At 36.0% G+C, this 72089-nt stretch overlaps 1 long non-coding RNA gene across 3 annotated transcripts; it reads left to right on the forward strand.

Annotated features, from left to right (window-relative positions):
• The first annotated feature begins 26544 nt into the window (after positions 1 to 26544).
• Positions 26545 to 32748, forward strand: LOC137467224 (uncharacterized). Of its 3 annotated transcripts, none has more exons than XR_010995457.1 (4): positions 26545 to 26749; positions 27438 to 27538; positions 27735 to 27775; positions 32703 to 32748. It is a non-coding gene; the product is annotated as an uncharacterized lncRNA (long non-coding RNA). The 3 variants fall into 3 exon arrangements; XR_010995461.1 differs by lacking the exon at positions 32703 to 32748 and adding an exon at positions 32428 to 32695; XR_010995454.1 differs by lacking the exon at positions 32703 to 32748 and adding an exon at positions 28247 to 28603.
• The last annotated feature ends 39341 nt before the right edge of the window (positions 32749 to 72089 follow it).

Consider the following 72089-nt stretch of genomic DNA (forward strand, 5'->3'; position numbering starts at 1 on the left):
TGAAATTTGATATGCTGGCTTCTAAAGGAAAACAAATCAGGGAATGAACATTATTGGATAAGAATTTGAAGACATCAAAGAACAAAAAAAAAAAAAAAAAAAAAAAACACAAAACCAAATAAGAGACTTTCTTGCTTAAAGTGGAGACTCCCATATCTTCCAGCACCACTCCATCTGCAAGATATTCAGAGGATTTTATACAATGTTAAGCTCTTTTTGTTCACAGGCTTTGATAGCATTGTATACATGCTCTGATTTAGGAAATGGTATTTAATTCTAAACTTTTGTTCTGGAAGGAATACCACATAAATAAAAATTTTCTTTGAGGTTGTCCCTGCAACATATCATTGGCTGACCTCTTAGCAATTCACTGTCTTTTAACAAGTGACAGAAAAGTGTTTCAGGCAATCTTCGTCCTGATATCTGTACCAGATGCCTGGACAAGAATAGACAAGCCTGAAGGATCATTGTTTTGATGCTTGGTATTTGACAATATTCTAAAATATTAGTGTTTTGAATCTTACCCTACTATTTGATACCACTAAGGACATGAAGAAAATATAAACTGAGATGATTGATGCAGTGCAGTGGCTGCAGTTGACTGTTCAAATTCTGTAGCTGTATCAAAGAATGATGATTAAGACCTGGCCATGACAGATTTTATATCAAATATGGATTTTAATAGAACTTTAAGTATATATAGGGGAGGAAACTCACTTTTTTTTTTTTTTTTTTTTTTTTCCCTTAAATGACACTTTAACAGATAATCCCAAATATGCAGGCCAGGTCTTGTCCTTTGGACACAGGAAAATAACTTTTTAAGGTTTTATTGGTCTGAGTACATTCACTCTTTGTACCCTTTTTGTTTCCCTTGTCTGTGAATATATTTAACATTATTATTTATTATTTATTTTATGCCCATGCTTTCTGAAAAATATAATAGTAAGGGCTTATATTCTGTTGATTTCTTTTATGATTTTAGCTATTTAATCTGTGGGGAAAGTGCCTTAAAAACATCGACCATGAAACACCCATATTTAGGTACAACACAAAGAAAATACAATATAGAAACATAAAGTTCAATGTTTTAATGAAAGGCTATTTTTTCATAAAAACATAGGTTTTTACTTTATATAGACTTGTATTTTGACAGAGGTATTAGATGGGAGATTTAAATTTATAGTTCTGAAGATGCTGAACAAGAAAAAAATAAGACTAGGATATTTATTGCCACTGAAGTGAAGAAAAATCTCTTTCAAGATAAAGACTCTTCCTCCAGTTTCCTCCAGTCAAGAAAGAGGGATGTAGGATCCAATAATCTAAATGATCCACTGGCAGCTTGACCAGCTAGGAGATTCTGAGCACAATGTGTAGGTAAGGTCAATGAATTCAACATTACATGGATGACTGGATTCACAATAAATCTGGTGATTAGTCAATTGCACCTACAGAATAAAAATTATTTGTAGAGCTTTCTATGAATGTGCAGATCAGCATACATTGGCTGTTGGTTTTCAGATGGAGTCTGAGCTAGAAGAGTCCATGCTTTAAGCTGAAAATAAATGGGTTTCTTTCACCCTCAGTTGTGCAGGAAAAAAAATCACAAATGTCTGTAATTAATTTTGTAAAAAAATAGTTAAATATTTTAGTATTCCAAAGGTCCTTAAAGCAAGTACTATTAATGGAGGGGGAAGATTAATATTTCCTAGTTAAGAAAAAGCATTATATTTTGATTCACAAAAACTTCACTTATTTCTTGAATACTTACAGTACTAAGTCTTATATGGGATTTAGTTTGGAAAATATTGCAACAACACAATAATTTTCTGGTTATCTTTAAACTTGGATTAAATAATGCACAGATGATAATGATAATAATAACAATAACAATAATAATAACATCAACAATAATAATAACTATAATAATAAAATATTGTAAAGCAATATATTAAACAAGAGTCCTAATGTAGGTTTCTACATTCTGATTTACTTATGAGGTATGTGCAGGATATTTTTGGAATCAATGGGCTCAAGTAATTTAATATTGATAGTCATCTTAATATTGATGGTTATTTTTGCTAGTCTGGGGTTTCTGCAGCATTAACACAAGTCTGGCAGACATTACAAAGGACATATGGGAGAGTTGCATTCTAGGGTGGCAGAGGGAGGACAGAAGAACACTTAAGCTCATAAAATGACACGAGATATTTTTGCAGGCAATTTCTTTTTCTAGCAGTCAAGAGATTCAAGAGACCTTAGATATTTGGTCAACTGAAAAAAATGCAGTTGTCTATATCCATAGTGTTTCTTAAAAGGATATATTCTTTCTGGTATCTTCATCTGTAGTTGAAGGTAAAAATAGATCTTGTCACTGTATTAGTATTAATGAATTCTAATTATTAAATTTGGCTTTCTGAAAAGATGGGAGTTTCTTGCTGCATATGTATTACCTTGTTATAAGGAAGCACAGAGATGAGAAAAATAATCAAATTTATTTTAAAATTTTCATTATAGAAGGTAATTTAAAAGCACTGGAAATTTCCTTGATGGCTAGTTACTTTTACTCTCATAATGTCTGTTTAGTTGTCCAGTCTTTAAAACTTCCATTAACATTTCTTGCTTTTCTGCTATACTGCATACATGTCAAATTTCAAGTTCTTTTTCATTGTGTACATACTCATTGTCTATAATTTATTCAGGTATTAATCTTCCTCAGAATAAACCAGATCTATGCAGAGCTTTAATTGCTCACAGTAAGGCATGGTTTCTGATCCTGTAATGATTTTATTGTCTTGTCAGGGGTTTTTATTTGTGTGTTTTTATACCTTGATATTCTTTAAATGGTTCCCTTAAAAACCTCAAAAGATTCTTTTGAAGCATTTAAATCAGAACTGGATAGACCATAGTCACAAGAGCACTGGTTGTTGAAATAATACAACATTTTTATTTAGTATCTGTGTGATATTATCCTATTTCCTAGCTGGTTCTAGATGGTCCCTGTAAAATACTTGGATTGGTGATTTAATTTTTTTTTCTCTAGATATTTCAATTCTGCTTTTGGTTTCTGTGGAAATCCCACAGATAAAGTCTGTGCTTACAGAAAAAATAATATTGCATCATTCACAATCTGTAACAGAAGATCTAAATTAGGATCTCTGGCATCATCTGTCTTAAAGGAATGGTTTTCATTCTGGTCTGTGAATGAGACTGTTAGAAAATTTCCTCCTTTCCTCCATAGATTCACTCAACATAATAGCAATCAAATATGTGCCTAAATCTGTTGAAATGTCATCGCATAATGGCATGGAATAATTTCCTTATTAAGGTAGATAAACACTTAGTATGTGTTCCATAATATATTGATTTTTTTTTTCCTAGTGGAATGGTTTATCTTTTCATACCGATCAGCTCTGACCTACTTGTCATGAAGAAAGCATCTTCATAGATGGTTACCACAGTAAAATAACAGATATTAACATGTAAGAACAATGTTAAACTTCAATCTGACATCTTAGGAGACTACAGCAAGGACTGTTGAAGCCTAAAGAATGCATGCTCAATTACTTTTAAATTTATTTCCCTCTGACTACCCCTAGGTCATATTAATGTTACACTCTCTGACTTTCACATTTTGAAAGTTGAGTCAAATATTCAAAATATTTATTCTAGCAGTTAATCTAGAGAGCCTTGCAGATGGATTCTCATCTTTGATGCCCTCAATTGCCTCTAGATCTCTTAATGAGAGAGATGTCAGGGATAATACTTAAGCAATACAGAGTCTGACATTTTAAGACATATGAGTGTTATCACTTTTTCGAAGTTTGTTTTACAGAGGAGGATATCCTTTAGTTAAAAAGAAAGCAGAAATAACGTATAAAAAGTTACTTTGGAGTTTTTCTTGTGTTTCAGTGTGTTTCACATATATGTCCTGATCAAGCTATCAGTGTATCAAATTCCTAATAATGTATGTGTGTAGCAGAGACTGCAAAGAATACTCAGTAGGCAGTGCACAGAGCTTCAGAAAGCAGAGCTTCAAAAAATATGAAGCCAAATCTATAAATAGTACTATAAAAGAAGAAGATCTGCCCTTACATGCCTGATAGATTAATTAAGAGAAGAATATTTATTTTAATTATCAAGGCAAGTTATTTTGAACAAAAAAGAAAAGCTAGGGTTTGTGAATATGTTTTGCCTATATTTAGACATACTTGTGTGGTGTTCATGCATAATGTGATCATAGAATCATAGAATTATTTGGGAAGGGACCATAAAGATCATGTAGTTCCAAGCCCTCTTCCCTAGGAAGCTATGCCACCCATTAGACCAGGTTGCTCAAAGCCCTGTCCAACCTCACCTTGAACACTTAAAGGCCTGGAAAACCCATTCCAGTGTCTCATCACCATCATGGTAAAATATTTCTTTCTGATGGTTATTCTGATATCTAATCTAAACCTGCCCTCTTTCAGTTTAAAGATATTCCCCCCTGTGCTGTCTCTCCATGCCCTTGTAAAAAGTCCATCTCCAGCTTTTCTGTAGGGCCTCTTTAGGTATTAGATAACTGCTAAAAGGTCTCCACAGAGCCTTGTCTTCTGCAGGCTGAATAGCCCCTGTTGCCTCTGCCTGCCTTCACAGAAGAGGCTCTCCATCCATTTGATCATTTTCATGACCCTCCTCTGGACTGGCTTGGAAAAGTCCATGTCCTCCTCATGTATGGGGCTTGAGAGCTGGCTGCAGCACTCCATGTGGGAGATCATGATAAACCCTCTGAGATCCTTCTCCAGGGTCTGGGCATCTCTTGCTGGCCCTGCCATCAAACTGGTAGGAGTGGAATAGATTGAGGTTCACATCCTCTGGCAACTTTAGTTTAAATTCCTCTTCACCAACTTATCAAGCCTATGATTGAATATGCTCTTGCACTTCTCTGACAGATGTACTCCCTCAGTCCCCAGCAGAACAGTTCTCTCAAAGTCAGTCCCATGATCTAAGTAGCTGAATCTCTGGCTGCAGCATCATCCCTGTAACCATTTGATGATTTCAGATTTCACTGACCCTTTGAAACCCCTTTTCTCTCACTGGAAGGGCTAACAAAAAACTACCTGTACTCTGGAACCCCTTCCCACCCCTCCCAGAACTTTGTAATCCTTCTTGATACTCCTCAGCCAGCTCCTGGCTGTATCAGTAGCAGATCACAGTCAGTGAATGGTACAAAACTTAACAGTCTTTTGTTGACATCCCCAGTACAAAATTCTGGTAAGAATTTTGGGAAGAACACTTCCCCAGAAAGCACATCAGCTGAGCAATTGCCTCCATACCTCTCAGAAGCAAATCACCTACTATTACCACTCTTTGTCTTTTCTTATTTTTCCCTGTTGTTACATGAGGAGCAGAGGGGGCCACCTTCTTCAGCTCCAGTGTTACTCCTGATGTGACAGGTCTTTTCTCATCAGTCTGCAGAGCAGAGAAGCAGTTCTACAAGGGCATCTCAGACCTTGGGGGAATTCTCTTTCTCTTGCAGGTCCTTTCCATTGCAAGCTCCCACTCTTCTAGATTTTTGCCCCTTCCCCCTTCTATGTGCACCAGTGGCATAGGTTTGGGTTGTTTGTTTGTACGCTGTGGGTTCACTGCAGACTGTACTTGGAACCAGCTATCTAAGCCCTTTCAGCCTCTCTGATGCTACACAGCCTTCTCACCACCTCCTGCAGTCCAGCCCCAACCTGGGGGTTGAACCTGGAGGTCCCCAACCTGGGCACACATTTTGCAGACAGGTCTGCTGCGTGTCCTTGATACACAAGAAAGATCTAGTGCCATGCCATGCTCTGACTGACACACCATGGCCACATTATTCTCCTCTGACCCTCTGCCCTATCTACTGTAATCGTGGTCACAGTGCTCCCCGGGGATGCCCTTTGTGGGAGTGACAGGGAACTGTCATTACTCCTCTCCCTCCCCACGCCTTGTCAGCTGTTCTCATGCTCCTGGTGGGTCTCAGTGTTCCATTTGGGTTTCCCCATCTCAGGAAAAATACAAAAATACTCCCAAAAGCACATGGAAGGTTCCCCGTATGAAAGAAGGTAGGTAAGGTAGCACTAAGGTTATATTAAAGACCTTTGAGTAATACCATGTGCTATGCAAAAAAAAAAAAAAAAAAAAAAAACAAAAAAAAAAAAAAAAAACCCACCAAAAAAATCAATTTCTAAGAAGTTTGAAGGAAAAAAAAACCCTGGAAATTTCAGAATAAATTTCAGTACTCAAAAATGCTTCATTGACTTCATTAGAATACCCATTGAAATTATACCCTATATAGCTTGATATTGAAGTGTAGTAGAAAGTGATTAGAGCACTTGGCTCATGAGGAATGACCACAGATATTGCAAAAGTAATACCTGCTGTAGGAGATCACACTGACATTTTTATTAGAATTATTTTCACTTTTCACAGGATTATATGAATTTTTCAAGTATATGTGAGGTGCTGAAAAGCACTGACTACTATTGTATCCTAATGAATACTTTCACCATTCAGTTTCCACTGTAGAAATACGAGGTATTTAAAACCTTATACATATAAAGGCATTGTGTGTTTTTTTTCCTTTGACTTTGTTTCTACGACTAAAGTGCATCACTAGGTGAGCACCATATCAGTGAGGGGAGTAAAAGTAAATTAATCACCAATCATTATTCAGAGAAAGTTCCCATTTATTTCTAAGTTTTGAGGGGATTGGTAAGTGGTTGATCTTTGAATATCCTGTCTGCTGAGTGCCTGCTGAGAAAAGGTCAGTGTCATTCATTGTGTCATTTTTTCTTTTGTGCTATTTTCGCTCCTTTTCTGTTAGTCAGCAATTCTGTACTATGATAATTATTTTCTTACTCTAGACTGTTTGCTGGACTTTGGCCCTAAACTGCATTACTTGTGTGGCATGAATAAGCATTAGATCACAAATTTCAGTAGAACAAATATGAACAAGTTCCAGTAAGTCCCAGGATTAAACATAGAGGATAGGGCTGATGTTTAATCAGTAGCCCCACTACCACCCGACTGATATTAACAATTTGTTTTGGTGGTAAAGCAAGCAGAAATTAATACAAGTTTCTATGCTTAGATGAGGTCTAGTGACTAGTGATCTTTGCAAGCAATAACACCACCATATCTGATGAGCCACGGTGCTACAATACATTCAGAAATAACAAGACATTTCAAATTCTTGTACATTTATTTTATCATAACAAAAAATAAGTTCTTGATCTAATGGCACCATAAAATGTAATAAAGAATTGAGTATGGTTAATAGATTCAAGAAAATAAACCAAGAAAAGCTTGGCATAATATAGTGTTATAGAAAGAAACATTTTTAGATGAACACCTAGGGGAACACAGTGTGGTCAGAGTCCTTTTTATTGTGTTTCATGTTGAAAAACAGAAGGCTCAATTTCTTCTCACTACTCTAGCATACATCAAAAGCAGTTTTAGTCCACAGCCCATGGCTCAAGATCCTCATTTTACTTTTCCCCATTTATCTTTACTAGGAAATGTAGTTGCTTCACACAGTTTATGGCAAAGGCTAATAATTTTAAAAAAATCTGAGATTTTAATAGTTAGGGAAATAATTTGTCATTAATACTCTGTCGTGTTTAAGCTATCCTTTTGGAGCTCATTGTAATTTCCATACTGAACTAAAGAAAGTTTTGGTTTTTTTGCTCAAATTTCAACTAGATGAGTGGTACTGGCCATTCTTTTACACAACAGCCTAGAGACTTAAAGATTCATATAGGAAACACATACAATATAATACATAAATATAATGCAAATAGGTTTTATAACATATGTATTTCTGTTTACATGTATATACTATTCAAATAGCATTGTAATAAAAAACCCAACACTTTCTTTTCATGAGCAGTGGGTGCAAAGTAACGACTCAGGTCATATATTAGAAGATCTAAATTTGAATTATTATGTGAAAGCATATTAATTAAAAATGAAGTGTTAAATGTAGATTCAGAGTGCATCAGGAACTCACATAAAGCTCTCAAGCGTATAACTAACAAGAGACAACTGAAATGAAATGCATTAATAATCAAATATTTTGTTGCATAAAAGGTGAGCTGAATGAAAAATAGAATCTGCGAAATTTTTGAAAGTGAAAGCAAAGATTGTTTTTGAAATAAAGATGGTGATGATCTGATACTTTGAGACTATGCAAACATCATACAATAACACTGGTCAAATTTTCAGGCCATAGCAGTTTTAATATCTTGAAAATGTTTTACTGTTTTATACAGTCTTTAAGGGTCACTGCCTGCAACCTTGATTTTTAACTTGTAGTCTTAATATGCCATATCTGTTACTGTGATCTTAACTTACTTTAGTTTAAAAAAGATTATTAGAAGTTATGGAGTCATCTTTGAAAAGTAATTTCTTTTTAAGGAGAATAGAGTTTCAGACCCTTCAGAAGTATTCTTTCAAATATATCCAAACATATCCACCAGATAGAATAGTTTCCTGAGCTGCTCAGTTTTTAACCCAGTCCATTTGAATAGTTTTTCAGAGTTAAACCGCATACTTACCTATTCCTTATCAAAGGCAAAAAGTCTGTTTCAGGCATTTTCTTCTGAAGGAGCACAGTGAAGACAGGCAAACAGCAATATGTTAATGACAGAGAGAAACAAGCGAGAACCTACTAATGGCAGCACACTTACAAAAATCTATCTTATTTTTCTTGACTACTCTGCAGAATCAAAACTGACTGTAAGACATTTCTCATTCAGATACTGTCCAAATTTCTAATAAATTTCATTTTCAATTAATACAGAAATCACTTTGTCTCCAATAATAATTTTAGGTCTGTACCATAATTTTATAATATTTTATAAATACCATATAATTACCATAAGTACCATAACATATAATATTTTTCAGGTAAAAGCTAAGACACAGATGGATATGAGGGTAGGGGAGAGCACAGGTAATAAGAAACTTTGGTCCTTTCAAAGGAAAAACAATAAATTATGAGAAACAGTGATGTTTCTCAAGATTTTACTACTTTTTAAAATAATATAAAATTGCCTTTCAGATTCCAAGCATGTTTACATGAGGATTTATAAATCTTTCACTAGATATAGGAGTAAACTACTTAAAGATGCAAACATTATTTGCAAGAACTATTGCAACCACGTAGGGTTTTTCTGCTATTTTTTAAAATAGCATTTAGAATAGGAAATGCTTAGGAAAATTTGCTTTAATGGCTGAAAAATGTGAATTATTTGTTTCAACTTATTTCAGAAGATGATGTTTTTTGCTAGGTTATTGACCTAGACAACAGTTCTGACTGTTATAATTTAGAGATTTATATAAATGACAAAAAAAATAAGCATTTGCATTTGTAAAAAGCATAGCTATAATACAACTATTTTTGTTCAAAATATGTGGAAGTTATTAACATTGCTCAGTTGACTTCATGGAAATTTTTAGTATGCACCAATTTAATGAAAACATGAGTATTAACAAGAAGAAATAAACATTTTGGGTTGTCAGTAAGCATTTTTTTCAATTAAAACCGATAAATGAAGCATAAAAAGTATTAATGACAATGAAGATGATAATACTACTAACAAGAATGACAAATACTTCATAGTGAAAAAAAAGTCTCTTAGATGTTTTCCTAGACAACTGCAGTCCAAATAAATGTAGGGGAAGTAACTAAGATGCACATCTTCAGGAAGAAACATTGAATATTTTCCTTCTCCATATGTAGAAGATAAGTTAGAATGGTGATGATATTATTTATATTTGAATATTAAAACAAATGAAATATTAAAACAAATGAAAACAAAAGAATGTGAGTACATACATACAAAAATAGGACAAGAGAATTTAAAGATAAGATAATGTTTTTCTAAAATTTAAGGGTATTCAATTTAATTGGGAAGATGTGCCTTATTCTTGATTAGTAAGTGTGAAAAAAAGTTTAATTCATTTGTCCACATTTAGCATGATTTAGCGAGGCTCAAACATGATTTGGCAGGCACAATACACTACTGATGGAGGACCCTCTCAACTCTGAAATTGGAAAAAAGCCAGACTCCATCAAAGGGAGTCCTGTAATTTCACATGCCTATGCATGAGAAATTTATATAAGCTCACAGGTTGGAGTTTCACTTTTGATTGAAAAAATACAAATTTCGGGCCTATTTGAATGTGGGTGACTCTAGATAGAGTATGTATGATCTCCTTTGCGCCAGTGGAGATCTGCTCAGTTTCTTGTCTGGCTTCTGCAAAAGTATGGATCTCCCAAAAGTTCCATAGTAATTCCACCAGTCCTTTGTGCACGTTTCAAATGCCACAGATAACACTAGGTGCATGCATTTAGGCAAACCTAATGAGCTTTTGGTCAACACTGACAATGGAATTTGGAGAATTAATCATCTCTCTGAGAGTAGGATGCAGTCCCTTACTTCAGTGTAGGGTCTAATACTCTCCAAGTTACAGGCAGCCCTTTCCAAGATCCACTAGAGCTACAATGCAAGACATAAGTCCTGGCAGGGAACTGCTTCCTTCTGGAGACAAATCTGGAATGTAAGTCTGACACGTTAAATACTGAAGACTTGTGTTTATTACGACTGGTCTGACCTCCAAATGTGAAATATATTTAATCAAGAACAATGTCATGTGTTGACCATTTATTGACAATAAGAGTGGGTTTCAGATGTCTAAATGCAGATGTTTGATAGCCCTTCAGAAACATCAGGATATGCTCCCTGGTTGCTATCCACCTCTTCAGATAAGCACAGATCTACCAGTCCTTTCTGAATATCACTAATATGTCAAGTAATTTGAAATGAGCATTTATTCTCCACATATGATAGTCAGCTGATGGGAATGAGAGGTTACCAGGCAGAGGCCACACAACACTTCTTACTGCCTCAGCCAAGTGGGAGTTCTACTGACTTGTCAGAGTTCTGTTCCACCACTGTGCAATACCCAATAGCTTTTGTAAGCAAACTCTCAATATGTCTCCTTTACATATGAAGTGGCTGCCCCTAAGGGTTTATGATGGCAGCAACCTTTGACTACAGACTCAATTCCACTCCTCCCAAAAGTATAAATTTGTAATTTGAAAACACAGTACACAACCTCATGTTACAGACAAATTGTTGGGCTTGATCCTGTCCTCTCCTAAGCAAGGATGCCCCTTTCATAATATTTGTGCCTTCTACTGTGTAGGAGGATTCCTTGGTGAAATCAAGTTTAAGTGATGGAAAAATTAAGCAGGTAAAGTTAAGATTAATGAATTACCAATCGATTGTTCTGTTTTTCTTTCTTAAATATTTTGTGCTAATGAGCCAAGTATATTTTTCAACAACAATTTTGAAATTGTATTTCTATTGCTTTGATAAACTGCATTATTCATTAATATGAGGTTGTTAAAATCTTTATTGAATGCAACCAGACTTATAGTAAGAAATTCTTCCCAGCTACACCCACCCATCTGATCTCTGAGGATCATCTGGAACACAATGGGATGCATTTTCAGCCACATTTCTATACTCTTAATGCAACATAGTGTTGACATAACCTATGATTGCATTAGCATAAAAATATTACTGAATATTTTAAGATGGGAAGGGAGACTTCATTCTAAATTTTGCCACAGTGGTTTGCCACAATGTCTTGTGGCAAACACAAGTATCTCCTAAGGAAGGCAGGAGCTTCCCTTGGAATGGAAAATGGAAACCCCTTTCCTCCAAATTATTATAATTTTTAAATTAAGGGGCTCTCAGGCAAAGAAATGAGGATAGGAATAACAGTACTTTACTAGTATTTATAATAAAGCAAACAATCAACAACTACAGCATTAACACCAAACAGAACCTGGAGCCCAGTCCCAGCCTTCTCGGCTGCAGGCACTTTCCCTTCAGTGCAGTTCCAGTCACAGCCAGCAGGGGTGCTGGTGGCTCCCAGTGGGCGGGGCAGGTGCTGTGATTCCCCCACGGCTGCAGGGGACGCTGTGGTGCGGGCTCGGGGAGCGCATGGCAATGGCGGCTTTGTCTGAGAAAGGAAGGGATGGAGGAGAGGCTTTGCTTCATGAAATCCGAGGGCTGCTGATCCTGGTGCCCCAGCAGGACTCTGAGGAGCACCAAGCTGGGACGACAGGACATCTTGACAGGCAGGGGATGCGAGGCTACAGTGCAGCAAAAGCTCAGAGCAGTGCCAAAGAGGGGCGGAGCATTGGCAGCCCTGCTCTCAGCAGAGCAGGGAGAGGTGAGCTCCGGATCCCAGGCACCCAAGCAGGGGATAAGTCCCTCTTTTAGTGATGGAGGTGTTAATAAGGTCCCAGTTCAGTGGTTAGTCTCACAAGCAGAGGCTCACCCCAGAGCAGAAGAAGCAGCTCTGGGCTGGGTTATGGCAGTGGCAGTGAATTCCCTTCCCCAAGCAGCAGCTCTGACCATTCTCCTCTGAAGCCGAGAGAGAGACAGTGCAGCTGACCCAGCCCCATCCTTTACCTTCCCAATCCTCGCTTTATCGCTGCCCCTCAGAGAGAAACTCCCAGATAAGAGTAGCGCAACAAGATGCTCTCCTCCCCTGAGCTTGGCAACTTCTTTTGTTCATATTAGGTACCCAGTTGTTAGTGGTTCCTAGCAATTTATTGGAAAAAATTCTATAAGTAAAAAGGAACAAAAGGAAAGAAACCTAAAACCCAACACATAATTTTCCAGTTTCAAATTCAAGCATTTAATCCCAATCTTGACGCAGTCTCTAGAAAAATTTAAGATTTTATCACAATTAATGGAAACATATTAGTTTTTGAAGAGATTAAGCTTTTCAGAACCTACTTATTACTATGGGATAATATAAATTTTTTGAAATATATAAATTATCTTCCTCAATAATAGGAAAAAAAAAAACCAAAAAACAGCACCCAGCCAAACACTAAACTCATCTTTTGGGTATTTTGAAAAATATCTATATAATTTTACAGAGAAAATAGCAGTGGCATTAAAGAAATTAGAAAAACAAAGCATCACTTACTTTTCTTTCTTAGAAAAAAATTGTAGAACTAAGTCTAAATACACTAGTCTTCCTTTAATTGTTTTTAGTTAATTTTAAGTCACCTTTAACAGTTCATGGTGTGTAGAACTTAAGATGGTGTGGTAAATAGGAACACTCTATTCCTAGTTGTGTAAGCATAGATGTGAGAAAATCCCAAAACCCCTTTTTTTATGCAGCTTCTGTATACACTGAAGAAGCCTAAAAAATACAAATTGTTTTCTTCATTGTGTATGGGATAACAGTTTCCTTCCTTGTGGATGTCTTACATAACCTTAAACAATTTCATTAGCTATTTGATTTGACAGTTTGCTCTTTGTAAATAACACCATTGGTAGGTTTTTCTTACTTCATTTTATCTTTTGTTAAAAAGAGTAGGCTCATTTTTAGCTGTTAACTTAGTACAGGAAATGACCATGATAATAAAAGGCACATGTAAAGCATAGTAATGCCTGATGCCAGTATAGCCTGATATATCCCCTAAAGTCATCTGTGACAATTAAGTATTGAATAAGGAAATTTTTGTTGAATTTCTGAAGTGAACAATAAAAGATCTGACAATATTCCTATCAGTGGCATGGAAGCAAATATAAAATCATCGCTGACAAAATATGCAGATAGCACAAAGATTGACAGAGCGTAAAACAGTGAACCATACAGGGCAATCACACAGAATGATCTGGGTCACTGCTTAAGCTGAGTTCACTAAAACAAACCATGATTTCCCTCTGATAAACACAAGTCTGTCTAGAAGACAGGAGCACAGATCATGCTTTCCCATACAAGGAAGAGTATTCTGGCTGGCTAGTGCAAAGAAGAAATTGTTGGGGTCATGGTTTACAAATAATTGAATTAGGTAGTACTACAATGATGTGCTACAATACTATATAATGCATCTTACTAGAAGTTTCATCTATAAGGTTCAAGAAAATACACAGAAGATCCCATAACATGATACTACTGTGAAGAAAGTAAACTTCTGAGCAGGTATTGAATATGTTCAGTTTACAAACTAAATATGTTGAGTGAGAAACTAAACTATGTTGTCTTTATGAGGCTCTTGGAAGAAAATGCTACATTCTCACAGCCTCTATTATTTTAAGCCATGACAAGTATTGATTTCTGCTTCTGAAGCTGAACAAAGCAAAAAATTGGACAGCTATCTATTGTCAGAGATATTGGCAGAAGTGAGTTTGTCATAATTAGTTATAGGGGTTCAGTGCAATTTTTTGACACAGATAAGTCATAGATAAGTGCAATTGTTTAACCTTTTTGGTCAGAAAAAGTATTGCACTAATCAAATATTATCTAAAAAAATGTAAGGAAACCATTATTTAAATGACTGTGAATCTGACAGACTATGCATCTTAGTATTTTCGAACTTAATTGGAAATGATGTTGAAATCAATTAGACTAAATAAGATAAAATCACATTTGAAAAGGGAGAAATGTAAAAACTCAATTTTTATAAAGGACTTTGAATTTGCAGAATCTTTAAAGGATGTATTTAAATTTAATTGGGCATTTCTAGACACATTTATTAAGGAAAAGAGGCAAATAAACATATTTCATATCTTAACAGTTTGTTTTTGTTGTTCAAATTTCAGACTAGTTTAACAAGAGGAAGAATTCAGACAAGTAATTTACGAGAAAGTGTTAAAATGGTACATTCGGGTACTTTTGAAAAATTCTTGTAAAACTAACACATTTTCAAAGATTTTGAATTTCTATTAGAAATATTTTTATTTTCCTTCCTCACAGGTTTACTGTTTATAAGAAGTAATTGACACAAGATTAAAAAAACAAGTCCATCAGTTTTGCAGCTATAGATCATTACTGACCTGTGCTAGCTACAATTCACTATGAATGGTAATTTAAACATGATTAGTTACACAACACATGACAGATTGATCACTGACAATAGTAGTGCAGGTGTGTTTTGGCTGGACACTGTGGAAAATGTAACTGTGCCTTCATGGCGTCTCTAAGGAGGCAATTATTAAGTTATCACAATTTTTCTTTTTGTAGAAAAATTTACTTTTTTAACTAGTTCAAATTGGTGCATATAAAGCTGCTCAGGCCTGTACTGATACATTGATATACAAGAAATTATGCGGAAAAAAATTATAGTTTATTTCAAAAAGATGTACAATTTTGACATCAATTTTAAGCCACTTAGGATTTGCAGATACAAAAGGAAAATAAGATCCTCTTTAAAAGATATTCATCATCAGCAAAAAGACCATGTTTACTTTAAAACCTTAGGGAATGGAGATTCAATTGCAAGAAAAATCATTTATTCAGTATTAGCTCTATCTGCACTCTAATGAAACACTTGTGATAAAATACATATTATATGTGAATGAGAGCAGAATAGGGTCAGACATTTGAATGTTAAGATATGTATTTTCACTCTAGACAACTGCATAATTTATTTTGAACTGTCTTGTTAGAAACACATTCAGTTATGCTAGTAGTCAGATAACTATGTAAATTCTTCTGGTTCCATTTAAAATAGAAATCAAAAAGTGTCTGCTTACCAGAAGCTCTGTGACAGATATTGAGGATCATTATTTGCTTTTGAAATCAAACATCCTATTGGATAACTGCAAAGCAAAGTATAACTCAAGGCCTTGTTGAGTGCACATAGCTCACCGATCAGTTCAAACATCACATTTGATATCAAGATTGTTTTGAACTACCACTTAGAATTTCTTCACAGAAGAAAGCAAGTCATTTTAAGAAAAATAATTTAAACAAGCACGAATTAGTTCTTTCATAAAGGCCTCATTTGGGGAAATATCATTACAGTTCTTAAGTATCTTCTAAGTATCTTCAACATGAGTATAATTTTTGCAGATATGGTCTTTGGAAGTGTATAAGTTTTTACAAGATATGACATCAGCTCAGGGATAAATAAGATTCCTTAACTCTAATGGCATAATATACAGTGTTGAAAAAAGGGTGGAGGGAAAGTTAGTCAAATCTTCAGGGTGTTCTCTCTATTATGAAAGAGAAAATGCAATGCATACTGAAATTGTACTGAATTACAGAGTCTCGCTTTCTATCTCTTTCATTGTTGAAGTCTTCAGCGTGTGTTTAACATATAATATTTGCAAGCATTATGCAGGATGCAATGACAAAATTAAGTGCAGGTTAGTCTTGAACCTGGAAATGTCAAGAGACAGGGAAACATTGCTGACTCCATCAATTCCCAGTCAGTCCTATTGTATCATTAAGCATTAAGCCCAAATATGTGTTCTTGATGTTAGAAGTGTTATTCTTCACTTCAGAAAGTGTACGGTTGAGGAATGAAAAACAGGTGGCAAGAAATAAGTAAAATGTTCCTTTCCATTTGCCAGGACCCTCATAATTGTTACTATTTTGACTGTGAATAGGCTTAGAACAATTAATGTTGTCATGGCTGACACTTTCACCATAATAAGCTCTTTTTTTCACGTATGGTCATCCTTTACTTAATGGCAAAATATTCATTAACAACCAAGCTTGATCTGAGGCTAGATCTGACACCAAATCCTTATTCAGTAGCAGCTGGGATTTTGTTCCTATGCTTGTCCATTGCTGCCTAGCAATATCTAATCTTAAATTGTGAAATTTGTCCATTTTGTTGCAATGTTTGTCCTGTGGCTGTCTCAGTGGTCCCTGACAATTTCCTGTGGATACCAACAAGTCCATTTCTTCCATTTCCATAGTGAAACAGCATTTAACATGCCATGCTACAAGCAGAAATGAGCAGAGAGGGAGCCACAGAGTACTTGGAATAGCTTTTCATGCCAGGCAAACATAGGACAAGAATTCTGAAAAATATAAGTACAAGAAAATGATTTTAATTTTCCAACTTCATTTTCTTTATTTCTCTTTTTAATATTAAAAGTATTTTTACTAATACTTGATTTAGTAGCCTTCTGGCAATGACTAAGTCTCAGAGTTGCTTACATTTTAACCTCAGAGCACTTCTAAAGATAATTATCTGCGCTGCCTTTATTATAGGATCTCTGAAAATATTCTTATAAAACTGATGTGAGTAGAAGCACAACTGAATTCACTCACTGGAGACGTAATTTTAACATCCAGCTGTGTCAGCTGTTTCCTGTGAGATTTTAAAAAGTCATTTTTCCTTTTTGAGAATTTTTTCACATATTAAATATCTGGGATCTAAAAGAAAAAATAATGATGCACCAGTTAGATGATTACTACATACCTAGCCAAAAGGAGAAATAACTGAGAGGAAATGTCAGTCCTCTATATAGCTGAACAAGCTAGCTTGGACTCAACAGTGAAGTTAACCCTAGTTCAAAGAATCCTACATTCTTTACATTTTTCCCTGTGAATTCACAATTTTGGTACCTCTTTTATAGCCTTTAAACCTCTCCTGCTGTAGAAAAATATTCTTATTAACATATAGTCTGAAGTGAAATAAGGCCAAGTCTTATTTTTGAAATAGTGTCATTAGAAATGAGGTTAATTCTAAAGCTAAAGGTAACTGTAGGACTGCAAAACTGCAACTAATCCCATTTTCAAATGAGATGTTAATATCTATCATGTTCTTTGAAGCCCTATAATGTTCAACTAAAGTTAAAATAGCTCAACAGTGTCAAAGAAGTTTCTTACTTCAAGAAACTCTCCAGCTTTTTTAGTCTATCCTCTTAGGATGAGCTATCTGCCTTCCTCATTAGTTCCTCTTCATTAACAGTAACACATGGTGCAAGTCTTGTATCTTGGAAATCCATCATAGGAATGCTAACAGAAATCTTATATCTGCATCCCCTCTGCCCTTCTTTTTATGTTTGGTTGTACCTGAATAAAGATGTGCAAGATGTGCGTGAGTCACTATGAATATACAATTATTTTGAAGACATAATACACAGGTATAAATACTTCTCTGAGCTGTAAACTATAAATGCAGATTCTAAAATCAGCCTTATAATATTAATTTATATTGACTTTTTAATAGGTGATGATACTTTTGAAAGACTTTGTTCCGCTGTACTTTAGACTAATTTTTGACAGGATGTGAATAACTTCCATTTATAGGACATAGCAACTTATCTCAGCAAGACATCTCAAGGTGCTTTAAAAGAGATGTACAATAATTAATAACACAGCTTGCAGTGCCAAGCTAATGATGGGAAGCAAAGAGAAAAACAAGTCAGTTTTCCATTCTGATTTAAAGACTCTGACATTCATGGCATTTCTTGGCAGAGAGTGTTAAACCATGGCTTTTTGGTATCTGAAACAGCAGCAGCCCAATACAGCATGTAGTGAGATATTAGCAGGACAAGTACAGCACCTTGATATGACCTGTTAGTGAAATGTGTGATTTTTCGAAGAAAATTATATGGGAGGGGTTTTGGGGGGCTTTGTTTTTTGGTGGTTGTTGGTTGGGAATTTTTTTTTCTATCTGAGCCTATGTGATTCTTAAAAAAGAACTGTTAAATCAAGATTGTTTGGAAATTAGTAAGACAAAATTCCGTCACATTTTTGAAGATAGAATTTGAGTTATATGCTACAGATCTTCAGTCAGAATTCTATAAATGTTATTTTATTTTGTACAAGCATGGAGGATGTTTATCTGTGGAGTGCTACCACGTGCATGGCACAATTGTGTGAGGAAAAAGGTATTAAAAAATGACTCTAGGGAATCATGTCTACTTTCATCATTGTATATTCCAGTCTTCTCAATATTTGGAATATTTTGGAATGCTTCATGGACACTTTAGCACAAACATAAAGTGTTTCTGATGCAAATCATTGAGAAGTATCAATACAAGGGTAGACATTTCCCTAAAATTTCTCTAACAGAAACTTAGAAAAGTCCAGACATGGTTGACTCTTCCTATTGACTACATTTACTGTATGCAAATACCTCAGATTTTTGAGGCACCTAAATATATGACATCTGATATGATGGCACAGGTAAAATATATGTCTACTACATCTAATCCCATTCCCTACCTCTAATAGTATCTAGTAGCAAATATTCAGATAATTATTATAATGAGCAGGCTGTATCTGATGTACCACCACAGCTTCTGAAGATGGTGATTCCTATATGAACATCTAGATCATAAAATTTGATAGCCATTTCTCTATTTATAATAATTAAAACTCCACACCATCTCATGTATTTTAAATTAATTCATATTTTTGTCATTTACATATTTTTGCAATGTGTTAATTAATTTAATTACAATTTGAGTGGAAAAAACTATTTTGATTTGCTTTCAGTCTGTCAAATTAAGCCTAATGCAATCTTTCTAAGAGATGATGTAGTGAATTACTATTCTTCCTTTCTTTATAAATATATAATTCATAATTCGATCATCTTTCTAATGCATTTCCCCACATCCATCACTTCTCCTAGCTGCTTATTTATATTCTCAGAAGCAGACATCTGATACAATAATTTATTCTTCTTTCCCTCTTCTGTAACTTTTTTTCAAAATAGAGTATCTTCTGTGAATTTTGTCGGAAGGCCAGAATTTATTTGATTTTCAAGATTCAGGTCCAGCATAAAACTATGAATTGGAAAACCTACATCTTTTTTCCTCTTTATAGCAATTTATAATACTGTCATGTATTGATCCCACCTGACAGCTAAGCCCCTGCCTCAGTCACTTGCTTACTCCCTTTCAATGGGCTACAGGAGACAATAAAAAAGATAAAAGTGAGAAAAACTTGCAGATCAATGTAAAGACAGCTTAACATGTAAAGCAAAGTTTCAAGCAAAGCAAAATGAGGAATTCATTCCTTATGTTCTGCTGGCATGGAGATGTCCAGCCAGTTCATGGGAAGCAAGATTGCATCACATGGAGTGACTTCTTGGGAAGACAAAGAACATGGCCACATGCTACTGCTATCCTCCTTTTCCTGAATTTTTATTGCTGATCATGTCATATGTCATGGAATATGCTTTTGGTCAGTTGGGGTCAGCTGTTCTGGGTTTGTCTTTTCCCAAAATCTTGATCACTCCCCTAGACTATTCACTGGGGTGACAGAGTGGAAGAAGTTCAAACAGAAATAAAACCAAAAAACTCCTCTCAGTTCTATGCAAGAACTGTTCAGCCACAGTCAAAACAATGTTTTTTTTGATCACAAGTCTGAAATGCAGTACCATATGGGCTGCTATGAAGAAGATGAAATCTGTTCCTGCCAGAGCCAGAACAGACATTCTGGGGTTTATGGCCTCTGCTCTACTCTGTTCAGAAGACTGTAGGATGACTCTAAGACCCTTTTCTCAAACTGAGAAAATTAATTAACAACATATCACTATATATATATATGTGACTACAGTTGCCTCTCCTCTTCATGCATAAAATACTGGATTGTGCAGATTGTGCATAAAATACTGAATTGCAGTCATCATTCAATCTTTCAAAAAGATTCTGAGCTTCTTCCAAAAATCTTTACTAGCATTTTAGTTTTCATTACTCTAATTGTGTCAGTAAATCTTGTTGCCTTGGTTTTTTATATCCCTTTTCCATAAACTTTATAAACATGCTAACAATTTCATACTACTTTTTGGACAAGTTCACTGTACCTTATCTCCACTATAAAAGCATCATTCATCTTTTATTTTTACCTTTCAAATGTATTTTACCTATTGAAAGACATTTTCCCTTTTCTGTGACTGTTAATTTAATTAACTTGGTAACAAGACAACTAGTTTGTATTGGTTTTGTTGATTTGTTTTTTGTTGTTTTTTTTAATAGATCTACATATGGTATAGCTATATCTGCCCTTACATATTGTCTTCAGCATATCTTGTGGTGTTCCAGGCCATTTTGAACTACAACACGGCTTTTAGACAGCCTGAACACCTGAAGTTCATCCTCTGTAGGCAGCAGTAAGGGAGGAGAACACACAAAAATTCTTGGTACTGTGATCTTTCCCCAGTAGTAAGTGCAATTGTGACCATGCCATCTGGTCATTCACCTTGGGATCCTACAGTAGTTGACCTTCTTTGATCAGGGCAGTTGTACAAGTTAATCTCCAAAGGTGCCTTCTAACCTCAGCTTTTATGTGACTCTGTTACACTGTGCATGAGGACCTAGAAAGCTAGAAGTGTTTCTGTATAAATAATACAGGAACACTGAATGGAAATTTTTTTTCCTTCACTTGACAACTTCTTAAAAGGTGTCTGAGGCACCAATTACTTGCGAAAACCTTATCTTCTCCAAATAGAATATACTTATAAAAAAACCCTGTATTTATTTCCTGCTATGATTTCAAACATTGTATCTGAAAGTTTCTAGTTTGGATTTGTTCTCTGATTCTTATGTCTTGTATTTTATTACCTGCTGCATTTCCTCTGCCCTATGATTCCTCAGATTAATCAAGGCCTTTTTAAAAAGCTTTGAGATTAGGGCCTTCCATTCTTCTGTGGAAGAGTATTTAGGGTGATAGACACCGCATTTAAATGTTGTATAATTTTAAATCTCTTTTCTTCTAGAAGTATTGTGTAAACAATCTCTGGTCCAGGCAACGTGTTCATTTTATTAATTTTTTTAAATTAAAATAATTTAATTGATAATTAAATTGATACTATTGATATAATTGAGAAAGTTTTTGAGACTTATCTTCATAAAGATGAATCTTCCTCTTTAAGGGATATTATTTGATATGATTTGATATGATTTAAGGGATATGATTCTGCTTTTTGTATAGATCCTTCTTCTGTTGTGGTTGAAGAAAATTTTATTCCGAACAATTTTACTGTATGGCTTGTCTCACATGCCTTATTATTTAAGTTAAAAAGTCTATTCTCTGTCCGCTTTATTTTATAAGCACTGTTTCATATTTTTGATGATCTTTCTTTTTCCTTCTGCAAGACTATGCGTTACTGTTCAGTTTGTTTGTTTTTCCATCCGACTCTACCTATTTTGTTTCGTGATACACTCTTGTTCAAAGTCTCTAACATGCTGAATTAAAAGTTAGTTATCACTAAAGTGTAATTTGATGGGGAAAACTTATCCTTTCCACAAAAGAACAGAATTTGAATACTTTATGTCTATGTTCCACTGAACATTGGATTCATCCTGGTGTTTTTAAGAGTTAGATCAAGATGTGCTTTTCCTCTTGAGAATACTTTAGTGAGTTTCTCAAAGAAGCATGGTCCTTAAATGTCGAGTTTCTTTAGCAGTAGTGTTTTTCTCTCTGTACAGGTCAACAGGTAAGGACTGTCTTCTGTATGTCTGCGGGTTTTATGACACAAGAGTAAGAAAAAATTCTATCCCACATACCAGTAGCCATAATTCAAACAAAGTAAACCAGCAATACAATTTTCATCATCAAAGTGATATTCACGTCTCATTACCTCTGTTGTATGAAGTTTATCATGCATTCTGAGCCAGTTGTCTCCATTCTTTTTAATGGCAACAATAAGAAAAATATATAATTCCCAATTATACTTCACCTTCCTTGAAATGAGAAGATGGATTTTGTGAAGTTTTTATTGTCTCCCTATTCTATCACAGATGCATAGATTAATAGTTTGGATTTTCTTGTCTGACATTTTAACCTCAGATTTAAGTATCTGAATTCAGGAGACAGACATCCCTTCACTGGGGAGTAAGTTTTCTCACTACAGTTGCAAGTTTTCTCACTACAATTGATTACAAAGAGTCATTAATAGCTTGCAACAAATGAGACATCAGTCATCCTGGCCGCAGTCCAACAATGTAATTAAGACCACGCTTAGCATTAATCAATGGAACTGACTTCAGAGAAACTACTCACAAACTTAATGTTAAGTAAGTATTTAAATATACAGGGAATCAAGTGTTAGAAAAAAGTAAAATCTGGACTTCAGAAATTCAGTAGACAGTAGCAAGTAAATGTAAGAATGTAGCACAGCTACATATTAAAAGACAGGTAGAATAGAATTTAAAATTAATAAAAGAACCAAACCACCTCCCCTCACCACACAGTGTCAGATTCAGTGTTGGAAATAATATTTTTAAATGCTCAACAATAAATAATTGCTGTTCCAAAATTAGAAACATAAACAGATCTAATGGGATCTTCATGGAGGCTATGCAAAGGCAAAAGTCCATGTCTCATACTGCATGATAAAAGGGACACTGAGAGGGTATCTGTGAGAAGTTACTGCCATTCCTTAACTGAATTTTAAAAAATTTAATAAAGGGCAATAGGGACAAAGTCAATAAAACAAAAGTGCTGGGTGCGTAGCCATAGCTGGAGGTACACCGGTTAACCATAGCAACTCTTCTTATTTACCCTTTCTATTGCATCAGGCAAATACATATTCATAAAAGATTATACACATTCAAACATTTCTTTGAACCCGTTTACATGCTCCAGGAACTTTTTAGTGTGTCATCTCCTATGGGCTACCCTTTTAGAGCATGTGTAGCAATCTTGGATGTGGTTTTGTGGGTCATGTGTCACCTCCTCACAACAGCCCCCTGTTCTGTGGTTTCAGCAGGTGACAGTTGTTGACAGTCCAAGTGTCAGTAGTAGGGGTCCTCATCACGCCTGTTCCTCAAATTTTATCTGACCATGCAGACAGTTTAGCTATTTCAGTCATTGCAAGTTAACCACAGGTACTCAAAATCAACATCAGCTAATTTACGAATGTGTCTGAGTTATTTAAAATATTGCCAGTTAGGTATAAAAATAAAACCATTAGTTATTATTTCACAACTCTAGCTACTTTTGCAAAAGTCAACATTATATTATAATGCACAGTACATAGCATCCACTTTAATATTTGTAAAAGCCAAAACTATAAATATGTGCTTATTACAGCATCTTTGAACGAGTAGTAGATGGAGACTCACAAGATGCTTTTTGTTGAAAAAAAAAAAAAAAAGAAAGAAAGATGGAATCCTGGTGAAAAAAAACTTAATGGGAGCCAACAATGAGTTGGCTCATAAAGAGTGATCATGAGTTGGCAGCACATAAAGATAAAAGCATCCGAGGATACATCATAAAAAGATTTACCAACAATTGAAGGAGGATTCTTCCTCTCTAGTCAGCTCAAGTGACACCAGATTTGGACTGCTGTGTCCATATCTTTGTTCCCCAGTACCGAGAAAGCATTGAAAAACTGGAGAATGTCCAGTGCAGGACTACCAAGATAATCAGATTTTGGAGCAACAACAATATGAGGGGAGGCTGAGGAAAAGGGATATGTTTATTCTGAAAAAGAGAAGGCTCAGAGGAAAACTGTTATCACTGTCTACAGCTTATTAAAGAGAGCGTATAGAGAAGTTAAATTCAGATCATACTGAGGAAGAATGCAAAACATCAAAACCAATCTGTATCAGACTTTTTTTTCACCATGTGAGTTATCAAACAGGGGAACAAGCAACCAGAGAGTCCAAAGAATCTCCATCTTTGGAGATATTTAAGACTCAAATGCACAACACCATAAGCAACTTTCTGTAACTGTGACATAGCTCTTCTTGGGCAAAGAATCTGTCTAGATGACCTTCAAAACTTCTGTTCAAACCTCAACTATTTTGACTGTATCCTACTTGCATAACTGAAGTTATGATTCACTAAAAATCCTCAGATTAATAGTTTATGACTGGACATAGTATATTTCTTGACCATGTAGTTACTACTGTCTATGCAAGAATAGCACATATTACCACATTGGCTTCTTTTATAGTATCTGTTACCCAGAAAGACTCTAAATAGGTGGGAAGAATTGATATTAATGTATAAGAGAATTTAAATCTCTCCATGGGAGACATATGAGCAGCCAGTAGGTAGAATGAACATATTTAAAAGTTGTTAATTATTGGAGGAAGGAAAAGAAAAATGACATGACCTTCTCTTTGACCATGTAGATCTTTTACTGTAGCAACTGAATCAACTGAGTAGTAGGTGTACATTGATTGCATAAAACAAGGGATTAAATAAGGATATACCACTTGGAAAAATGTTAGCTCAAAAGTTGGAATAGTTAGTGCATCAGGATGTGACTAGTGACAGCAGAAATGGACATTAGACAAAAGAGATTGAACTGACACATGTATACATTTTTCCTTACTATTTAGGCACATAACCAAAATACCATGCAACAGACTTGCTTCATTCTGGGCATGAAGCCACAGTAGATCCAATTCCAAATCTACCATCAGCATCTCCAGACTAAGCATTTTTACTGCTGCAGATATTTTAAATTATGGATGCATTTGCTAAGGTATGTCAGAGGGAAATTAAATAAAACTGTCATTGGCAGTGACTAATATGCTATTGTTTCTGTTTTGGCATGACTTGGTTTGGTTAGCCTTTTTTCATATTATGTTGTTGTTTCAATAATCAAAAGATAAAGTCATCTTGAAAATAAGTCTTGAAATTAAGACATGAGGAGGCTTAAAAAAGAGAACACCTCCATAAAATTGGGTCAACATGAAGACAAATTCAAGTGAAGCGTTTGTGAGGAACAACTTTTATCAGCAAGTTAAGGGTACAGAAATATTATATTCCCCCACTTTTCGTTAATTGTGAAGGATTTTTAGCATCAATTTATAACTACTATTTTCTTCATATACTTCTTTATAACTAGGAGAAAAAATACTTAACTGTTAATATTTTCTCCCATTTCAGAGAAGAAAGATAACTTCTGCCAGAGGTCGTTTTTTTTTTTTTTGTTCGTTTCATATGACCTACTAAGATTCTAGGAGAGGAAAAAACCTCACTTTAAGAAGTTTCATCTATTACACAAATCATTTTGTTCTTCTCAATGCCTCTCAGTTTTTCAACATATATTTTTAAAGACAAAAATAACAAAATTATATTCAGAATTTGAAATCTAACAATACCTACACCGTAGTACAAAGTAAAACCTCTGCACTTATTCTGCCTATTTATTTCCTATTTTAGATTCAAGAGTAATGTTAGTCAACACTATCTTAAGACTTCTCAGCTGTATAGACAAAACTGATGTTTTGGGGTTTTTTTTAGAATCCCAACTGTTTTGAAAGTCTGAGGAAAGGTTTAGAAGTCATGAATGAGAGTAAGAAACTGACTTCCTTTTTCTGGTTCATTTACCTTTAGGTTTTTACTATTAAACATTGTCAGAGACTGAAATAGTTCATGACTCAAGGATTGATATAAAGTTTTGCTCATTATAAAAAAAAATGTATAAAGAAGCTACAACCAAAGAAGCCTTCCTGAAGATACCTGACCAGGACTTTAGACTGAAAGTCAAATTGCTGAGATTAAATAAAGGGAAAATCCATTCTTCAGTCACCTGAAACAAACAAGTAAGCAAGGAAAAGAATGTGAGCCAAACACAACAGCCATTCTAAGAATCAGCTTTTTCTGGCTTCGGGGTTGGGGAGGCCATAACCCACAGACCATTTGCTGGGAGCAGATTTGCATAGATTTCTCTCCCAGCTGAGGTGGGGAGGAGGAAGTCTCCTTCATCCACATGACATTTTTGTGAGAGGCAGCTGAGGGGGTGCCTTAATCCATCAAAGATTAAGAATAATAGATCCCCCCAAAGTACCCCCAGAGTCATTACTAAGTCCTTGCACCACAGGACAGCATGTGATGCAACAAATCTGGAGTCTGTTGTATGAGACAATTGCAAAGGTCCATGCTCCCAGGGAGGTGCCTGGGTATCAGATTCTATGCTTTTGGGGGACATTCACCAGCAAGAAGAACAGCTAGAGAGGAACAATTGAATATCGCTGGGATCCACAGAGTGGTGATATTTTCCTTATTCTGCCTCTGTCAACTCCCTTCTATTCCCCCCACCTATTTTCTTTTTTTTTTTTTTCTTTCTTTCTTTCTTTCTTTCTTTCTTTCTTTCTTTCTTTCTTTCTTTCTTTCTTTCTTTCTTTCTTTTTCTTTTTTCTTTTTCTTTCTTTCTTTCTTTCTTTCTTTCTCTCTCTCTCTCTCTTTCTCTCTCTCTCTCTCTCTCTGTCTCATATTTACTATCAAATAAAACCCATGCTATTGTCATGGGAATATGGAATATGATCTCGTTTGTGCCTTAATTCGGACAGAGGCATTTCAAAGAACTTCAGTAACTGGATCATGACAGACAGATGATACAGACCAGTCTTTCTCACAGGACCTACTAAAACCCTTTCTACTATTTGCAATGTTTCTCTCATCTTCCTGTATGATGTTTTGATTTAATGTGGAGCAGTAGGTTATCTCAGCCTTCTGTTTCTCAAGCAACTGGAAAGAGAAAAGGGAAAGAAAGATAATACAAGAAGAGAAATATGAATGCAAGAAGTCAGGAAACTTGTCAAAATGATATGAAGTTCATTTTTATAGTTTTAGTTAGGAAGAGGGACCACCTATCTTGCCTAAATTTGGCTTACATTGAGTACAGCAGAGGGTTACTGGAAGTGTGAGATAGTGATGAGTTTTTTGGTTTGCAGCTAACTCCAGACCCACCCACCAATTTGTGCTCTGGCACAAATATGTGTTCATCAGAAGAGACCATCCCTCCATCACTGATTTTCAGAAAAGTCTCTGTTATGTAGGCATGAACCGGTTCTTGTTATGTCTTTTATTTTAGATATAGTAAATTATGTTTTCTTTGAATGGACTTAGCTTACCAAATGATCTGATTATCTCTCTTTTCTAGCTATTACTTTTCACTGTATCAGTCCCTTTTATATGTACAAGTGTTATCAGTAGAGATTTATAATTCTGTCCAATTTTTCAATTAACAGCAGTGCAAGTAGCCAGGGCACAACTGAAAAATCCCCACCATGTGGTGTTCCTTTTTAGATAAATAGTTATTTAGATAAACAGTTAACTGTTCTGTTAACTGTTAAATAATTTTAATAATCTTTTCACTGGACAGTGTTACTAAGCAATCAAATAAGTATATGACAGCCACCTGCTTATAAAAAAATACTATTGATCTACAATGTATCTGCATGATTTCTTTGCTAACCAAATCTGTAATCTTATCCATGAAGAAAATTAGACATTTTTGTGGATTTTTTTAGCTTGAAACCTAAACTGACTGGTAGTAGTTACATTCATATTTTTAAACTCTGTCAGACAAATCAAAGGGTCTCAGCTAACAATTCAAGTTTTTTTCTCAGTCCTCCCTCATTAAGCAAAATACTGTCATCTGGCAGCATTGGTTACCCTGACTGGAAATTGTATTGATGTGATTCTCTGTAAAACTACGTTGAAAATCCATTTACTGGTCTTTTTCTTCTCATCATTTCAGCTGCACTGTGCTTTTCAGAAGAATACTTTTTGATTGCAGAGATTTATGATGTAGTGCAAGACAGACTGTGTGTTTTTCTTGTTGGGCAAGGAACAACAAAGTGGTCAGGGTCTCTCAGGTCAGGACTTGGCAGCCAGGTGCAGGGCAGCTGAGGAGCACTGGCACAGTTTCCACCCCAGCTCCAGGCATAAGTCACATCCCTGGTATGTAGACCAGCTGAGGCCCAGGCTGGGATGTGGGCCTGTGGACTGGGGTCGGGATCAGACTTGGAGAGGGGACCCATGGTCCCTGCACACAGGATGGCCTGGCAGGGCCATGGAAGTGGGGACAACTGCAAGCCAATTCAACACCTGGTGATGGGGCATGTCAGCCCGTGGGTAAAGCTTTAAATTCATATTAGCAATACCACAGACATGAAAAGGCAGGGTAAGAAGTGTCAAGTAAAGGGAGAGAGCTTATGGAAATATTTTTTCCATATCTCTATGGAACAAACCTTCTTGCCAGTATCAAGTCAGATGGTTGTGTATTTTTACCCAAACCCAAAGGGAGGAGACTTGGGCCCTGATGTAAATTCTTCTCTTAGCCATGTTCACACAGCAGCGCTATCTATCAAAGAGATGCTCCTGCTTCAGTTCTGGAATGTCAATAGTAGAGATTGAATTTTTAAAAGGAAGGGAGGTGGAAGGAATGCGCCAGTGGGAATGAATGGCTGCAAGCAGAGGCAATCAGTTCTGCTAACAGGACAAAGCTCGCTCAGAACTACTTTAATATTTCCTCCGAGTATTTCCTAGCAGGACTGTATCAGAGTTGAGATATGTGGTGAAACTCCATGTAGCTGAGACTAAGGGATAACATAATGCTGTAACTAATTCTAGAAAATGTATCAAGTATACCAAATATTTCCATTATACAATAAAAATGGGAGCTCTAAATCAATATATGGAAAAAAAATTACTTTATATTAATTATCTAATTTTTATGACATTAGAATTAATAAATAACAAATAAAATCCAAAATTGCTTCTATTTGTTGAAATATTTTCCAAATTATTAAAGGTTTGGAGAAATTTCCATGTTTATTTTTTTATAAAAAAACCAAATGATTTGGTGAGAAGCTATTTAAAATGTATCTGATATCATTATATTATTGATCAATTTCATCATCCCAAAATATCTTCACTCTCATAGAAATTTCCTTACCTCACTTGTTTGAGATGCACAAATTCATTGCTATAATAATTAAATTCTGTGCCTTGGCAGGTTCTCTGGCAAATGATTCAATGTGATAATTTGCAGAGAATCTAAGATGACAATCAAGTCATGTTCTTTTTTTGTCAGAACTTCAGAACTGCAGCTCTGCCAATGTGATTGTACAGACAACAAACACACATGCAAATAAAAATTATATCCATGCAAACCATTCTATTTTTTTTAAACATTTCTTCCCACCTTTAAGGAATGTGAATTCATAACTGTACTGAAACTTGCTGTAAGACTGTACTAATTTTTTACATAGGTTGTCATGAACATGATTAATTTCTACATTTAGGAAGTTTGTTTAGTCTTCCTTGTCAATAGTGTTATTTGATCAAGAGTCCATTTGCTTTAAGCGTAATTATGATGAAACTGGTTTTCACTCATCTCCTCTTGCCTTAGGTAACAATAAGACTGCTTTATTTATAATTGTTACTAATTTAACTGGGTCTTGAAACACTGCTGAAATAAAGAGCACCCTTTGGCATTATTTCCTTAGCTCTGTGTCAAAATGCTGAACAGTACTTGCAAACCAATTTGTATTCTAATTATGCAACTTGGGAACGACCTTGCAAGGTTGATATCTTGCCAGTATTTTAAAGGATTTATGTAAATGTTTTCCATATATGAAGCTGGAGAAAACTACACAGTTGTTTAAAAAAACATCTTGTATATACATGAAGGCAAATTAACCTCTAAAGTGTCTCCATCAAATGGAATAGCTGTTTCAGGAGAAGCATTTATTTTTTTATAAAATTAAAAGTAATAAGTTTATAAGTAATAAAAACCCCCAAAACATGAAACAGAGAACTCTTTTGTTAATCCTACTTTTTAAATCTGGAGAAAAACATTTTATTTCTATTTCATGAAAGCTTCCCTTAAATTATTTGACAGATGGTAATTGATTTACATGTGTATTCTCTGTACTGCTGTATTCTTCTTTGAGTGTAAGTGAGTAATGTGGATTTTCTGGAAGAAAGGAGACTGCTTCTCTCCTGAGGAGTAACTATGCCTGTGAGTAAGAGAAAGCACCACAGATTGCACAATATGGCAGTAACAATGAGGAGCCCCTGCAAGAAAATGCAAGACTGCAGCTGAAAAGAATGCTGATAAGATCAGGAAACAGAAAGTAAAGGATCAGAAGAAATGGAGGAAATCCTCCTATGAACAAGAATTGCACAGTTAGCTCCCAGTTAGTCACTGAGCTGACTGAAAGAAACTGAAATTAGCGATGCAAAAACACAGTAGGCAGGATATGGACTGTTTTCAAGCCCTTTTTATGGTTTTGTTTTGTTTGTTTCCCCCTCTGTGCTGTTTCTGTGCTGTCCTTCTTGGTCATTTCAAGATTTGTCATTTAAAATAGAAATTTTGTGCATCATTTTTTTTTCTTTCAACAGGTAGATGACAGTTATTGTTATTGCTAAAATTGTACTTACTTACTGGATTTTTTCTCCATTTTTCTGACTCTTATCCTTGTATTCTCTCAAAAATTTTTCTTATTGATCTTCATCTCATCATGCTCTGGCCTGAAACTGAACAGACAGTTTAGAACAAGGGCTAGATCTGCTCTAACAAAAATCTGAAAATTCAAAAGGAGATTTCATTAGACAAAGTAAATACATTGTATTTTATTGAAGGCCCTCACAAATTTCACATTTTCCATTTTCAGAAGGCATTTGTGGCTACAAATAAGTTCATGCCAGTGATTAACTCTAGATGTGATTTCAACTAAGAAAGTTGAGCTGGAAGTAAAAGGAGTAAAAGCAGGTAAATTGAGCACCGGTGCATTGTTTTTTCTTAGAAATACAAAAGCTGACAGGTGGACCTCAGAAGTGAAAATCAAGAGTAGAATATAATTCGCCTTCTTACAACAACCTGAAAATCATTTAAATCAAATGTATTTTCTCCCAGTCTTGTCAAATGAGAAAGAAACATCCCCTTTGACACATTTACAGGTGATTAATATTGTATGGCTCATAAAAAACAAATTTATACTAGCAAAAGTTTCAGTGAGTAAGTGTATTTGTAATGTTTTTAAAAGAAAGGGGAGAGGTCTCTTCATTTTTGAAATGTCATTAACAGTCCACATTTTCATATTTTACATGCTGAACCTTCTGGCGAATTAAAGTGTTATGCAAGTATTGTGTTATCAGATGTCAAAGTAGAAAACACTTTTTTAAAAAAGAGATTAATATTTTCTTTAATTAGTTATGTTGAAGCATCTAAATATATATTTGTTTATAGTTATAAAATATGGGTGCAAATAAATATAGAGTTATTCATTACATGATAGGATGCTCAAAAATGACACTGAAACCGACAATTTGCAGGAGGCAGGTGTGCACACCAAGTTCTTGAAACTGAAGGATTAATCATGTTGCTCTCAAGTTAACTGATAAATGCTGGTTTTGAACCGTGGTCTCTCAAAACAGATAAAATTAAATACAGAGAGGAGATATTTTTGTGCCGTTTTAAGGGATATGATCAAGGTGATGTAAGAGAAACACCAGCTGTGCTCCCCTTTTGATCATCTACCAGATATAAGAAAATACAGATGTGCCAAGGTATGTAAGGGATGGACTTGCTTCAGGTCCTGCTAAGTTCCAGGTCAGAAGGCTTATGCTTTCACATATGAGGAAGGACAACACATTGACCCAAAATATCTTGGTGGATCCCCTGCTTCTGGGATCTCACACTGTTCACAAAATACAAACATTAACATAAGAGATCAAACAGTACAGGCTGTTTTAGCCTTAGCAAGATGATGAATTCAACCTCAATGACTTTTAATTTTCAAGGACAAACTATCAATACCTTCAATATTAAATGTTATACTGCAGTATATCTCTTCAACTAGTTATTTTAGAATATAAAAAAGTTCACAAAAGTATCTGTATTTAAAAAGTGGATTAATCAAAATTTTATAGAGCTTATTAACTACACATAATAGAAAACCATCAGAGATTCAGGAAGCAACCATTTCTTCTTCCAGAGCTCTTAACCTGTAATTATGATAAAATTTTAGCCTGTATCTTTATAAGAACACTATTACTAAAACTTAGAAGCTATCTGCCATGTTAGGTTTATCACTACCCTCAATTAAACTCCTAATTTATTTTAAAGTGTCTATTGTAACATTATATGTAACAAAAATTTGCAACAAGATTCTAATAAAATTATCTTTATTTTGCTTATTTTGTAGGTTCTCACGGCAATTTGGAGGGAAGTGTTCCTTCAGAATCACCTCAGAGTAAAATTGTGTTACAACTTCACTAGTCTCAAAATTTCAGCTATTTTAAGGACTTCCATTTTATTATAGTATTCCAGGTGCATACTTTAATTGTATTTTTACTCCTAAATTCAAAAATTGATAACTTCCAGATTACATTATTTAGACCCCCCTTTAATGATAAATCCAAGATAAATTTACTTCTGTCTACTTTTTGCCTTTTTGAGATCATCACCAACACCTTGTCTCTGTTGTATTACTCTATCACTCATGATTTTATTGCACAAAGTCTCACATCCATTTATTTACAGCGTCCCAGTCAAAGCATTTGACTGAATGTATAACTTTTTGTACTGTTCGGGAAGAAGTAGGAAAACAAGAGAAGTAAATATTTAAACAGAATATACCTCATCTAAGGAAAATTTGTACTTCATACATAAAATATTACCATTCCATGTTTATTCAGAGCCAGGAGAAATTATTATTAATTTGCTTTGAATCAATGACTCAATGATTTAAATCTGTGTGCTGAATTAGTAATTTTGTATCTGATTTGTAAAGTTCTGACAAATTAGGTGGAATGATCAACCTGTGTAAGTTATTGATCTCTGAGATGGGGATAGGGCTTTCCTATGCCAGATTAATATGAACATAGACATGCTTTATGTGGCAAAAAAATCTCCTGTTTGAATGTTAGGTTTCATTGGATCTAGTTTCAACTCCTTTGTATCTTGTATCTTATTTGCAGGTAATCTGACTATTTTTTAAATAGCTGTGGAACAAATGTCAATTTTCCAAGGTTGTTGCAGTCTGAAAAAGACTGTACTTTTGAAAGCATTTGGCAGTTTGCTCAAAAATGTACATATGTATTGTTTGAGGAAGGGAAAGGTTCTATAAAACCAGAGCCAGTAAATATATATAAGAACTTTGAAAATTTAAGAATAACCATTTGTAATTGATATCAATATTCTTCTTAAGGGTAAACATTGCTTTTTAGAAAATCTAGAGTTTTAAAACCTGATAGTGATAATAACATCCATATCACTAATAAAGATCAGGTCATGTATATAACATGGGATATGGAGAAAATGTATCACTTGCTCCAACCCCAAAATAAAGAAAAGAAAGTAAGCCTTTACGCCCAGATGTACATTTGTGCTTCTTACACAGGATGAGGTTACAGACACTCAAATTTTACTTTTTAATATTTGTGATGACTGGCATTGAACATATTTTGAATGACTTTAGATGTAAGGAAGTTAATTTTTTTGTCTTTTGTGAAGGTGAATTTACATGATATCTATTTAGTATGATGGGTGTGAGGAATGGGGTGGCAGGCTAGATAGCAAAGCTAACAGTGCTCTCTCCTTGTCTTTTCTCCCCTCTCTGTCTCAGACACATGCAAACCTTATCTGTGAAATGTACAAGATCATGCTATTTAGAAGGAATTAAGAATGTTAAATAACATCTATTTGAATTTATATTTCTGAGAAATGTGTTGTAACAACTACAGGTTTCTTTGCCAGATCATGCTTGCATCTCAGTGAAATGCCATACCTTGTTACTCTGAACATGAGGTTATATCTGCTATAAGGCCCAGGCTCAAAATAAGAAAAATTGTTATTTTCCTTCAGTTTGTCTCCCATTCTATTTTTGCCTCCCTGTGCATGATAGAAAATACGTTAAATAGAGGGTTTCTTTTGTTGTATGTGCAGATACAAGAAATGCAGGAACAATTTAAGAGGAAAAGTGTCACTTAAACTTCCTCCTTCATTTTAGTTCCAGAGAGCATCTTGTATGCTGGTTACCTTATGTGCTTCACTACTTAGAAGCTTCTTCAGATTCACTGACATTCACTGTATGTAATTTGTGATGTGCTTTGGGATGAAAAGTGGTTTATAAATGTAGGGCATTGTTGCATCGCGGTTTGGGGTTTAGGTTAGGGGTTCTGATCTGTTAGCTAGATGTTCTGTGTACTCCCGCGTACCCCCGTGTCTGTTCCCCTTTCCCCCCACCTGTTCACTCCAGGTCCCTGGCTGTTAGAGCTTCCGCTGTGACCACTCTCCATCCTGCCCGGAGGGTTCAGTGCCCCTCACTCCTAATTCCCATCCCCTGTTCGCCCCAGAGCCCGGGGTCTGTCCCAGTCTTGTCCCCGTTGGGTGCCGTGGTCCACGTCATCACCACGGCACCTGCCGCCATTGGGCGGGAGGGCCCCTGTTCTCCTCGCTCTCTCCCCGATATAATACCACACCTCAGAGTGCCCGATGCCGTTTTCCTCACGCACCAGCTGGGAGCGGGTCGCGGTGCCTCAGTGCAGCTCCTCGCGGCAATAAAGGACTTTCAGCCTTCCACGCGTGGGGAATCTGGACGTTCCTTCACTCTTTACTGGTGTCTCTCGCTCGTAGTGGCGAGGAATCTGCTGGCACCCCTGCCCAGACATCGGCACGGAGCCGAGTCTGGAAACGTGCGGTGACCCTGGGTCCCGGAGGGATGCGGTACCACTCTAGGTGCTGGAGCTGCCCGGGGACCAGGAAAACACAGAGAGATGCCGCGGGGCATTATTACAGTGTACACTGCTTGACTGGAGAAGCTTCATCAGGAAGATTGTTTTATTGGGTTATCTACTAGGTAACTGTGATTTATTGTAATGATAATGACGAGCAGTCTTTAAATTGGACAGTAGTGGCACAACTGCAACCTAACGGGAATAAAATTACATAGCACCAAATTAGGTAATGTTGATTAACCATGTACTAAATGGATATAAAATTATAAGCTCTGGCTTCTTAGTACACTACATTTGCAATTCAATATTAAAGGCTATATTTTCCAAGATTCTCCAGAGGTTTTACTAACTGCAAGAAGTTACTGCATTATCATATTTAAACCTCTGCATTTTAATTGCATTTAAAATATTTAAGTCATTGTACCATCTCTAAGTTAAAAGTCATAGAAAAAGTGCTTTGCTATGCATACTTTATATATACTGTTGTAGCAGTTGCATGGTAATTAAGACCTCAATTCTGCAAAGCTATTAAGGGGAAAGACTCACTTTTCTTGTCACTTCTAGATGACAATTCACGCATTTGAAGTTCGTATTTGCGTATTATGATAAGAAGCCTTTGGATAATCAGATGTCATATTCCCCCTCCCACTGAACCACTACACCAACACAAACTTCTTTCTCTCACTTGTGCATAACACTCCCTCTTTATAATTACCCTAACAACTCATTTTAAATGGCCTTAGTAGCACAGCTACTCTCTCTTTGCTGACTTCCACAGAGGATGCTTAAGAAAAAGGTCACTAAAAACAGACAACAGATTGTACTATGTATTCTCTGGGATACTAAACCAAAGCCAAAATCTTGTCCCTTTTTACTATCACCTGTCCTTATGGACACCAGGGGAAAAAAGCCTCTTACTGCATTTCAGACTTCAGCAACAAGGCCATGTTCTGGTAACTGCTGATTTTTTTTATTCTCATGTGAGAAAAAGAAATATATCTAGGCAGTAAAAGTAATTCTCTACTTGGTACAATGGAAAAAGGCTCTTGTATGGTAGTGAGGAAGCTGAGACATGTGTTGACAAATTAGAAGTTGCTGCTACAAATGCAGCCATATGATAAGGATTTACTTGCAGATGAAAGAAATAAAGCATCTAGAGAGATTTCTAACTGTGTGACAGATTTCGAACTGTATGAGAGATTTCTAATTGTGTGACAGCATCCATGGAATCTTCTCACGTAGTAGTGAAAGACTCTCTTCATCCTTCTGTATACCACAAGAACTTGAAAAATGTATTCCAGGTGTCTCGGGGTCTGTGTCTCTGTGAAGTCTTGATGACCCCAAGATTGTAAAAGTCCTTTTTCTCCAAGCCCAAGCCGCCAAAGAAGGAGTCTGGAATGCTTCCGATTGCATTTTCAAGGTTGTTTATTTTTTCTTATCTAAAACGTTCTCTCTCTGACCTCCCGAGATCCGCTTAGTACAGAAGCCATAGCAGTCTCTGCCGAACCTCGGGTGACTCCCACATTATATACTCAAAATTATGTGTTACATGTTTACAATTTCTCACCAATTCCTATCATCTATGTTGGACAGTGTGTCCCTATCCTAAACCAATAGAAAAGTGTCATCATCACACCAAGACATGGAGGACAAGACAAAGGAGAAGAAGGCTAGGACACACCCAGACTCCTGCATTATTTACCCCTGAATTACGTTCTAAAAAACCCCAAAATTCTACTTTTCCACCCTGTGTCAGTTCACCTATTACACTACTCAAACCCTTTTGTCTTGTAATTCCTCATCCAGAGTTGGCAGTTTTCCATGCGCTAAAATCAAAGCCACAGCTGTTTTTTACTTCTTGCCAAGGTCTCCAAGACCCCTGCCAGGGTCTCGAGACAGCCAGGGCAGCCAGAGGCATGTCCTGGACTCTGACACAGGTGCTCTTCTGGAGTACCTATTCATTCTCATTGTTACTCAACTGGGAAATAAAAATTGCCATAGATTTCGATAAAAATGTTAGATCTTAAACTGGTGCTGGAGAAGTTTAAATAAATAAGGCATCTAGAAACATTTATTTATCAGTCTGAAATTAGCATTATCAGAATTTTATATTTCTGATGTATTAAGACATAGTAAAAAGAAAGAAAAGTGGCTTACAAAGAGAAAATTATATTACTATTCAACTGCACAAATCTAAAGTTTTAAAGATTTATATTTAAGCCTGAGCTAATAGAATTCTCTGTTCTTAAACCAGATGAAGAGAAAAGAGAATACACACTTACAGGTATAATAAATTTAATCATAAGGTCTTAAAAATTTGTGCAGATGCACTTCACTTGAGCTATTGATAGTGACATAGTTGCGGAGGGAGAAACCCTAATACCTACATGTCTATATTCAGGCTCTTCTGTGATTCAATAGTACTTTTGGTTTGTTTTGTTTTATTTTTATTATACTTAACTTATGGAACTCCAAAGGTTCAAAGTCTTTGCTTAGTATCCTTGTAATACTTTACTAGAATAAGTAAAGGATGCAGTACATTCTGTAGCAGCATAGCATCATAGAATCAAGGTTGGTAAAGACCTCTGAGATCATTGACTCCAACCTTTGAACACCACCATGCCAAATAATCCACAGCACTAAGGGCCTTGTCCAGCCATTTCTTGAATACTTTCAGGGATGGTGACTCCACTACCTCCCTGGGCAGTTCCTTACAATGCTTAACTACCCCTTCAGTGACAAAATTCTTCCTGACGTCCAACCTGAAACTTTAACAAATATAGCAAAACTACTTCACAGTGGTAGTAAACTAACATTAGAATATGTGTATGTAAAGCCAAAAGAAATGAACAAATTGTTATGGATTTTGTTAGCAGTCTCTGTGGAAGAAAACTGTTGAACAAGAGATATGCTCTTTTTCCTGAAGCAGTGAGTCCACACATGCCAGAAGGTAGTGTCACTGTAACAATTACTGCTTTATGGCATAAGAATCATAGAAGACAGAGGCAAGGACACCTTTCTACCAAACTCATATTATGTAGAAATATGTCAAAACACAAGAACCTATGAGTCGTTTGATACCTGATGATTACTTTTGGTATATAATACCATCCACTGCATCATCAGTAATGAAGAATTAACCAGTTAGATGTTCTTTTCTTCTGTGGGAGATGGAATCTTGATGGCAGGTCTTCCTCTCTTTTTAAGGGAAGCTGCTGTCTTTCAAATTGTGAATACAGCAGGCCCAGGAGTCAAACTACACTACCTTCTACATATATATGGGAAATCCATTACAGACATTATCAGAATATGTATATTTGGCAAGACAGTGAAGTCATCCTTCACCTCATCCTGTTTTCAAAGCAAGTTTTCAGATCATCTTTTCAGATTGGCAAGCTTTTCAGATATTAGCTTCAGTGAGCTAATATCTCAAGTATTCCCTAAAAATTCTGTACAGGAAAAGGTTAACTATATCTGAAATTATCAGGAAAATAAGACTGTAATAGTTTATACTGAATTTTTCTGTATGATGAGGAAGTATATATGTCACCTCATGCTGAAGCACAGGCGTGTGCTAGCCAAAGCAGTCAAGCGGCAACTTTTCGGCACACTTTCTACTCATTTTGACAGATTTTGTAGCCGGGTTATCAGGAGTGAGAAGTCAAGATTAAAAAGGTGTAGATCTTCTTAATAATACATCTGCTCAACTAAGATGGGTTGGATAAATAAATAATGTGAACAAGACTATGGCTGGTTCAACAAATAAAGGAAAAGAGTAAAAAGAACCAGCTTCTAAATGATTCATAATGTTGTTCTTAAGCTTTCTTTAAAGGTACTTGGTGCAAGCCTATAAACTACAATGAAAGCTGACTTATTTGCAAGAATGAACACAAGTCGCAGCCATGTTACTTCTTCAACTGTTGTCCATCAACCACTTTGAAGATTTTTTACTAAAAATATGTCAGTAATACAAGAAAAAATCAGGAAAGAAAAAAGAAAAAAAATAAGAAAAAGGGAAAATCTTTTCTAAATAATATTGATAAATATATAATTTCCACAATCAATATAATAGTCTTATAGTATTGATCTCTTGGCTTTTTTTATTCTATTGAATAACAGGGGGTGTGCACCAGGATTTTGTAACTGTGGGGTTCTAGAGTATTTTGGTCTAACAGTGAATGATATTCTCTATAATCCTTTTCAATGCTGTGCTGTTATCTTCTCATATTTCTTAACTCTGATTGAAGTGCAGTTCTACACACTGAAACTGATGTCTAAGAATTTTGATTATTTTCTGACATACATAATTTCTCAATTCACAGTGTCCACATACTTGTTGCTTTGCTTTAACTACTATCTGAAGACCGAGCTCTTAATTTGCCAATGTAATAGATTCTCTGCAATTCAAGGGAAGGAGATAGAAGAGAAGCTTCTTTTACTGATCAAAACTTAACTGTCTTATGCCTTTAGTAATCTCTTTATATCGGAGTTATTCAGCAAAAATTTTTAATGAAATATAAAATCAGTAGAGTCAAACATTTCAAAAGAAAGGTTAACTTCATAACTCATGTGAATCAGTTATCATTATAATTTATTCTGGAATAATGTGCAATGAAGATTGCATTTTGCAATTGTTCTTCTTGATACTGTACAGATTATAATGGGGCATCTGACAATAGTTTTAAAAGCAAAGCATTCAGAACCTCACCTATTTTGTTTTATTTTATAGAATAAATTTGAGAGAGGTTGCAATAGTATCAGGTGTGGGCAGAAAATAAAAAGATGTTTGTTCCTTGGATTTTTTTACATTTATCAGTAGCTGTTTCATAAGACTGTGGCCATCTATGATTCTACCATAATATATGTATATTGACTGTCTGTCCAAATTTAGGAGGTGCATCTTTAGTTTAATATAGTGTCTCAAGGGGACAATACAATAAATAAAAATAGGATTTTGGTAAAGATAGGTCAGTCTTTGCCTCTGTTCTAATTAATTTAACACTTTTTCTTTTCATCTGTGTTATCTGATGTGCAAACCCTTCCATGGCATGATTTATCAAGAAAGAAAGAAAAGAAAGAAAAGAAAGAAAAGAAAGAAAAAGAAAGAGAAACCATTCTTTGCACCTTTAGAATTCAAACCTTGGTTTACAGTCAATTTTGATGTGAAATTAGTCTAGTCCAACTCATTATGCTACCAGCTGGAAGACCCTATTTTGTCAGTGAAGCATAGAAAATTGAGGTTGATGCAGTGAAAAATTGAGCTTAATATCCAGAAAATGTTCTACTTCTGTGTTGTTCTGTACTGCCTGGTGCAGAATTCATGTTGACTATGCAAGTATTTGTTAACCTGTCATTTTGGTAGAACATGAGGCTATTAATCTGCCCTTCTTGTAACAGGATGGGCAATTCAGATACTATAGTAGTGCAAACATGGGAGAACTATCCATAGATCTAGATAAAACTGGGATTCACATTAAAAACAGGAAAAAAAAAAAACCAAACAAACCCAAAACAGAAGAAGTGAAAATTTTCACCATTGAATCTGCCTGTTAAAATATTCTTTACCTACCTTTATATTTGGATTTGGGGTTATGGGATGGGATTCTCAGACATCTTGTAAAGACGACATGTATGAGAATGTAGATAGTAGACAGAGGCAAAGTTCCTCAGCTGTGCCTCACTTGCTCCACAGAGAAAGAGCTATCAATTTTTGCAGATGCATTAAAAATGCAGACGATAACTGACGTATTCTGGAAAATATATGCCAACACTTATGTGTGCCAGTAATAATCCTGTTTAGCTAGCATCATAAACATGGTGTCGATTTTACAAAGTGGTGAAAACATAAAATTAAAATGTGACCTTTGGTTACTTTGGTTATTTTTCTTGTTCTTATTACTTAAAATCATCTACTTAATGCAAGGCAGTTAGCTGGAGTATCAAATATGCTTTGTCATGGAGCTGCATCGGGGTTTTTCTCTGGTAGTTACTCTTCTTCAAAATAGTGTGCATGTTACTGCATTTTGGATATGAACAGTAAGAGAAACTGTCAATGCTACACTAATGTTTTAGTTATTGCTTAACGGTTCTTGCAAAGCATTGTGGTGGTTCATCCCCCCTGTTTCCTCCTTAGGACACTGTATAATCTCATGATCACTGTTCACACCAGGAACTTCTGGAACTTCATTTTTCATCCTCAGTCTTCAAAAAAAAAATTTAAAATGTATTTTAATCTGATTTTTCCTTATATGCTTCATTAATGTAATAAGTAATTGAGGGGACCTTGTAGCTGAACACAAGGTACAGCTCATGATTTCACAAATTTATATGAAACCTGGTTTTGCTAATACCTGTCATGATGATGTTTTGAGACCAAATATTGAGGCCTTCTCCATTTCTCATGCTGCATACATAGTGAAGCAGCAAGAAGTTGCTACTGACCAGGAAGTTGGGAGGTTACATTCCTGGGACAGCTGGCCCCTGTGGACCCAGTTTAGTTAAAAAATAATCTATACCATATCTTGGTTACCATTTGCATTTAATCACACACACACACACACACACACACACACACACACACACACACAGAATATTATGAGTTAGAAAGCACCCAAAAGGGTCATCAAGTCCATCTCTTAAATGAATGATGTGATATTCAGGAGTAAAAACTAGCAGGGAAGAAGGAGGAAGTGGAGGGCATTTCTGGCTTTGGAAATACCTGCTATATATGATGTAACTCTACTTTTCCTGGAGATGGCTAAATACATGACAGCTGTTAGGAAGTAGTGAATTAATTCCTTACTTTGCTTACTTGTCAAATGAACCTTTACCTTTACCTCTTCAAATGATTTTACCTCAACATATAAGGTAAACATTCACCCTTGTTATTCTCTTCCACATCCCATGTTGGAGAATGGACAAAAAACTATGTTGACTAGAAGAAAAAAAATAGTCAACTTGTTTTGATTAGCTGCCTACCAGGGTTAAATCACAACACTCTCCAAAAAAGAGGTAACAAAGTCCTTAATATTTATAATTCTTAAATGTATGAGAAGAAAATAGCATGTGGAATTCACTACTTTACTATCACCAAATATAAGACAAACTCATCTAAAGCACATCAGAAATGACATAACTTTTGAGTGCTACAGTTTTTAAGAGAAATTAAACATATAATTGTGTGGGAAAAGTATGTCTTCAATACCAGGAATTAATTTAAAAAATCACTATGAACAGTACAGTGGTGCTTAAATGTTAATGAAATGGTGATAAAGTTAAATTATTGATGAGTGCTAAAACCAGAGTCACAATAATAATGATTTTAACACTTAACTGTGAAATTTTTAGGTGAAAAAGTAGTAAATTTTCAACTACTCAGTCATTGAAAAGCATGAAAAAAGTTATAATAATATTCTTCTATTAATAATTTAGACAGGCCACTGACTGGTATACACAGAAAATCCATTTTGGATTTCAAAACCGTTGTCATAGAACTCTTGTGTTTATCAATTCCGGATGCAAACACCTATTAATATTATCATAATATAGTGAAACAGCACTTCTGGTACTCCTGGTTGAAATGGTAAGTCCAGATTTTATGAAGTACATGTTATCAAAATCCGTTAATTCACAATGCTACACTACATTAGCTCTGGAAGACTAGAAGAACTTACAGGCACTTTTTTCTGCTGATCTTTTATTAAAGATTTTAGTGGCTGAGCCATCAAACCAAGGCGTAATAATGTCTCAGGGCATACCAAAGCTACTGCTTCTTTTTTTTCTTGTAATTGAAGTTACACTGTGGAGGTGGACTTCTAGTATACAAAGCAGGGATTTTGGTTTCACCAGGTCTTCACATAATCCCATTACTACAAAGAGATCCATCACCTCACAGCAATTGCACCCATAGTACCTATTAGGAATAGCCTAACTAATTTAAATATTTGCTAAACAGACCTCACTGGGAAATTGAAATTTTATTTTCAGTGTTTTAATAGTTTCTTAAACTGCATAGTGGAAGAGTGTATTCACTCATTCACAATATCAGGCTGTAGTAATTTATATTTTTAAAACCTTTGAAGCTACAAAGTTTTAAGAATGGATGGGGAATATTCTTCTGGCTTGAAACTTTTTGAACACTTTTGATTTACTTATCTACTTTAAAATATAAACTATGCCTGACTTTTGCTGTACTTTCACATCTGTATTCATGAAATAATCTGGTTTCACTCAGCCTAGTTATTTTAAATCATACATATTTCCTTTGAGCTGAGAGCTTCTGCACCTTATTTATCCTAGTTTTATATAAAATAAATACTGTAATAACAACTTCTAAATTAAACACTGGGATAACATGTCCTTCACAGAGTCTATAATATAAAATTCACCACTAAATCCTTCTTTCAAGCACAAAATTCACTTAAATCAATGCCAATAATGTAACCTTTGATGTCATGTGTAATGTGCACAAAATTGATATTAAATATTTTGTTTAATGTTTTGAGGTATCCAGTTATTAAAAAATTACGTTAGGGAAAAAAGTGGTTTGTCATGACATTGAACTCCAAGCCAGGTTAAAGTCTGTGTTAACAAATTAGAGAAAAGTAATTACAGAAAAGTTTGATTAGATCTCATTTAACACTGTGTACAGTCTATTGTTACATTTTAGAAAAATGTCTGTTTGCTTTTTCAGACTACTTGTAACTCATGTTTGAAACAAAACCTCTTTAATGGAGCTTTTTTTCAAAATAATTTTTATACCTGGAATTTATTACAATTTTGTGTATGAAAGACACTTCAAGAGTTTTAAAAGTATTGTCTGTAGAGAAGTTTAAAATCTTTATTTCCATATTAGGAATGTGGATTTAAATAATTTATTCCTGGAAAATATTAATACAAAACTGATGGCAGTGTTTTAACAGAAGATGGAACAGTTCATATGTCAATGAGAGTTCCTCTATTAAATAATTGAATAAATAACTTTAGTTCTGTTAGGTGACCATTACTCTATCATAAATTAATATTTAGTACATACTGGAATAAACCTGAAGGCAGATATCAAACACTGGCTTGACAGCAATTGTGCAGATAGTCAGCATTTAGCATTGTGATAGCCCTGTAAGGTCACAGGGTTTTGATCTTATTTAGTTAATCTACTTCAACTATTTCAAACATTATTTTAAGATCTAATTATGCCTAGATAGTCTTTCATGGAAGAAACTGATTATTACCTTGTCTATCCAATTTTCATTTTAAGAATGCTTAAAATTTTACAAGTACTACAAGTACTGTTCTTTCTCATTTTGTAAGGATATACGACTGCTCAGCAATGAGAAGTTCTGTAGAATTTTATTTCTTTAATTTTTTTCTTTTTAATCTCTGAGTCCCAAAAAATAGGTGAAAGGGCATTCATGAGAAACTCTAAACCGAGCCACTTCCAAATCTGATTCTACTAGACACTTATTTTCCAATGTCTTTATTTCATTTCTTTACTCCTCCTTCTACTCCTTTTCTTTACTGCCTTCTCCTTTTCTCCTCTCTTTCTACACTTGCCTGTCTTAAGCTATATGCAGTTCTGTCCTTAGAATCAATGATAATTGAGGTGGAGGCAGTGTTGAAAACAGCCCCACTCACTGTATAATTAATATAATTATATTTTATATTATGCATATTATATCACATACACTGCATAATTAATAATTCATTTATAGTGTTTCCCATGCAATTAAGTTATAATTTATTGCAGGATTCATAGTTTCAAATTCTATGGTGTATGCACAAGGATTGATGAAAACTGGAGCAGTAAAAAGTTAGACATACTAGAATAACGAGAACAGTCAAATATGTGCCATAGTTGTTAAGCTAAGAATACTCATACTTCTGTCTGTCTCAATATTTATCTATTGATATATATATATAATTATCAGAAAGATTGGATTTTCCTCAATTGACACCCATTTCATAACTCTCCCATTAACTGGATTTTAAGTCTCTCATCCTAACAGACATCGGAACTCTAGGGTGTAATTTTCTTTCATTAGAGAAAGTGTGGGTTCTACATGTTTTCTACCCAGCAAGAACAAATGCAAGGATACTTTATAATCCTTACATACAGTTTCAAGAATTAAAGGCCCAAATTATCAAAGGTTATTTCAAATTTTGAAATATTCAAGATATTCCTTGAAATCCCATTTTCTTTTGCATATTCTAGTCATCACTACTCTCTACCCTTTGAGCAAGTATATTCAAGTTGTCTGCCCATCAGTGCACTCACGGTTGCTGCACATTAGCTGAAACACATGCATGGCTGACACATATTGCATTGCTTCCCATGGTTATGACCCATTGGGAAATATCAGTTATACACATTAACATAAAATTACTGAAAATAAACTCCAAACTGTGATTCTCCTCAAGAAAACAAGAGGTTTATCTTCACTTGTCTGTGATTTTCAGAAATACTGGTACTGGTTCAATAGCTTTCAAGATGAAGGAACACAAGTAATCCAGGACAAGTTAAGGCACTGTGCTTTCTTTAAGAGCACAGTAGTACTCAGCTTCTTATCAAACTGTATATTCACAACATCTTTATTGCTTTGGCATTATGCGTACCTTTCCAATTTATCTTGTTAAACACTGATTTAATAAAAGCACTTCATTAGATCAACCATTTCAGAAGCACATTGGTTTTATATCCCTCCTCATTTCTTATACTTTCATTATCTCTTTAGCATTTTCCTGTTGATTCAAATGAAAAGCTCTTTGACCTCTCCTTGCCTTGTAACTGTCCCACTCTGGGCCTTTTTGAGACAATTTTACTGAGAGATTGTATAAAGATATGCACAAATTAAAAATAAAAAACAAGTTACTTATTTGCTACATATGAAGTTGGGTCTGATGAGCTAGAATGTTCAGCACTATTATTCTCACCAATCCAGTGAGATCTTTGTTAGCTAGGCAGCTGCCTTGAAAGAAAAAAAGTCTGATTCTGGATTCTGATTCTGAAACAGTCTGATTCTGGATGTTGCTGAGTAACCACCCTCTGAATCTTTTCGTTTTTTTCCCTTTTAATCCCACTATTTTTTTGTCTTGAGTCCTTGACCTGCCAGTTATACAAATCTCAAAAATTTTACTTTTCTCTGAAATGTTACTTTTCCTATATTCCAAGGCTGTAGTCCACATTCTTTGTCACAGATCTTTTTCACAATGCAAAAATTCTTTCCAGAAATTCAAGTCAAGATTATGTAGCAGCACTGCTAGGTGTTGGAGTACAGTCAACTGAAGCACAGGGAGGTGCTATATAACAGTGATAGGATTAACTGTTCTGTCTGCTGTCAAGTTAATTTGGGAGGATGCGTTTTGGGGGAAGGATAAGTAGTTTTCTGAAATGAAGACTCAATGTTGTGCCTTCTTTTTCCTATTATCCTTCTAATGTGCTTTGAAGGAACAAAACTGTTGAAACTGCAAGATGGATAAATCTTTCAGGACTTTTCAGTTTCATCAATAAAAAGTTCAGAAGAAGCAGAGGAAAGGTGATATAAAGAAGGAAGAAAGAAGGGGAAAATGCTTTGAAACTGTAGAAACATTTACAAGAGACCTGTAAGAATAAACTTCACTTCTATACATTTCTTTAGATAACACTTCCAAAAGGGACTTGAAAGATAAATTTGATAATATTCATGTTTTATTTTCAATGAAAATTAATTCCTGGATTTAATTATAATCTTTAATATTTATGACGAACAATCATAACAAATATTCTGGACTTGAACTACATATTTGCTGTATTTGAGCTGAATGAGGAAATGATTCAATTAGACGCCCATGCTTCAACCCTGAGGAGACATGTCTACCAGAGGAGAGAAAGTACAGCTATTCTGCACCACTGAACTGGCTAATTCAACTTTCTGTGCATGATTCAAACATCGAAGCAGCTCCACCTTTTTTAAAAATCTCTCTCAATATTCTGAAGAAAAGTTTGGCTGATTCCTTCAGAAAGTCAGCTAGAATTAGAAGTATAGGATTAGTCCAGGAGAGTTTTTACTTTTTATGCTATGAAACACTGTACACTACCTGGAACATTCAAATCAATCCTATTATTGTTGCAATTAATCTGCATAGCTTTCTATTAAATTACAAGCCAGCTTCCTTGAAACTGCCAAAGTTAGAAAACAAGGATTGCCGGTAACATCTTCCTGTGAACATTTTTGAATCTTCCAGTCTGAAAAAGCCACAGATTTTATATTATAATTATTTCCTGAGTGCTTTACAAGCTATGTTTTGCTTTCAGGTGTCATTCTCAGTGCCATTGAAGATTTAATTAGTATTATTAAAGAGTAATTTACTTCTGAGCAACACTCCTCATTATATCAAAGACCTCTTTCATGCTATCAGGTATAAATAAATGTTGCTTTAGCAAATAGATGTACATAGCCTTTCTCTCCTCCCCAGAGGAACAATACTGGAATGGCAAGGACGTTACCATTTAAGTGAAGCCCAGCAGATTAATTATGATAACTTATTCAGACTTTCTGACAATATTTAAAACATTCATCTTAGAGAAAAGAAAAAGTGATAGATAGCCCTTCACTGGAGACTCTTATCTCCTTTTTTGAGGAGATGTGAATAATCAGCATTTTCTTTTTGTGGCCATGATAATCCGATAAGATCTTGTAGCAAAGCATTGTTATGAGCAATGCCTTTCCCCATTTCTATCTGTTATGGAAATGTCACTGTGTTTATCCTAAGGGAAGATGTAGAGAAAATGTTCCTCCAAATCCTAACAGATTTAGTCTTTCTTGCTATGCCTGAAAAAGAATGTTTTTGACTGCTGTGCTCTGTCTATGAATGGACCCACCAGGTATACATCATCACTGTGCCCAATTCATTCATCCTCTTCCAGTTCACTTCACTGGATCCCAAAGAAGAACATGGGCATGCCAGAGGCAGTAAACTCTCTGAAGAACAGTCTCATTGTTTATGGAATTTCTTGAGAGAAACTGCATTCTGTGGACGTTCTGTGGAAAAAAAAAAAAAAGAAAGTGAGGTTTTTCACATCATTTTATTTTGGGATAGAAAGGAAATGGGCCACTTATATACAGAAAATTATTTTCTCTAGCCAGATATTGTGCTCAAGGGATTAAATAATTAGATAGCATTCAACTCATGACATGTTTTTTTAGATTTAATTTAGAAATCTTGATGATGCACACAATAAAAAAAAAAAAAACTGGAATCAGACATATGGTTTATCATCTTCCCCATTTTTCACTGCAGTCAAAAATGAGGTAGTGAGGGGGATGAGATTGTATAAAAAAGGGGTTTTGACAGCATCGACAGTTCAAGTGTGAGAGGTTCCTGAATCCAATAGCCTGATGAGTATGAGAATGCTGTTGTTCTCTGTCCTCAGGTCCAGCCAATGGCAAGGGTGAGCACAAATTCCTGATAGGCAAGTATGCATGAATACGCACAAACACAATATACGTACACATTGCTAATCACATGGATCAGCAGAGACAAAAAACATAGCACTCAAACAAGCATGGATGGGCTGATAGCTGTCTCCTCTTTCCTGAATAAGGTTAAAATCTGCTGACAGAATACCTATACTTATACAGATATTTATATACACTATAAATTGTAGAAAACTATAAATTGCCAACTATAAATTGTAGAAAATCAGCCAAGTGGTTGCTTCCAGATCCCCAGATCTCTCAAGCTGTTGGCATTGAAATGTACAATGGCCCATGACTCATAGCTCCAATTCATTATCAAGTCCATAGACCCAAGGTCTCCCCAGTGTTTGTCTCCTAGACTTTCTTATCATCTACTTGCTGACTACTCTGGCTTGAATCACATATACGCACAATCACAAATGTTATATAAAAATGTCACAGAGAGGCCAATTACTTCTATAGAGTCATAGAATATCCTGATTTTGGAGGGATCCACAAGGATCACTGAAGTCCAGCTCCTGGCCCTGCAGAGGAGAGCCCAAAGAATCACACCATGTGCTTAACAGCAATGTACAAATACTTCTTAGACTCTATCAGGCTGTTGCTGTGACCACTACTTTGAGGATCCTCTTCCAGTGTTCAGCTATCCCCTGAGTGAAGAATCTCTTTCTAATATCCAGCCTTAACCTCCTGTGACACAACTTCAGGCCATTCCCTTTGGTCCTGTCACTGGTCACCAGAGAGTGAGAAATCAGTGCCTGCCTCTCCACTTCCACCCGTGAAGAAGCATAGACTGCAATGACATCTCCTCTCAGTCTCCTCTAGATTGAAAAAGCCAAATTACCTCAGTCACTCCTTATAAGGCTTCCCTCCCAGACAACTCACTGTCTTCAAAGCCCTCCATTGGACTCTCTTCAATAGCTTTTTATCTTTTTCTATATTGTGATGCCCAAACCTGCACACAGCACTCAAGGTGAGGCCACACCAGCACAGAGTAGAACTGTGTGCTAGAACTAGAACTCCCTAGCCTGTCTGGCAATGCTGTACCTGATGGACCTCAGGACACAGCTGGCCCTCCTGGATGACTAACATTCCATTTGCCATTGAGCAGGACCACATCTCATTCCCCGTATCTACATGACTTTTAAATATTCCCTGGAAAGCTGACTCAACCACTTCTCCAGGAAGCCTCTTCTTATGAAGAAATTTTTCCTAATATCCAATCTAAGTCTCCCCTGATACAACTTGAGACCATTTCCTTTTTCCCTATCACTTGTTACTTGGGAAAAAAAAAAGATACTCACCTTGTTACCACCTCCTTTCAGGTAGTGAAACATCTGTAAGGTCTCTCTGCCCTGAGCCTCCTTGTCTCCCGGAGGAGAGAAACTGCCACTTCCATCAGCCACTCTTCATAAGACTTGTGCTCTGGACCCCTCTACAATTTTGGTGTCTTCTTCTGGACTCACTTGAGCACTTCAATGTCTTTCCTGTCGTGAGGGGTCTGAAATTGCATACTGGATTCAAAGTGTGTTCTCATCAGTGCCCTACACCCAACCAAGCAATGAGCAGCCAGTTTCTGCAAGAAAATGTTGTGGGAATCAGTGTAAAAGATTTTATTAAAGGCCAGGTAAACCATATCCACTCACCCATTTTTAGTCACCTACTATGTGGGTCATTTCCTGTAGAATGAGATCAGGTTAATGAAGCATGACCTGCCTTTTATAAACCCATTGCCCTTGGACTTCTATCTGCAAATTAATAGTTGTCGACCTGAAAAGCTAATATCTCTGATGGCAGTACCAGTGTAGGAAACTTTCTTGCCGTATTATCAATTTTCTTAAAATGTGGGTCTGGCCTGTGTATTAGGCCTTCTATTGCCCTCAGGAGATAATCCCTTATGACAATGAACCATCTTCTGCTTTATGGAAACAGTTTTGACACAGGTCTTGGGCTGACATAAGTTGGAGATAACTCCAACCTTGATAGACCATTGTCCTTGCCATTGGTTCCACTTGCCAGGGCACATGTGAAGGTGGGGCAGGACAGAGAATATGTCCCAGGCAGAAACTTCCCATTGCCCTGTACACCTTTAAGTCTCCACATTCAGCCAGGTGGAGAAATGATAGAGAATCCTCCTTATCATGTTTCCTGTCTGCCCAGGAAAAGTAGGGTGCAATTTCGGAAGTATTTTAATGAAGTTTCAACTCCTGCCTCAGACTCCCTGATGCTTTTCAACCCATGCTCCTCCTCCCAAAACAGTGTCACTAAGAGGAGGAGTTCCTTTGCCCAGGCACACCTCCCAGGGTGCTGCTGTTTGGTGCTGGGGTATGAGCAGAGCGCACCCTACATCCTGACACCCATGTGACAGTGTTTTCCCACTGTCGCTTTGTCTGGACAGCTGTGTCTGTCACCATGGGTGCAGTGCCTAGAGCTGACATGGCCCTCTGGCAGTTTTATGCCTTTGCTCCCTGGTTGAGCTGGCAGAGCTACAGTCCTCTTGCTGCACGCCCTTGTGTGGCAGCTTAATCTGTGTGAACTGCTGTGCCATGCCCTCACTGATGTGCCACACCTGAATTGCCCATTCTGTTCTCAGCACTCCTGGACACTAGTGGTATCCAGGGGCTTCTTTTGCTGAGGGCAGTGGCATGTTTGGCCACTGTTGCTCCTCTCCTTGACAAGTTCCATCAACCACTGTCATGCAAGTTACAGGCTTCAGGTAGCTCTCTCTGCTCTTTTGAGAATTCTCCAGTTTGGAAAATTGCGGAGTTTTGCTTTTCTTCCCGCCGGCCCCAGACAGTGGGGGTGTCCGGCTAGCGCACTGCTTCTCCACTGGACAGGGGCTGCTGTGTGGACATGGAGCTCTAGGGCTGTGCCTCCGTGTGGGTCTGCAATGGGGAAGAAAGGAAAGGATTCAGGGACACAGAACTGCATGGGGTAGCACCAAAACTGGGATTTTTAACTGAGAAAAAGGGATTGGAAAAAGGGTTTGAGGTCGGTTCCTCAGCAATGTGGCCAATTTTGCTGAGGCAGAGACACCGGGGGGGGGGCTCGGTGAAGCCAGGAACATGGTCTGCGCTGCGGGAGCTGTCCTGCACCTCTAAGCGCCGGAGTACTCCCCCTTGCCCATCTGGACTCGGGGAAAAGGGAGAAGGAAAGGCGGGTGAGGGAATGGGGGTAGGACAAACTGGGTTCTCGTTAGGCTGCTGCTTTTTCCCCTCCTGGTCTGCGTTCCATGTACTTTCTGTTCTAACAACCTCCAAAATTAGCAAATGCAGCTTAATAAAGCTACTTGATGGAGGGATCCTTTTGCTCGATCCCCTCCGCTAACTTCGCACCTACGCATTCCCAAAACTCCCTTTTCCTAGCATCTTCTGCAGAAATACTCGGGAAAGTAAAAACCAACCACTGAACAAAACTTTTAACTGAACTTTTGGGGACCCCACCACCTTTCACCATTAGTATTTCTTTACCTTGGGTATAAAATTCCCTCTGGTGGGCAGTTAACACGGCTCCCATGTTAACAACCCACTCCAACCCACTCAAAGCTGAAGGAAAAGCAGAAAAAAAAAGAAAAAAAAGGTGGAGTCCACCAGCAGTTTTCACTCGTGCTGTGCACTATGCGTCCCCTAACCCTGGGATTGTGAACAACCCACCCTTGGTGATGGCAGCTTTTAGCCATCACCTGTGGCAGGTCCATCCCTGCCACTAAAAACACATACCAAACCAGCGTCTTCGCAAATAAAACTGCAGCTGTGGTCCTCGGTCTCGGAAACGGTTCCTCGGTGTCATCCGTGACTGTGAGGAGTTACGTTCCCATCCCCTGTGGACGCATCGGGACAAAGATCCGTGTGCTCCTTCGAGGGTGGTGGAGTTTTCACTGACTTACTCCCTGGAGCACCTGCTCCAGTTTTCAGTCCAGTTTCAGGCGGTCTTTTCCCCTTGAAGACGGCTACTCGGCTTGTGGCGTGGCTTGCGGCGGCACGCGGCTTGGCTCAGGGGCGGTGGCGGTGGCTTGGCAGCAGCGTGACTCTGCACGCAGCTCCTGGGTGCCTGACGGTGAATCTCCACTTGTGTTGGCTGTGGCTGGCTGCCCTGCTGCTTGCTCTGGGCATCCCACGCAGCGATGAACCTGCGGCTTACGCAGCACTCGCGGGATTTTGCTCCACGGGATGGGCGCCACTTGAGGAGTTTTGCTTTTCTTCCCCCCCGGTCCCGGACAGCAGGGGTGTCCGGCTAGTGTGCTGCTTCTACGCCGGACCGGGGCCGCTGCATGGGTAAGGAGCTCTAGGGTTGTGCCTCTGTGTGGGTCTGCTGCGCCGTGGCCAGATGCTGAGGCGAGACAAAGGGTGAGAGAATGGCACACCCCGCTCACGTGTTTGAGAACTCTTTATTCTCTCATGGCTGCAGCGGTGGATAATGCAGCTGTTCCCAAGCCAGCATGGGCAAGAGTGGCCCCGAACAAAGGGACACGTGGGATCTTATAGGGGGTGGGCCGATGGGAGCAGAAGCCCCCCTCGCCCAATGGGGACAGACAACGGGGGAGTGACGTGGAACATGGTAACCGATGGGAACATGACAGGGGTGTGTGCTGGGTTCCAGGATGAATGGGAATGCAGGGGCGGGGCAACAGACACAGAACTCTCAGGAGTGGACAGGGGGGAACATGGGGGTACGCAGGGGTACACAGAACTGGGTAACTAAGATATATCAGAACACCTAATCCGCACCTAAACCCGGGATGCAACAGGAAATCTTGCCATGCACACACTATGATGCCCCTCTGTGCATGATCCTGGCATCAGATCTGCTTATTGAGTTACATATCAACTCCTATCAGCTTCAGAATAGATCTTCAGAATCACGTCAAAACCAATTAAACTCATTTCCAGAGTGCTGTACTGCTAGAAAGAAGCTTCTGCTATTCCCACCAAAATTAACACCTTTTAACACAGTTCTTACATAGATAGGTAAGATTTTCTTTCATATGTGAAAATATTTCCCTTCAGTTTTATAAAAAATGCCTATTCACTTATTGCTATATTGAATGAAAAATTCTTAAGAAAGTAAACAATACAACCCTTTGATTTCCATTTCCTTCGCTTTTCTAAAAGGAAAATATTAACTCAGATCCTTAGTGAAGGATTAATCTCACCAAACAAATATAAATTGGCAGAGTGGATTAATCTCACCTAATAGTTGTCCACAGCACAGAATCTTTATCTGAAATAGTCATGTAAAACGCTCGTATAATCAATAGACAGAACAGGCACTTAGAAGGTCTCTTTCAGCTGACCTATTTTAGATACTTATATTTGAACAAATACCTATTTCTCTCCAGTGACTAAGAGCTTAGAATGACTAGCTCCAATGTCAAGCAAACACTTCTAATGAACTGCAGAATCTAATGGACTAGGATCAAATTAGGACTTGACTTATTCCCACTGAAGTATAAAATTGGATTTTAAGATTCCTTTAGAGCCAGAGCACATTAGTGTTACAAAACACATTAACTTTTACCCAGATGTCATTATCACACTTCTTCCTAACAGTCTTGAGCTACATCTAGATTAATCCTGACATGTCAATCATATGATTGAGGTCAATTTCATAGGTAAACTGAGGGTGTAGGCATTTTAGTTTTACAAGAAAATTTCACCTGGAATTCAGGTCTAGAGGCATACAACTAAATTTTAAATTTAGAGATTTACAGTTCAGAAGTTCAACTCCAGATTATATACACATACATTTGCACTCATGTGTGAGCATAGGATTCAAATCCGTTGCCTAATAGATTTGGAACTGGTGCAGCTACTGCCCTTTGAGGTACCTGAGCACACCCAAAGTATTCTGCTGGGCCTTAGATTCGGAACTGGTGCAGCTACTGCCCTTTGAGGTACCTGAGCACACCCAAAGTATTCTGCTGGGCCTAGCAGTTGTGTTACAAGGCATGTGTGACCCTGGCCTTGTGAGGCAGATCTAAAACCAGCTGTGATTAGATGGTAATTACTTGGATCACATGCCTGTGCTCATGCAACTAAACAAACCTCCTACACAATGCACTCACCAGTGCCTAAAGAGCTCTTTTGCTGAGCCAGATACTGACAAACTGAATGGAGAAGGGAATAACTGCCTTGGCATTTTTGGATTTTGTTGTTTTTTTCTTCTGAAAGAATGAGGACTAGGAATTGTATTAGTGCTTTGTAATCACTTTAATAAAATTGCCTAATTAATTATTGCTAGCAGAAAATTTGACTAATCCCAGAAAAAAAAAAAAAAAAAAAAAGTTAAACCTCAGGAAGTGTTGCGTACTTTGAGCAACTACCTTGGAAAGTGGTGCAACAGGTTAGTAAAAAACAGCAAAACAGTTGTGCAGAGGGAAGACAATGTGGGAAAAGAGAAAAAAACAAATTGTCCTACAGAAACTGTCCGGGTAAGCGCAACATACACATGCTGAATTTCTGTTTTGCTTTTAAGGGACATCTGTACCTTTATTTGGGGCAAAAATATTCCATAATGATTCTTCAATTTAGTGCATATTGATCTTTAAGAGTGTCATCTTATACACAGATGCAGAAAAAAATTATGCTATGTTGGAATGAATTTGCTTGAAAACCAAATAAACATTAGTCTAAGTTATTAAATGTCATCAAGAGGGAAAACATAACATTTTGCAATTAAATAGACATTTTCTCAACAAAGATAAGTGTTTGGTTTTACTACATGTGTGATTTACAAGAAAAGACAAGCAGTTTCTTTTTTTTTTTGATATCTAAATTGAAGATCAAAATTATAGTATCATAAAATCATAGAATCATAAAGTGATAGAATGTTTTGAATTGGATGGGACCTTAAAGATCATCTAGTTCCAGCTCCCTTGCCAGAGGACAGAGACAGTTTTCATTAGACCAGGTTGCTCAAAGTCCCATCCAACCTTACCTCGAGCACTCCCAGGGTATCCATAGCTTCTCTGGGCAACCTGTTCTACTGTCTCATCACCCCCACTGTAAATGCTTTCTTCCTAATATCCAATCTAAACCTACTCTCTTTCAGTTTCAAGCCATTCTCCCTTGTCCTATCACTACAAGTCCCTGTAGAAAGTCTCTCTCCACCTTTCTTGTACCCCCCCATAAGTACCGGAAGGCTGCTATAAGGTCTCCATGCAGCTTTCTCTTTTGCAGGCTGAAGAACCTCATTTCTCATCTCTCATCCATGTCTTCATAGGCGTTTAGGTGTATCAGCCCTCTGATCACCTTCATGATTCCCTCTGCTTTGCTGGAGACCCCAGCCCTGATTCCAAGTGGGGCCTTAAAATAATAGAGGAAAAGAATCACCTACCTCAACTTGCTGGCCACAGTTCTTTTGATGCAGCCCAGGATACAGCTGTCTTTTCAGGCTGTAGGTGCACATTGATCAAGGCTGTCAAGGTCTCTCTGAAAAGCATTCCTTCCTTCCAGCATGTTGAGCTGCTTACTTTGTGTGGTTCCACTTTCTGTATATCAAAACTTTGAGATATTTGTACTTTGATATTTTAATTTAGCTAGGAATATCTAATGTGGAAAAATTTGGCTTTAGAGCTTGACCCTGTAACAAGTCAGGAGTGAAGAGAAGGAAAACTCTTATCTCTAAGCCACAAATGAAAGTCTTTTAAATTGCAAATGTGCAATAGACAAACAGATAGGGGTAGTATCTTCAGATCTCTATAGTAAAATAGCGTATAGAATCATAAAAATAAAAAATAATTTAAATTGGAAAAGACCTTGAAGATCATCAGTTCTAACAGTTAGCCTAACATTGCCAAGTCTACCCTTAAACTAGTGTCACTAAATCCATATCATGTATGTAAGCTTATACTTCCTAATGGGACTGCTTTTTCTTTTCTTGGAGGCTGAGTCATTCCCTAAACAAACCACTGCAAATAGAAGTAAGAAGGCTGTGTAATCTCCAGACTATTGCATGGAATAGAAAACAACCCTAACTCTTTTCTTTCATTTTAATGACCTTTGAAGTGGTAGTGATGGTCAGAAAATATATTAGCATTGCTTTTTACATTTAGCACCAACTCTCCCTGAACTTTGGGTTCAGAATGGGGTTCAGAACTTCAGAAGAGAAGTTCTTTGCATAAATTCCACACAGAAAAGAAGAATAACTACAGCAGAATAAAAACACAGAAAGAACCTAACCTGCATTAAGAGCAAAGCAACATACAACCACAAAACAAAAAGTACAAACTAAGGAAATGTTTCTGCTTCTTTGACTTCCTACATATTCTTAGGAAAATTAACTGTTTGATTATTCTGTGATGTTAAGGTATGAATTTTAATATTTTTACTTTTTCTTCCAAAGGCTAAGATACATAACACAGTTGGAAAAAGTGGGGATACTTGCCACATTTCATAACTATATATTATGGTACCTATTGAAATCAATAAGGGATGGACTTTTATTAATATAATTTTTAATGAATTCAGGACAACATGGTCTCCATTAAAATTCCATCCAGAACTTCAGGAATTATGAAATCTGTGAGAATTTCACTTTTTCAGAAGAATATGTCCCTGATTCCCGTAGGCTGATGCATCCATAATGAATGTCTCTGGATCTATGCTGAGCCCCATTAAATCACTTTCCTGGATACAGAAGTGCATCCATATGAATCAGCCTGTTGATCGGGCCCTGTGTTCTGGCAAAGATTATCAGATTGATGCACAGTCAGTCTTGAAGTACCATTTAACAACTTCAAATGACTGTAAATGGGAGTTAAATGCTTTATAGGTTTCTGATGGCTTTTCACAGAGGGAATTACACCCTATGTGAATGTACAGGCTACCTATATCTTTTATACAGTGTCATGAATTCATAAGCTCCTTTTGTTCAGGGATTTTTAAAAATAATTTTTACACTGTAGATTTCTCACGGGAATTGTTTTGTGTCTCAAATACTGATTACTTATAAACAGTTTTATACATGGATTTTATTTTTTTTTCAACAGCAATTACCAATTTACCATTGTTAGAGAGTCAGAGAATAATGATATTTTTTCATTGTATCAAGCCCTTATTTGTCCAATACAAAGAATAAGACAGTTACTTGTGGTATGTTGGTTTTTTTTCCCCCTAGAAACTAAGAGGTGTATATATTACTTTTCTCTGATTTCTCTCTGCCTTCATTTACGCTTGTTATTTCATCAAAACCTCCATTGTAAGTTAATTCCAATTGAGATATAACCTAATCACACAGGTAGTAAGAAATAATAAAAAGCTTAGAAATGTATGAAGTACCTCAAATCTCTTTGTCAATGCATATTACTTAGGGCTGCAGGTCCAATAGATATAGTGGTTAGATATGTTTTTTGTAAGCTTCTACTTACATAAGATTTTTATTTTTTGTGAAATGTTAATTTTGATAACCCTGATCCTCAATCCTTTTATTCTACATACTTAGCATATATTATATTAGAGGATACAAATGAGGGTCCGAATTTACTTTTATCTGCTTGTGCTCTACTCTAAGTAGAACCTGCATCTATGGCAGATTTATTTCATTTATGGAGACAATTCTTATTAGAAAATTACTCAAACATTTCAATTCTGAGAGCGTATTGATTCACAAGCCAATACAAATCCACGAGCCATTGTAAAACAAACAATTATGACAACATTTTTATAAATAGAAAAGTTTATGAAATACAGACTAAATGTAGGAAGTTGGGGTTTGTATCTAATATTTCTATTAATATTTCTATTACTTATGGCTTATACAGACACTAACCTGTCACACAATACCATTGCATTGTCTTACTCTCCCAAATACTGCAACTGCTACAGATTGTGTATTGGAAATGGCTACTGACTGGAGCTTCCATTCAGTATATGTCCAGGGAAAGTGCTTGCCATCTGGGGATGAAAGCAGACCAGCAATCATTCCAGTAAATAATCCAAATAATAGATCGTTTATTCTGGGTGCTGGGGGACTGGTGCTATTTGTTTCATTCTTAGCTACATGAAGCTCAAGGGCCAGAGCCTACCTTCCAGACCACATGTTTGGCTGTCCTTTCCATGTGCAGAATGAACCTGCTCACCTCTGCCTCATCTCCAGCAGAATTAGAATGACCAAGCCTCTATTATAAGGCTGGACTCCGTTACTGAGCCTTAAAAATATATTTATACAGCTACTAATAAAATTGTATTAAAAAACTAAACTTGGTACATAGTTCATGTGTTTTCAAAAATACAATTTAAATACAATTTTCTCTGGTTTCAGATTTTTTGAAGTTTCTGGGGAGCAAAAACTCTATTCAGTTTTACATTTTTAATGCCTTGCACATTCCTGATAACAAATATGATATATTGGTTGAGGATGAATGCAGTATTTACTTGTCATGATATCTTAATGTCCAATGTCTTTACCACTGTTAGCATTGTATGCAATGGAATCTCTTTGAGTATAATACCAGACAATTCTGGAAAAGTTACTAACTTTATAAGGATATTTAGATAAAATCTAGAAATGTTTAGCATATTCAATTGAATGCTTAAATCCCACAGATTCTGTTCATTTATAGGAAACATATATTGCGTAAAGTTTCTGAACAAAGCACTTTATTCTATGAATTCTTATTGAAGTTTACATAGTATGTTTAGATTAATTACAGTCCAGCACCCAAAAAATTCTGCACTGTATGAAGTGCAAATGGTCTTTTTAAAGCAGGGTTCGATTTAAATTACTTTTTAAAGGTTTTTCTGAAAACTGTGAAGATGACAAGCTGATTTGCCTGAACTTTTATTTTTTGTGCAGAAAATTGAACCAAATGTGATAAATTAATTTAATTTCCAACTGATATTAATATCTATTGTTTATGTTGGATTTTATTTTTAACCAAAAGTCACTTTGTATTTAAGTAAAAGCAATAATTAATTGATGTTTATCAAACACACTCTACTGAGTATGTGGTTAAAATTCTTCAGATCTCAAATCAATACACATACTGACTACATGCTTTAAGTACATGATTTACCTCTCTAGTGAACCAATTTATGTATTGGAAGTGTATTTTGTGTTCCAGTGATTAGTTTTTTCTCTTGGCTTCAAACAAAGTTAAAAAGATTAATCCATCAAAGATGTTTTTGTCATCATTCCATTGTTACTTGCATTAAATTTCAGAAGACAGTAACTTTTAGCATCTTTCCTCTTTTCTCTTGTGTAAATGAAATGCATATGATCATTTGAAAGATTCCTTTATCTCCAATTTAAATTTAATTCTTTTACTTGCTTTCATTAAAAAGGAGAGGGGAAATTAATTAAAATTAAATCGTTATGTAGCTGCATGAATGAGACATGAGCATATTGGTTGTGTTTTTCAGACTTTCCACCACCCTTTTTACTACAGTTTTTGGTGCAAATTCTTAGAGAAGGGTACATTTTTAAAAGAGTGTGTTGTCTTCTACGAAAAACAAGATTTAAAAAAAAAAAGATACAAAGCAACATTACAATAAGCATGTAGAGCATATCCTCAGTTTAGAATACCCCAATTGTATATCAGAGTATATTATGGAAATAGTGTGAAAAAATAATACAATAAATATTTTTTCTTAACAGTTGGCAAAATTTTGGAGGATTCTTACACTTAGATTAATGAAATTTTTCTGCTTATGACTTATGCAATAAGCAATCCACTTATATTCCACTGTCGGGTCTGAAACATCTGAAAAATTGTTTTGTGTATGAACAATTGCTTTATGTATGAATTGTTTTAAAATCTATCTTATTCCGCTGTTTAGAAATTCATGGCAAGTAGATTTTTAAATTACAGTACCTCCAAAAATAAAAACCTGATATTACAATTTTTATGATATTTGAGAGTAGCTTTACTGTGGAAGATAAATTAATAAGAGGAAAAAGAATGAATCCATGCAAACAAACTGAAAACCTTGTGGCACATAGAGAGGATAATAGGTTTTCCATTGTCTGAATAATTCTTAAACATGAATAAATTATCCAAACTACTGTGCAGTTGTATGAAAGCTGTCTGCTGTTAGTATAACATACATGTCACGAAGACTGGTGATGGCATATTATACCATAAGAATTTACAGAATATGGCAGACAGTGCTATATCTAAGCTTCTTTTCAAAGGAACTGCTTTGAAAAGCAGTTTAAAACAACTGCTTTTGTTGCAGTTTAAAATTTGAGTCTGAACTTCTGCTTCCTAGAGAAATGGAAGTCCTGTGACTGGTATTGTAAGATTATATTAAAGAAATGCTGATTAGAAGTGCAGATAGTCTGCAAAACTGCACAATATAGTTAATAAAATCTTTATTTCTTCAAGACCGAAGCTCAGCACTATTCAGTTTTCTACACCTGGGCACCATTCTTAATCTAGCTTTTGCTTTACATTTTGTTAAAGAAAAAAAAAGTCACCACCTACTGGTAATCGTTCTTGTATAACCAAGAAGCCTTGATTCTTAGGTCTGTTTGTTTTATTTAAGTAGATTCAAAGGTAAGTACTGTTTCCTCAGCAATATGTGTAGGCTTATTGTTCCTGTGAGGCAACAAAGGTGACTGAGTTATTTCATCACCTGCCCTTAACTTTCTTAATTTTAAAACCTCTTATTTGTTGGACATCTCTTCACCCATACAAATAGGAAAGCAGTGTCTTATTGTCCTTCAAAGCTACTATAAGTCTCCTTTTTAAAGCTTCTAAAGAGCTGTAGGTTAGTTTCTATGTAACACTTTGAAATAATAAGCTGGGCTAAATGTTTTTTTTCTCATTAGTTTATGATTTGCACCTCTTAACTATTTTTTTTTTTCTCTGACAGGAAAACAACTGAAACTCTGAAACATTTTTTTTATTGAATGAAAATATTGCTCAGTTACCAAATAAGGTAAGAAAATTTATCAAAAGTACTTTTAAATTATCTAATACTTCCTTTCTTATTTAGGGGGAAGATTTCCCTGCAATCTCTATTTACAATATAGCTTAGCTAATTATCTTCAAAGAAAAACCACAAAGTGTTCTCAGCTCAGGAATGTAATAGTTTATATTCAGTCAAAAATTACAATAGCTCAAAAATGCTCTTGACCACTAAAACCATATTCATCATTCCGTGCTTCATTAGTCTCATGAGAGGTGCACAGAAACGAGAAAAACACTGGTTGTTATTGCCTATATAGTTTCTTTAAGAAGAATGTGAACACAACCTGGAGTCTTAGTAGATAATTATCCAAAAGCATCTGTTAAATGGTCATTATTAATCTACTTGACAAATAATGTGAGGATGTCTTAGAAAATGGAAAGAATGAAATAGATAACACAATGCTGTTCCCATAGAGACCTATGAGGCATACAGTCCTTGAAAATTGCTTGAAGTTCTTACCACAGCAAAACAAATATGAAATAGCTACAAAGAAAACCAAGGGCAATCAGAGGTAGCAAATGACTTTCATAAGGAAAAAAGTAAATAAGCTATGATCCAGCCACTTGGAAAACAGCAGCCAGCAGAGGATATGCTAGTGGTCTAAACTCGCAGATGGACGGCAAAGTCAAATAGGGAATACCTATTTGCTGTTTCTCATTATCTTAAACAAAAAAAAATTAAAAACCAAACAAAACCTCTACAAAAACATTCATACTAAATCATAAAGAGTTTAAAAGAACTTTTTTACACACATATATATATATAAAACAAGGTTACTGTAAGAATTACACTGGCAAGTAACTGTAGAAGCATTCAAAAATAAAGTGTGCAAATTTAAAATTCGTTGCTTTAGGCTAAAGTCCATGTAAGCACTATAGTCAGCAAGATTTTAATGACTAGAAGATTGGAGGATATTTTGAACAGGAACTTACTTGTCTCCTTTTTCTTACATTTATGTTGTAAGACTCTGTAGATCAAAGATAAAAACAGAATCCTGGCCCACATTGAGCATTTGTCTTGCCCTAAAATGATTGTTCTTGTGTTTTTAACTAACGACTAACCTAATATTAAGCCTTCTATGTACAAGTCTTGTGCTGTTCTACTACAATTGGATTTACTGTATGATGAATAGTACCAATAAAATCTCTTTTTTAATCATCTTTCTATAATCATCTGCCCAAAAACTGCAATAGATTTCAAACCTCAGTGTATATTTTTTGTAATGTTAAATTAGTATGCGATGTGCAGTACCTACTAAATATCTGAAGCCTTGCTGAGGTACTTTTGCTAGGAGATGAAAACAATTAAATGAGTATTTGACTGTTCAATAAAGTTACTTGTGATATTAACAACAATAAAGTTTTTCCAATTTTAGCATAAGCATACACAATCAATTTCCTTATAAATTGTTCCTAGGCTTAGGTTTTTGAGCAAATGTTGAAATCATCTTCCTCCTGCCCCACCCTATATGTGCTGCAATAGACAGCCTTCCTATTCAGTACACAAGTTTTCATTATTTCCAGGAATTATAGCTGCAATAGAAACAATACTTCAACATATTTGAATTGAATGACCTATTCTTTCAAAACTGTAGCATCTACTTTAGAAGAATTTTCCTGAATTAGTACTTGTTTTGGTCTTCTATATATTTAGTGTTTTTGAGACTGGTTTATATGATTACACAGAGAAATTGATCTGCTCCACTTACTAGTCTCAAAGAAAATTGCCTATCAGAGCTTGTGTTTAGATTATTTATGGTAAGCCTCCTCAAAAGCCATAATGTGCTGTGTGTCACTTGCTTCTTGGTTTTCTTCAAGCTTTATGGGATACATTTGGAATTGTAAAACAAGAGTATTTTGCCAGTTCAGAGTGTAGGACCTCATGAACACAAGATATTATTGGAAGGGTTGGGACTGAATATATGTTGTTGGTGAATCAAAGTTTGTGGGGATGGAAGTGTTTAAAAGATTGAAAAAAATAATTAATTTTAAATCTTGAAACCAAACTTTACAACATTTATCCATTAGCAACAAGTGTTGTGCTATGGATCAGTGTATACACTGAGGTAATTATAGTAACACTATGCATACCATTATTCAGCAATCTTTCCTTAGGTTACCTGTGAGTACGTAATGTCATGAAACTCATGTTCAACTATTTGTGCTGATAGCTCAAAGTCCTTGGTAGCTTTTCCTCATGGTGGAGCTGATCAGGTCTGAGAGCTCAGCAGTGACACAAGTTGAAGATGAAGCAGGCTGGTGGCCACTCTTCTTTCTCTTCTAAGTTGCATTTTTTGTGAATGATAGTCTTTACACTTCTCCTATGTTGGCCAACAGCTCAGAGTAGAACAAGGGAAAAAAATTATTTAACATTTGCCTTGAAAGAAACTGTTGATTTTGGAGTAACAAAATCAGTGAATTTTGAATAAGAACAAATGTTGTTTTACTCCTGTTCTGAAATCCAATTTTTTTAAAATTACATTCAGTGTTTATTTCTATGTAATATATAATTTTTATTGTGCAGTATTAAACTTAGTGCTTACACCAAAATTGTTGAACTTTATTAAATGTTCTGCTAATTTTATTTCCTAAAATATTTCAATACTCTTAAAAATCCCAAAAAAGCTATTTGAAAGTTAAAGTACTGATATAAAGAAATTCACTTGTAATCAGAGATAGCCATAGAAAATCTGTGTTTACTATTCCAGTGACACAATGGCATTGACAGTCATATACCTTCTTTTTCTCTGTGGTTTATGTAGCGGAAGTGGGAGGAATGCATATTTCCAGTAAGGTCACATTCATTTTTTAGTATGAGTGAGATAAACAACTGTTTTTTAGAGTAAATTCTGATGTGTGCTTCAAGTGCTCTTCTAAGAGGCTTAATTTAATACTGTACACATATATGGGGCAAAGTATGTCAGATTGCAGAATAAATGGAGGAAAACTAAAAGGCAATTTGACTTCTTCAAATAAGTTAACACATTTTAAGAATTAGTTGCTGATTAGAAAGTATTATTTCTACCAGAAATATTTTCAAATCGATAGTCAAGAATAAAAATTTCTGTCCATTGCTTTATTTGATATTTGACTCTGCTAATATATAATTTTGCTTATGAGGTACACCTTACATGAAATGCAGTTGATAATTTTATTAAAAGTAGTCAAATCAACAATTCTCCAAAGGGAAGAGGAAAAAGAAAAAGAAGATAACCTCTCTGTACTATTTCTGTATAGTTTCTCTGATTAATAGCAAATGGTTTGTTGTTGCATCCTGGGTTTGTCTGGGTTTTTTGTTTTATAGTGTGGGTGGGGGTTTTTTGGTTGTATGCTTTGTTGTTTGGGTGGGGGATTTGGGGTTTTTTGATTGTTTGGGGGATTTTCCCAAATGTGGGCACTTCCAATGACATCCTAAATATATATTTTAGCACTCAAATACCATGGTTTTTTTTTTTTTTCAGTGGAAGACCTTTGGGGTGTTTTTTCAATAATTTAAAAGGATTTGTTGATATCTGACAATTCTTGAATACTTAGTCAATTTTATTTAATTTCCTAAACATGTTTCAAATTACGCATGCATGCACTGGACTATGGGGTACATTGCACAGAATTTTAAGTTTGATCAGTGAAGATTTCTAAATTTACACACCAGTTTGAAATAATTGGTAGATCTTCACGTTGAAGCCTCAAGAAAGTTCCATCTAAACTGGCTGAGATGCTTTAGAGTATAGTTGTCATAACTGCATAAGACATCCCTAAATAGGTTGTGTTATGCAGTTGCCGCCTCAGGCTGTGACCTTTAATTCTCATTTTGCAACTGCTTGAATTTGGTTTAGTTTAACTTCACTTTTTTTTTTTTTTTTTTTTTTATATTTTTACTGGCAGAAGATCAACAGTACAGTGTTCCTGCTTTGAAGTAACTGTTCAGAGAGGGGTTTAAAGGAGTGTCTTTTACTGCAGTCTTAGTAACACTTGCTGTATCAGTACCTTTCTCTGATCTCACGTATTTCCCACAGTCCTTTGCAGATCTCAAGCTGCACCCTCTGAGTTCAATGCTTCATTAAAAAAAAAAAATAAAATAAAAAGAAAGAAGGAAAAAGCAATGTGTGCATGTGTGTGTGCTTAAATGCCGGCTTTCAGTAAAGGTGTCCAAAGTCATGCCAACAGACCAAGGGGTTGCAGACACCAATGAGCCAGAAATAACAGAGATATATTGTGCAATTCTGTTGAGTACTTAGTAACTTGAATAAACTGATCAATAAGACTGCTTGCTCAACTGAGAACTCAGTAAGGTGATTCAAGCTTGGCTCTCATAGGTGCTAAAATTATTAGTCCTAGTAGAGAACAATAATATTTAAAAAAAAATTATCCAGGATAATTAATCTGAATATAAATGCAAATATTTTATGAATATGCATAAAGAATATTCCAATTGTGCTTTTATATTAAAAGATAAAAATCAAATTATATTCTCTAGTTCTGCATAAATAAACATGTTGCACAAGATGAGTTACAAAAAATCTGAGAATTTTCTTCTATTATCAGACTGCTGCAGCACCAGCATTTTAGCATTTATTAGCTTAGTAGAAACATACTCTGAAAACCTTTATGGACAGCCTTAATTTTTGTAGTGCTGGCTAAAAATCTAATAATACATACCAAATTATATTTGTTTTCAATTACTTTTTTAATTAATACTGACACTTCAGACTGTTATCATATAACCTTTTCTATTCCAAACATTTTTTGTGATGCCCAAATATATCAGCATCATTCAAACTTTTTTTTTTTTTTTAATCAAATTCCATATGTAAGAATTGGGATCCAATCTATTCCATGTCTGAACTTAATTTTCATTTTTTAGAGCCTTACAGTGTTCTTCTTCATCCCCTGGCTTTTACAGAACTCTGTTGGTACTTCTCGTCTTCTTGATTATAGTGATTATCTGCTTCTTCTCAGAACTTTTTGCATGAAGAAAAGCAGATAGAAAGGAAACCAGATTTACTTCTGTGAAGACTTTCTTGCTTAAGAAGAGTAAATCCATCTGCCACTTTTAAATAGTTGATAATGTCTGAACAAGCAAGTCATCCCTGCAATGTGTTTTCTATCTCCCTTTTTCAGAGTTGGCAATTCTAATTGAATTTGTCAAACTATGGCTAGAAGCATGTATAAATTGCATATTTTGCTGAAAATATGAAAGTATATGAAAATATCAGCTGAAAAAAGTAATGACTCCTATGATACCATGTTCTGTGACATCAATGGCTAGTTGATGGAAACTATACTGGCTAAAATTAGTTCAGATAGAAACCCTGTAAAGCTAAGGGGCTGATGGGTGTGAAAGGCAAAACCACAATAATTAATATACTTCTAGATAAATTATTCTGTCAGTTGAGTAAGAATTGGTATGGTCTTGCTTGGAGTGCTGTATTTCTTGTGCCTGAAGCATGTGCCACTATGTTGGATATTGCTAAAGACGTGAGGACGGTGAGCAAGTAACATGTTTCCTCTACCCTTCCTGAGTTCAGCCTGCCTTTAGCTGAACAGAATAACAAACAGCCCTTTTCATAGAGCTGGATGAGATGCAAAATTGTTGTGCCATAACAAAGTGAAGAATGAAGCCTACTTTAAACAGAACTTTTATAACTTTAAATGACTTTAGTTAAAATATGGCATATTTATATATATTTCCAGTTTTATTCGTCCCTGTGTTAACTTTGGTAAGTTCATTTGCAGTATGACATTTACTAAGATTAAAAGATTTGCTGAGTACCATGAGTGAAGTCTGAACCTTAGAGTGCCATCAGAAGGAAATAAAGAAGAGAGGGAGAGAGGACCCCACACTGAAGCAGGTTGGCTGACAGGATTTATGATCCCCAGGGGCAAACCAACACTGAAGCAGTCTGTTTCCAAAGACCTGCACCCTGTGCAAGGGACCAATGCTGGAACAGTTCCTGAAAAAATGCGGCTCATAGGAGGGATCCCATAGAGAATCAGGTAAAGAGAGCAAGGAGTTCTCCCTCTAAAGAGGAAGGAGCAGCAGAGACAATGTGTGATGGACTGAACCCAAAACTCCATTCTTATTTCCCCTGCACTGCTGAAGGGTAGGAGGTAGAGAAAATTGGGAGTAAAGTTGAGCCTGGGAAGAATGGAAGGGGAAGGTGTTTTAAGATTTATTTTTTATTCTCACTGTCCGTGATTTATCTGATTTTATTGGTAATAAATTTAATTATTTTTCCTCAGGTTGGGTTGGTTTTACCTGTGATGATAGTTGCTGAGTGATATTTCCCTGCCCTTATCCTATCCACAAGCCTTTTGTTGTAATTCCTCTTCCTTCTCCCACTGAGGAAGAGAGTGATAGAGCAGCTTTGGTGGGCATCTGGCATCAGCCAGGGTCAACCCACCAAAGGAGTTTTTAACTTTCTCTCACATATGCCTTAGAGGTCATATAACCACTGCTCAAAAGGAAACACAATGATCTTGTTACATTGTGAAATTCCCACTGTTTTGTTATATACATTCTATATACTCTTCTCAGTAAAAGCACACAGAGAGGGAAGCCTTTTAAGGGGACAGGATAAGATTTTCATTTTTCTGTCTATAAGTAGGCTTAACTGTGGGTCTTCTGGGGGAAAGGGTACTCAGTAATGAAACATTACAATAGAACATGCAGGACTTTTGCAGCGTTTGGTTTTTCTTGACCCCGGTCATGGGCAGCTGGGGGTGCCCGGCTAGCACGCTGCTTTCAGCGAGACAGGGGCCGCCAAGCGTGTGCAGAGCTCTAGGGCTGAGCCTCCGCGTGGATCTGCTGCGCTGTAGCCAGATGCTGAGGCGAGACAAAGGGTGAAAGAAGGTGCATTTTGCCCACGTGGCTGAGAACTCTTTATTTCCCGCGTGGCTGCAGCAGTGGACAATGCAGCTGTTCCCGAGCCCACATGGGCAAAATGGTGCCAGGGCACAGGGAACAGGGGATTAAATAGGGGGCGGGATGACAGGAGCGGAAGCTCCTCTCACCCAGTGGAGACAGAGGACAGGGGAGTGACGTGGAACACGGCAACCTATGGGAACATAACAGGGGTGTGTACAGGGTTCTGGGACAAATGGGATTACAGAGGTGGGGTGATTGAAACAGAACTTTCCACGCGGAAGGGGAGTGGTTACAAGATTGACATGACCTGTCAAGATTGACATGACCAGCTCCTGTGATACAGCTTGGAGCAAGCCATTATAAGGGGGAAATAGGGGAACATAGAATCGATCTAACTAACATTTATTAAAGCCCCTACACTGAACCCACCCGGGATGCAACACACCTTGGCAGATTTTTCTTGCTTTTCTTTATCTGTTGACAAAACAGAAGTCTTTACTAGCTTTCTCACAGATTATAAATATTTTTTGAAAATTTTCCTGGGTTCATACTATACCTTGATTCCTCAAAATTAAGTTACTTATTTGAGACTGTGTTACTAGTTTTCCTTTGTCCATCCTTCCTTCCTTCCTTCCTTCCTGCTTTTCACTTTCTCTTGTCTCTCCTTTTTGTTTTTCCTCTTTTTTGTGTGCTCATCTGATACTGGATCAAATGCTTTACATTCAGCTTTCTTGTGAAAAAGTACAATTTGGGCAATAATATATACCATGTCAAGTTATTCAAATGTGAAAAATTTGGGTAAAATAGACTTCGAAAAGGGTCAATACTAGTGTGCACACACTAATGTATTTTCATAGACTAGATATTCACTTAGTATTGGTGGTGAAATCACATCAATATCTCAACAGCAGCAATTTCAAAGATGTTTAACTGAATCTTTTTTGTGCAGTTTGGACATGTGTCAGTAAATTAATCTTTCAAATTACAAATCTAACTTAGCAAGAAGTATAATATTTTGCTATGAGAGTTTCCTGAATGACAGAGTTGGCTGTTTCTGAAAGACTCAGTATAATGTTCTAAAAAGAGTTATTCTATTTTCAAAGCATGTAGAATGTGACAAATGTGTTAATGTGTTTAGGTACCAGTTTCAAGACAGAATTTCCAAATTTCTCAGATAAATTATGTATTACATTTTTTAGATAATCTAAAAAAAAAATCCCTTATCCCTAACTCCCCCCAGAAACATAGCGGGGAAAAATGGCATTCCTGAGAAATGTTTCAGTTTGAGTATGTAACTGCATTTTTTCTATTAAAAAGATCATAAAATTTTGAAGATCAGATCCTCAGACTGCATAAACGAGCATGCTTTCAACAAGCATGGACATTTATATCAGTTGAAGGTGGATTCAGCACCTTTCCTGGCAACATAATTATCTGCTACTATTTCACTGCTCAACGAAATAAACAGACATAACATATACAATGGTTAAAGAATCAACCTCTGACAAGTGCTGTTTTCAACTTCTGATCACTTTCAATGTTATCTGCTAGAAAATATGCTGAAAAAAGTTCTTTGTGTTTTTAAAAAATGTACATATAACTGGAAATAGTGACTGCTCTGCAATAGTATTTTTCTTCTGCTATTGCCAGCATGCGGTGCAGCTTTTTTCTTTGTATCATTCAGATACACAAGGATTTTGTTCTTTTCTCATTTGTATTTATAGGTAGTATACACTATACCTATATCCCTTTTTTGAAACACCTATATGTCTCAGGGTTTGGGTGTGTCTTCTTTTATAGATGTGCTTTTTAAAACCACAATACAAATTTACAGAAAGTCAGGTAAATTATATAATTAATTTTATCTTCTTTCCCCAGGAGTGGTTATTTTAAACTATAGGAATAATACTTGTAGTTTCATGGAATCAAAGTAAACTTGGACAACGTGTAAATTTGTGCTTACATGGCAAACATATTAGAGTAAATAAATAAATGACTGATAATGACTCTGATAACACACATTGCAGGTTGTAGAAAATTAGTGTAAGTAAATCAGCAAATTAAAACTGTATTATGACTGTCCTATATAGTGATTTATAGTATTGCAAGTGACAGTGAAAGTACCCCTAATTTAATCTAATTATCTACTTTCAGAAAACCAAAAAGGAGTACTCTACAATTATGAAGACAATGGGGGAAGGGGAGGGCATTTTGTCTTTGGTGTTTTTATTTATCTGGTTTTATGAACAACCAGAACTAGGATTTTTAAAGTAAAAGTTAAGAAAAGAATGACCAGAAGGTCTAAACTGGCTCCAACAACTTCCATGTATCCTCACTACACCTGTTTTCACTAGTCTGTTATCTGGTCACCAGTTTGCTGAACTCTTTAATTCTTATGTTACTATTTAAATTGATGTCTTGTCCAACTTTGGAAGGAGTTTTATTATACTTAAGAATAAATTATGCTGTTTTCTTAGAAGGACATTATTATTACCCCTAATTTTTAAACCTGCAAAGAATTTAGAATAAACTAGATCTTTATACACAGAGATTAAGTATGAAAAATTTTAAAAATTGGAAAGTCAGGTATAAAGAACCTTACTAAAGGAAAGAAAAGCCTACAATACAATCCTCACTCCAAGAAATCTCTGTGCATTTTGCAGTAAGGAGATATGGAAACAAGTGTGCAAACAGTGTTGAAAGTTTCGACAATAGCATTTCTGCTGTTTCCTTAGTACCAGCCTAGAGTTAGCTCCTGATTTCTAGCTTCTTGAAGTTAAGAATTACACATTTTTCTTCCACAAAAGAAAGCCTTTAACTGCAATTTTTTCCCCCACCAATTACATTCCCTGTATCCCCACCTTACATTTTGCCTGTTACTCTCATAAAACTGCAAATTAAATATTTGAAACTCCATTAATGGAAAGAAATACAGACTGTCTCTTCCCATTGTGGCCTTTGCCAATTAGGTATGAAATACATTTGCATGTAAAAAGAGCAAGCATTATTAAAAGTTTATTGAAAGTACAATTTTTTTTTTACTGAACCAAGCAACAGCAAGACCTTTCACGTGCTCTGAGAAAAATTAGCAGATCAAGACCCTCTAAGTTTTGTGTGAGAGAATCTTTGTTCCATGAACCCTAAGCAAACTTAGATATTACAGATTCACCATTTTTAGGCATGCAGAGCAACAGGAATTGAAAAGCTAGTAGCAAAACAGATGGCATCTTTATCTGTGAATATCTAAAGAATTAAGTGGGATTATTGTTGCATTAACTGGCTCTCCCTCCAATCAACAATGTGAAGGGAGGGAGGCTTCATTACCTGTATACCCCATGCTATCCAAAATATATTCTATTGGTTTTCCATCACACTAAAATTTCTCAGTAATCATTCAAATTCATGAGAAAATTCAGTACTGATCCAGCCCACTTGTGAGAAATACAGAAGGAACGGAGAACTCACAATTACAGATTTCAGTTTGAATGGATATGTGCATGTGTGTGCATATACTTGCACACATATGTGTAAAATGGCAATTATATGAACTTGATTTTACATACATAACTATGTATAGAGAAAGGATATAGATGTCTACATATGTATCTGCATACATATA

Source organism: Anomalospiza imberbis, chromosome 2, assembly GCF_031753505.1.
Source record: "Anomalospiza imberbis isolate Cuckoo-Finch-1a 21T00152 chromosome 2, ASM3175350v1, whole genome shotgun sequence".
Classification (NCBI taxonomy): domain Eukaryota; kingdom Metazoa; phylum Chordata; class Aves; order Passeriformes; family Viduidae; genus Anomalospiza; species Anomalospiza imberbis.